The 71,567-nt window shown below is 51.7% G+C and overlaps 1 long non-coding RNA gene across 1 annotated transcript; it reads left to right on the plus strand.

Moving 5' to 3' along the window:
• Nucleotides 1-19,253: 19,253 nt before the first annotated feature.
• LOC138924605 (uncharacterized) lies at nt 19,254-37,434 on the plus strand. The gene is made up of 3 exons (XR_011439594.1): nt 19,254-19,608; nt 30,773-32,146; nt 34,518-37,434. It is a non-coding gene; the product is annotated as an uncharacterized lncRNA (long non-coding RNA).
• Nucleotides 37,435-71,567: the final 34,133 nt, after the last annotated feature.

A 71,567-nucleotide genomic window follows, 5' to 3' on the forward strand; every position in this document is an offset into this window, starting at 1 on the left:
AAGCTCACAGGTGATTCCTGACAAAGGTACATGAGCAATTGATGGAGAATAGTCTTCCCAACAAATGGTGCTGGAGCCATTGGATGCCCATAGGTAAAACCCAAAAAAACAAACAAAACAAAACAAAATCAATCTAAACCTCAGGCTTTATACAAAAACCAACTCAAATTGGATCACGGACTTCAATATAAAAACACAAAACTTTTTGAAAAAAATAAGATAAAATCTTTGGGACCTAGAGCTGGGTGAAGGGTTCTTACACGTGACATTACAATTCAAAAAGGAAAAGCTGACAAATTGCATCTCATCAGAATTAAGAACGTTTGCTCTGTAAAGAGGATGAAAAGACAAGCTACTAAGTGAGAGAAAATAGATGCAAACCACACATCTGACAAAAGACTTGTTTCTAGAGTATATAAAGAACTCTTAAAACTCAACAGCAAACAAAGAGGAAACAATTTAATTAGAAAATGAGCAAGTATTTGACACTAAAGATGGCAAATAAACACATGAAAAGATGTTCAATGTCATAGCTATTAGGAAAATGCAAATTAAAATATGATAAGATAATATACAACTGTCAAAATGGTCAGAATAACAGCAAATGCTGGTGAAGAGGTGGAAAAACTGGGTGTACCATACACTGCTGGTGGAACATAATATGGTAAAGTCTCTCCAGAAAACATTTTGGCATTTTCCTGTAAATCTAAACTGCCATGTGCAACTACCATACAACCCAGAATTGTATTCTTGGGCATTTCTCTCAGAGAAATGAAAACTTGTGCTCACACAGAAACTGTACGTGACTGTTCGTAGCAGTTTTACTCATAATGGCCAAAGGTTGGTAACAAGCGAGATGTCTTTAAAGGGGTAAAGGGTTAAATAAACTGCAGTAGATCCATACCATGAACCAAACACTCAGCGTTAAAAAGGAACCAACTACCGATACACACGACCTGTCTCCCTCGATCTTTAATCTCTTGTATCTGGCATCTTCCTATCCTTTTATTAGTATTGTTATTATTTTACCAAAACTACTCTTTTTGGGCTAACCAATGGCCTTCTCTTGTCACACCTGGCTATTTCTTCTCATTGTCCCAGACTTCTCTGGGTCCCTACGCAGACCCTGTTGGCTCTGTGGGGCTTCCTGGAAGTCCTCCGTGCTGGCCCAGTCCAGAACCTTCTCTTAATACCATGCTCCCTCCTGCCAGCTCGGAAGCTGCACTGCCTACCCCTCACTCCTCTCAAAATCTGGACGTCTTGCCATCCACCCAAACTATGGCCGGTCTGACTTCCGTTCCTGTTTCCTTTCTCCCAGAGTCCCTGCCTGGGTCCTGGAAGTCAATCTGGCCCGCCCTCGCCCTTCCCTGCACCCACCCGGCCCCTTGGTCAGCAGTGATCCAGGTCGTGTTGAGAGTTTCATCATGGAGTCTGTATCCGCCTTCCTTTCCCATGATCGCCCACTCTGGTCCGGGTGCAGGTGGAACCACGACTCAACACTTGCCAGCTGGTTCTCTCCTCCCCTCCCACTGGAGGCTCCGACAACTTTCGGGTGGATGGAGCTCCTAAAACACCGTTGGTGACACCTTGCCCCAGCCCTGAGACTGGGTCTGCCTCCAGTTGTCCCTGTGCTCACTTCCCACATTTCTCTCCTAGCCTCTCCCCCGCACTGCTGGACCCTGGCTCCTTATCTCCCTGCTGCCCTCCCTCAGCTCTAACACCTTCCTCTCCTAACACCCGACAGAGGCAGACGCCAGTCCAAAGTCTGCCCACCATCCAGCCTTGAGTAACCCCCGCCATCTGCAGAGCTGACCACCTGGATAAGTCACGAGCAAGAGGCAAGTGCCAACTTGTATTATCCAGAAGGAGGCTGGAGGGTACGAAGCTCCTCATGGCTATTTAAACCCGCCTTGTCTCTCCCGCAGATGGCTGATGATCCAAGGGTGGAACCTGCCTGTGGCTGCTTCTATATCCATTCATGTGAAGCAAGAGTCGGTTGGATTCCTTTCCCCAGAGACCAGCAGTGGAAGGAGGAGCTGGATGTGGCTGAGACTCCTCACGCTGGACCAGGAAATGGGGCTGGGGCTGAGTTCTCCACGGGCCCTTCCCTGGGACGCCGTGGATCAGTGACTTCACCGTCCTCTGTTCCCAATTCCTTAACATGGTGCTGTCGTGGGCTTGAATCAAAGCAGATGTGTGAGGCAGAGCTTCAGAAGACACAGAGGCTCGGGTGGGTGCAGAGCAGGAAGATTCTAACCTGAAACAATGCAATCACCCCAAATGAAATTAGCCCATGATGGCGCGGAGGAGCCACGGCATTTTAATAATCACCGTATTTTAGGTCTATGGCTTTATGCTTTGCCATAAAATGGCATCAAATTAGGATTAAAGAAGTCGAACATTTTAATTCATTAATATCGATGTAGGGTTCATCGATTTCTTTAGAGGCCTTATGTAGCAAAGAGTTTAGGGCAATATTCCATCTGTTTTTTCACCGTGTTTTCCTCTTTGTGGTGTCTGCTAGAATAAGCAAATGAGAGCAAGGCTCCTTCGGGATCCTGATGGCATCCTTCTCTCCCCCAACCAAGGTGAGCCCCTCCTTCACTTCTGCGGGTCTCCGTTCCCCATAACTTCCAGGGCCTGCTCAAACCTGCCTCCTCTGGATGCCCAGGCCTCTGGGTCTGGTGTGCAGCCACTGTCTCACCACAGTTAGCATGGTTCCAACGGGGCAGGACCCACATCAGGTTGTCGGTCTTCTGCGCCTTCTGAGCTCCAGGCTCCCAGTGCGGGCAGGTGCTAAGCCTCATCCAGCCCCTCCCCTGTCTGGTTTTCTTTCTGACCAGATGATGTGGTTGAGTTCATCTTTGTGCCTCCCGATGCTTAGTGCATGAAGGCTAAGTGAGGCCGGTCAGGCAAACATGTCCTCCCCAGCTGTACCAGAATCAGCCTCCTGTGTATTCACCACAAGAAAGCAGCCTGACGCTGTGCGGCTCTCGGCTGGGATGCTGGGCACAAGAGCCTGGTGCCGCTTCTGTTGAGTCTTCCTCTTTCTTACTCCCCACAGGCATATGGCGAGATTCTGGTCTCCTGTTTCCCTGCCTGGGTGACTTGAGGGGCCCTCCTTGAGCACAGGGCCTGCTCTTCCCTTCTCAGGCCTTGCCTGGGTGGCCTGGAAGATGCCAGGAACCTGCCTGTGAGCATCCTGACCAGGGCGGTGCTCTCTGCAGTGCCCCTGGGAACAGGCGCTACTGTTTGAACACTTGGCCTTGAACTGGAAACGCCTCTGGATTCCCAGGGCTGAGTCCCTGAGCATGAGGTGGTCTTCCTGCCCCACAGATAGCACTTCAGGTCGGGGGGCTCTGCAGGCTGCGTAAGGCAGGCCCTGCAAAGGATGCGGCTCCGAGCCCAGAGCTCTCCGTGCACTGATTTTGGAGCACTGGCCACCACCTTCGATTCGATCCCAGCACCTGTGACATGGCCACCAAGTGCCTCTTCTGGTGGAGTGTAAGCATCACGAGGACCGGGGTCCTTTGCCTGACTCACTCACTGTGACGCTCCAGCCATCCTAGCATGAGCACTCGATGCCCAGAGCCCCAGGCCCTCCTCCAGCTCTCGGATGGAGGACGCAGTGCTGGGCAGCAGTGAGGCGGGCTTGGTGCTGGGGTCCTGGGTTTAAGTTCTTGCTCCATGGCTTGTCACAGCCCCTTTCCAAGTTCCAGGAGGCTTGTTTGGAGAACGATAGTAGAGATGCTGCCTCCAGGCTTGTGAGGTTGAATGAGAAAATACACCCTAAAGGGCCTTGTAAACCCCAGGTGCACACCTGCCATACCTTCAAAAGTCGCCCCCCATGCTCACACCCCCGGGGAATCCAGCCAGATGGTGGGGTTTCGGGGTGTCAGCTCTGCCTGTGTGTACTCTGGTTCACTGGGTTCTTGAACCCCCAGGAGAGCCATGAAGATGCTTTCAACGTGTGAGACAGACAGACAGACAGACAGAGGCCCGGCCTTGCAAAGATTCCCTCAGAGATGACCCAGGGTTACAAGGGGGGTGACTACACTCCAGCAAAAGGTAGGTACCCACAGCCAGAGACCCGGAAACTTCTCCCCGACACTGGCTTTCTAACCTTCCCTCACCTCCCCCTTCTCTTTCCTCCCTCCACTCTTGGGCTGGCCTTTGGGGGAAAAGTCTCTCTTTGAAGGATGGCCAGGGGAGCCCAGTCTCCAAATTGCTCCAGCCCGGAGCACAGTGCTCCAGACGGCCGGGAACATGTTCCCACAGCCCTGTGCGTGGAGACGTCGTATCTTCGCTCCATCTGTTCCATGCTCCAGCCCTCTGCTGAGACGTGTTGAAGGTGGAATCTCTGGGGTGTGCTGGAAGTCATTCTCTCCTTCCCACCAAAGCCACTCCCCGCCACACACATGCACCTCTTGCCCACACAACCACGGCTGGGGGGGTTCCACCTGCACCCCTAAAGCCTTAGCCCCTGTGCACACAGATTCCATAGTGATGAAAGATTTGGACCCCATCCCCGGTGTCGAGGCTTCCAAGGATGAGCGTGGCCCCTTAGTGGCCTTGTTTGGGGTGGCAGCGGTGAGAGGTAAGCAGCCCTGGGGATGTGCATGTGGTCGACTGTCTGACTTCATTCCGTGCCTCCAGCTAGCCGGGATCTCTTCCACCATGAAAGGTCCCTTTCGCAGCAGCAGGGCACCCTCACAGGGAAGCCTGAGCGGTGCCTGCCCAGGGCTTCTGTGCTCTTCACGCAGGCTGGCTACTGGCTCTCTTGCTTTGATGTTTCCTGGGGCTGGCGAGCTGTAGCAGAAACCAAAGAAAGACTTGGGACAAATTTACAGTTGAGACAAAACATTCACATCGAGAGACTTTTATTTATTAACTTTTTGAAATTTATTGACTTGTTGAAATCAACTTTGGTTGTGGCCATCATTCAGTGTCAGCTGAGGGGACCCTTGCTGCACGTTTTGGGGCCCTGGGGACGTGATACCACTAAGGAAACCTCATCTGTCTCAGAGACGATCAAGCAGATGCTTGTTGGTGTCCCCATTAAGTAGATGAGGAAACCGATTCTGGGGGCGCTGTCGACTACGTGTGCCATGGGGGTTCCAACCCAGTCCCCTTACTGTGGTCCAATGTCCCAGCTACGCGGCTCCCCACCCCACCCCCTTCCGATCCCAGACACACGGACGGTGGGCGGGGTTTTTCGGGGTGCCGAAGAATGGGTTTTCAGACAATCCTGCATCCACGCAGGACCACAGAAACAGAACAATGGCATTTGTTCAGAAGAGAGAGAGTTTCTATTTTCTTTTGAGTACAGTAAAAATAGCTTGTACATTCCAAAAATCGCACTGAGCTCTTTGTCTTAAAAAAAACAACAACAACCACCTTATTGTTGCCAGGTTGTTAAGACCCAAATGGTAGTCCTCCCACCCCCGTCACCAGGGTCGCTGTTAACCTATCCGTACAAAATGGGCTGGCTTCCCGGGCGTCCCCGGCAGCCAAGCCAGGCTGGGGGTTTGTCTTTGCACGTATTTCTGATGAAGACAATGGGACTGTTCCAGACTCTGCGACAGCTCTGGGAATGGCCCCATAGGGCTGGCAAGGGAAGGAGCTCCCCAGAGCTGAGCGTTCTCTTCCCTCCTCCTCTGCCATCAGGAGAAACAGAGCAAGAGGGAGACTTCGTGAGCTCCGAGGGAACACCTTGCTCTATCCGGGCCCTGCACAGCCCGCCTTACTACACTCTTCCTACCCGTCTACTGAGTTCAAGCCACTTCTCACCAAACCCACCAGGATGAGGCCCCAGAAGAAGCTGTGGGATCGAGGTGGTTTCCCAGCACGGGAAAAATGTGGTCATTGAGGTGTTGGCGTGCACGCCCTGCCCACAGGTGCATGCTGGAACCGGGGGATGAGCTGGCACAGGCAATTTCCTTAAACCCTGCAGGTGGAGAAGGCAAGACAGGACAGTGCTGCTGCCATCTAGCCTTCCACACACGCCCACACCCGTGCACACAGCCCCCCCACACACTCATGCACGCTCCCTCATGCACACACGTGCACACATATGCTCGCAGTCCTCATGCACCTGCTCATGCACCCGCATGCTTGCACACATGCACAAGCACAAACTCTCACGCACGCCTCAAATACGGAGAGAATCTCGCTCAACACAGCAGCTTGGAAAAGTCTTCAGTTCCTGCCTGCAGCGTGGGGCGGGGGTTTCCTCATCAGCTGTGCCCCAGGGTTCCTGTCTATTGGGCAAAGGTTTCTCTGTAGGGCACTTGAGCTTTGGCTTTCACGTAGGGGAAAAGACAGTGCTTCATGGGGAGGGAGAAGCCCCCAACTCTTCAATGGCATGTGGAGTAAACCAGCCACAGACAGGCAATGGCACTCACAGGCACCCACCCAGCACCTTCCCTGCCTGACACCATGGCCTTGGAGCCAGGAGACAGTGTTTGCCCGGGAGGGCAAAGCAACCCCTAAAATCTCCCTGGAGACGGCTGTTCTGATCGATTGATCCCAGCCTCTCGTCTGCTCTGGAAGCCAGTTCCAGACTCTGGGGGAGGCGACACCCATTGGAATGTGTTTGCTGACATGGAAGCCACCTTCAAAGGGCCTCTGCCATGAGCAGGCCATGCGGGAAGATCCCCCTGTCCCCCAGTCACCTCTCCAGCAACTCACAGATGGCTCCAGGTATGAAGGAGTCTGGCCTGAGTGTGGACTCAACAGGCCCCGTGTCCCAGTGGGACACAGGACCCCTGGAGGCAGAAGGATTCAAGTTTCCTCTGCCATTTACAAGCCAGTAGGAGAGCTGATGTGCCAACGAGGGGACGAAGAGAAGATCTGCGGCCCAGGTGCTCTGCGTGGAGACAGCGGAAGGGAGGAGGAGCCACCCCTGGGTGAAGGAGGCCACCGAGGCAGGAAGTGTCCTCTGGTTCTCTAGGGGCCGTCGGTGAGGCTGGCCGCTGTCAGTTCTGTGGAGGACACCAGCAGGTGGCAGACAGCATGGACCAGGCCCCACAGGGTGCCCGGCAGCACTGCCAGAAGACGCCATGGAGCCTGTAACAAAGGGGCCTGGTCAAAGGTGCGGGAGGGAGGGGAGAAACTGAGCTGCGACAGCAGTGTCATCCCAGGAACTTGGAGGCAGAGCTGCAGACTTGGCAGAGGGACACTGGCAGGGACTGAGACCATCACAGGGAAGATGCCACCAGCAACCTGCGACCCCACGTAGAGGGGCCAGAGGGATGAATACCCCACCTCTCTCTCCTGCCACCCTCAGAGCTCTGCCCACCATGCCACCCAGCCAGGTGTGAGGACACCAAGGCAGGACGTGCAGGCCAGCCTCGGGGAGCCAGGGCGGCGAGGAGGTGGGCGGAGAGCGGGTCTGGAGGGGCAAGCTGTGAGGATGCGGTACAGAGGGCGAGGGTGGGTGGGTTGGGGGCTTCTCTGAAGAAGTGACGTGAAAGAGGAGAATGAGGCAGCCGTGGAGAGCTGACTGGGAGCCCTCACAGCGAGTGAGAAGCTTCTGGGCTGAGCAGAGGGGCAGGGAGCTGGAGCCAGGGCAGAGAGGGAGAGAGGGACGAGGCGGGAGAAGGAGGGGCCGGTCACGCCACGCCGACCCCTCCTGGCCTGCACCACCAGAAGCTGCCTTCCGTCTCCTGAGCCCTCTTCCAGCTAACAGGCCCCCCTCAGGGCCTCCAGCTTCCGTCACACGCGGCGGTCATGTGCACGATGCCATGAAAATATCCGCGCAGTTTTAGTCATTTCTTGGGAGAAGACATTCTGTTTTGGAGCATTTCAGTTGCAGCATCCATCAAAATTAAGCTGTCAGATATTTACTAAAAGGAAATAAAACCTTAACTTCTATGGGGAATAAGCCACGCTCAGCAGCCTGGGGAGAAGGGCTGGGTTGACCTGGGCTGGGGCGAAGGCAGGAGGCGCCAGGCACTTGCAGATTGAGTTCCCCTTCACCCGGCATTCTAGGCGCTTGACATAATTCCCAGAGGTCACGACAGCCTACAACCAGCCTCGCGCCTCACCCCGCCTTCCCTGGTTCAAACCCTCATCCTTCCTAAAACTCAACTGTGATCGACCCGAGTGATCGATTCCCTCGGTCATTCACTCACTCTTGCTTCACTGTGAGGGCAGTGCCCTGTCCTAGATTCTTGGGAATACTCACCAAGGACTGATGTCAGCCAGAAGGAACACAAGTGACCACAGCCACTGAGGGCCAAGCAGTGGCCGGAGCACATGCCCGCTCTGCCCACAGGTGCGTGCTTGCCCAGCCACTGGACTCAGGGACGGCAGCCCTAAAGGCACAAAAGTTCCTAGATTCGTCACCATCATGCATGTATTTTTTCTTTAAAACACCAGTTTTGCTTAAAAAGGTCCTTGACAAGCAATAAAAATCCTTAGTTTCATTAAATCTTGACCTCTCTTTAACAGTCTGTGTGACAAAACGGGAGGATGCCGGCTCTTGGGCTGCACACGGAAGGAGGCAAGTTTCCGGAGGAAGGCTCTCGGTTCCTGGAGGCGCGTGTGCGTGTGGTTTTCCTAGACACAATTTTTACAGGAAAGAACAACTGACACGCAACTAGGGATGTTCCAACTTGGGTGTTTGGCAGATATTTTCTCCAAGATGAATGAAGTGAGCCTATTCCTTAAGGAAAAGAACTGACAGTATTTGATGCCAACGATCAGATTTGAGCTTTTGCAAATGAAAACTAGAATGTTGGAAAACATGTGTCCTCACCATGAGCCGGACGGCCCCCCAGTACTTCTCTGATGAATTGAAGGTGATATTAACAAATGTGAGTTCTCAAATGCTGCGTCGTGAAATCCATCAACGTTCAGCAAATCTGCAAAACCCTGGAGAAATCGTTTCCAAATGACCCATCGTGACATTATTAAATCGTGGCCAGGTAAGAGATCCATTCAAAGAGCAAGGTAGACCAATGCGTTCTAATATAACCGAGTACAAAAAGTTCATTGACGTGGTTTCAGCTTCCACCTTCCAGGTAGCTTTAAGAAACTACTGCTTGTCAAGTTTGGGTGTAGTATCAAAGCAGAAGATCCAGAATTATCTAGAAAAGCCATTAAAATGCTCCCCCTCTTCCAACTACATATGTGTGTGGGGCTGGATTCTTTTCATTCACTTCAAGCAAAACAACATATTGCAACAGATTGAGGCCAGAAGCAGATATGAGACACAGCTGTCTATTCTGTTAGACCAGACGTGAAAAAGAATTGTAAAAATGTAAAACAATGCTGTTCTTCCCACTAAATTTTTTGGGGTAAAATATGCTATTTTGTTCATAAAAATATGTTATTTATGTTTTCATGTAATGGGGTTATAATTATTTCTGCACGAATTAATAAATATTCTAAACGTTCTCAGGTTTTATTTTTAATACGGTAAATATCAATAGGTATAACCCCCATACACAAGAACTCTTTGGGGTCCTCAATAATTTTCTGGAGGGTAAAGCAGTTCCAGAGCCCACAGGTGGGAGAACGCCTCCTCCTGGGCCTGGGGCACCCCCAGATGAAGGAGTGAGGTGGGTCCCTCAAGACACGTGCAGCCAGGCGATACCTCATTAATGCCACTTGTTCATTCTCTCGTTCATTCATTCATTCAGCTGACCTCACTGAGAACCCTCTGGGTTGGGGCCGGCGTGTGATGGGCAGACATCCTTTGACCCGTGAGTTGATGAGCACCTGGACCCACCGCTCGAGGAGGCAGGGCAGGGTGGGAGAGTGGTGCTCAGCCCCAGGCACTCCAGCCCCGGTGTTGGGGAATTTGCCTGCTCCGTGCTGCCCAGTCACCCAGAACTTCATCACACAGCTGTGACGAATGCCATCTTGCTGCAAGAAGCTTCTGGAAACATCATTATCTCCAATTAATTTTTAATTACATTGTGTTTGTTTCATCCAGAGGCCAGAGCTGGCTGAGAGCGGAGAGTCAGGCTGGGCGCCGCTTGCAGGCACTGGCTCCGCCCATGCTGGGGGATGGAGGGGGTGTCTGGGCGTGGTTGTTGAGCAGGTTCTTGCTCAGGAAACAGGCCAAGGTCTGACCCCCAGAACTGGAGTCCTGCCCTGAGCTGGTCGAACAGCTGGCAGACGTGGCACTGAGTCTCAGGTGGTTTCAGCTCCCTCCTGCCACGGAGCTGGATGGGTGGCCCCGATTGGAAGGGGGCGTTGGGACAGAACTTTGGCAGGGCCTGAGAAAGACTGGAGAAAGATCCAGGCCTCTCTCATCTTGAGGAAGTGAACTACTAGGTGCTGCCCATGCCCCAGTTGACCCTGGCTGTCGCCTGTGACATCATGTGTCTTTCTAGTGCAGTGGTGGCCACAGGCTCTCTGGCCTGGAGGCCGTTGCAGCAGATGCAGATCAGAGAACCGGAGTGTGAAAGGGTCTGTCCATTTCTCAGGAGGCCTCGACACAGGCTGGGGGAGACGCAGCACATTCACCACCCCAGTGCCTCCCTGCACCCTGGGAGCCAGAGACTGGCTGAGGGCTGTCTTCAGAGAGCTGCTGGCAGCTCTGCTGCTTCTCACTGCCGTATACGAGCCCCCCAACCATGTGCACATACCCCCCCACATGCACATGCCCCCCAAAAGGCACATCCCCCCACATGCACATACCCCCTACACATGCATATACCCCCTACACACGCACATCCTCCCTACACACGTGCACATACCCTTCTCTGCTCACACACTGGGAATAACACTATCTAGACTTCTTTTTGGAATACAAGAATTTCAGAATTTCTTGGCTGGTGAAGCAGTGAGTGTCCATAGAGTCGGTGAAGAGCAGGAGGAGAGGAAAGCACAGTGGGGCCCGTGTGGTCCCCTGGCACCCCGTCCCCTGCCCGCCCTTTGCTGTGGACAGAGAAGACCGTCCCTCCTGCAGCCAACAGCTCTCTCACACCTCCTCTTTGTGCAGTTGCATTTGTTCACGTCTGCGTCTCCTTTCCAGAAGGAGCGGTGACACGTAGCTGCGTGCTAAGTGTCTCTACAGAGGATGTCAACAAGGTGAGACTCCACTCTGAAGACGCCCTTTCCTCCTCGTCTGCTTCCAGATTCACCCTCACAGAGGCGAGGCGGTTCACGGTTGCCAGCCACCTTCCTGCCCGCCTCTTCCTCAGAGCCCAGGGCTGGGCCCATGACACCCCCCAGACGCTGCACCTGGACGAGACCTTGGTCCGTCTCTTCAGAGCATCCGGGCCTGTCCTCTCGCCAGATGCCAGAGAGCGAACGGCAAGCCTCCGTGATGGGAGAAGCACAGGGGCAGCGCAAGCTAATGCTTTGAAAGTACTTAGCATTTTATTATAAACGTGCATTTAGAGCCATTTGCATAGTTTTGACTTTTCATTCCTCAAAAATAGATAAGAATAACTACCCAACAGTTGCTATAGATATGCTCTTACCAGTACTAGATTTTATTTTTAAAAATAATTGGTTTTATTGTGCTAGAAATAGTCACTGTACATATTATATGCTTTTTTAAAGTTGGCTTGCCTTGACTTTCACGCACCTGATAAATAAAATTATTTCTATTTTTCATGATGAATTAAGTTAATTTGTTAGGCAAATAATTGAATGAATATTTTGTGCTTAATTGCCCAGTGCTCTTGCTGAATGACACCTCTCTTCAACATCTGCAAAACTGGGAAAACAGAACACATAGTTTCATCTTGTCTGCAAAACATTTGACAGACCATGTTAATTATTGATCACATCCTCAGCAACCTTTTCTTTACCTGGTTAGTCACTGATACGTCCCATATTTCTAGATTTCACTTCTTTTCTTGCTATAACATTGTATTTTAAAATGTCTCCGAAAGAGTCTTTGTGTAATAAAATTTCTGAGGCCTTATGTGTCTGAAAATCTCCTTATTTTTCCAGTGCATATAAATGATACGTTAGCTGGATATAAAATTCCGAGTTTAAAGATTGTTGTCCCTCCACATGGAAACCCTCACTCTGCTATCCTCCTGCATCCAGGATGTTGTTGATAAACAAGATGTCAATCTGCTGGTGTTCCTTTGAAGATTACTGGTTTTTTTTTTCTTTGGAAGTTTTATAATTTCATCTTCTTGGTGTTCATAAACTTCTCTAGAGAGTATTGAGATACGAGTCTCTCTCTCTCTCTCTCTCTGTCTCCTCCTCTCTTTTCATTGAGATTGTACGTATTCCTCAAATCTGGGAAATTTTGGGTGAAAAAGTCTTCAAATATTTTCTCTCTTCTCCTTATTGTTTTCTCTCCTCTGGGACTCTAAGGTCTAGGGGACAGTTCTTCAGTCTACCATTGTCTCTTGACTTTCTACTTTTAAATATCCTTTTCATATCTTCTTTATTTCTTTTGGAGAATTCCTAAGATGCATCTTTTTGCTTACCAATCTCTAGCTAAATTCATTTGGACATTTAACCCAGGTACCGACATTAAAAAAAACACCAAAAAACCTATCCCCTTTGTTTTTTATCTAAATAACTTCTTCTTGTTTTTTCTTCCCCATGCCTCCCCCACCTTATTTCTTAGAAGAAATTAAACAGGCTTATGTTAAACTCTTGTTCTGTCTGTTCCATTCACCTGCTTCATGTGCTTGAATTTCTCATCTTGTCATCTTTCTCTTCATAGTGGTTGTATTCCTGAGAAGTCGCATTATTTTTCCTGAGAGATGGTGCTGAACTGAGATATTATGTATCTTTGCTGGAAATGGGTGTCCAAGGGAAGAAGATAAAGCCTGTGTAAGAGCCTGGTCTGCTCCTGGAGTTTGTGGGGTGGAAGGAGGGTCATCTCAGAGTGAAGATCCTCTGGTATTACACATGGCATCTCCTCCTTGGCTCTGGTCTTATTCAAGAACCGTCTTCCTCTGCCATGATTACCTAACACTTGAGCTGTGAAGGAGAGTGCAGAGAGAAGGGAATTCTCAGTGGTTGTAAAGTCTGGAAGAACCTGTTGGTAACCGTTCTGCACCCCAGCAAGAGTGTAATAGAGTCCTTAATTTATCCCACCACCCCAGCTAGCCTTGGGGCAGCTGTTCCTCTCTCACGCAGAGTGGATGGGGCTTCACTGTGCCTCTTAATCGGTAAATTGAAGTCTGACATCTGTTCTGGAAAATCTCAGCCATCATCTCTTCAAACATTACTTCTGCTTCATCCTCTCTTCTCACCCTCTCTCTTCTTCTGGGACTCCAAATATTGGTAGGTTAGTCTGCTTGACTTGGATTCATATGTCTGTTCTTTCTAGTCTTTTCTTTCTCTCTGAGCTTCAGTCTTCCAGTCCACTAATCCTGTCTTCTGCGGTGCCCTGTCTGCTGTTAAATTTATTCAATGAGTTTTAATTTTGGATACTGTATTTCTCACTTACTCTTTGATTATTTTTATGGGTTCCAATCCTTTTATGAAGTTCTCCATCTTTTCAGCCACTTAGGCATCTCTCCTGTATTGTCTTTGACATGTTTATGATTGTTAATGGTAAGTCCTTGTGTGCTAACTCCAATATCTAGATGATCTATTGATCTGCTTCTGTTGACTGCTTTTTGTCAACCACTAGTCATGTTTTCCTACTCCATACTCATGTAAGTTTTAGGCCAGACGTTGTGAATACAAAAGCAATAGGGACTAAAGTTGATGTTACCATTCCTCTGAGGATTCTCTGCCCTTTTCTTAGGCAGGTAGATATAATCACTTCAGCTCAATTAGGAACTGAGCTGGTTCAAGACTGGGTGGCACTAGAATTAGTCCATCTGTGTTTTCAAGTCTGAGTAAAGCATGGTGGCTGCATTGGTCTGCGCTCTCCAGAGGAACAGTACCAATAGGATATAAAAACAGATCTATTATGAGGAATTGACTCATATGAGAAGTTCCAGTTCAAGCAATGAAGCAGAAAGAAAAGTGAGAGGTCCCCTTTCCTCTGCCTTTTTGTTCTCGTCAAGCCCTCGAAGCATTGGAGAGCCTCCACATGGAAGAGGGTATCTCCTTTACTGAGCCCACCCATTCAAGTGCTAATCACATCCAGAAACACCTGCACAGACACACCCGGAAGCAATGTTTAATCAGATATCTGGGCCTCTTCTGATCCAGTCAAGGTGACACATAAAATTAACCATGACAATGCCTCCCGGCCAGTGAGGCAGGTAGAGATGTCGCTGTGTCTTTCCAGCCCAGCAGCTGCATCAACGCATCTCAGCACCCGGCAAGGAGTCCGGGAGAAAACAGCTACACATTTTGGTCTCCTCTAGATTCTAATCTCTCATGCCATCCTTCATGGATTTTCAAAATATCCATGGGCTTCTGTTTTCCCCAGGAGCATCCTTCTGCCTGGGGCAAGCCCCAACCTGAGCCTCTGCCCACACTTAGAAATTGCCCCAGGAAAGAAAACGGTTAGTGATTGCTGCTCAGCTAGGAAGGGCTCTGCCTGCTCCGAAATTGAACTCATCTGGTCCCTCCGACTTCCACGGCCGTGCAATGTCTTTTCAACTATAATTCCGTCTAGTTGCCGTGGTGGGAGCAAGGGTCTGCTGATTCCTACTATAAGCTATGCGGAGGCTGAAGACCCTCACAGTCATTGGGGACAGAGAATTGTCACCCAGGGCCCTGGGGAAGGGGACTTGGGCACACTCTGAAAACTCCCCTTCCTGTATGCCATTGCTGGGATCTGCTCTTCTCTTCACTCCCGCACCCCGGGAGCACAAGCATCCAGAAGTTCTCAAGGTTTTATTTAGTTTATTTTTTGGATGAGTCCACCAACTTCCCTCTGCTTTTTGGTGCATCACTGAGACTGGATCTGGGTGCAGGAACCAGTAGCAACCCATGCTGGTCCCCCCATCATCTCATGAATCAGAGTGACAGCAAAGACCCAGTTCTGCCACATACTCTCCGTATCAGTCTGAGCAAACCACTTCACCTCTCCCTTCCCCAGCTGTGAAATAGTGTTGACCTAGATTGCACACCGTTCCTATGGGAATGAAGTATATAAAAGAACTTAAACTTGTAAGCTTTAAATATTCATCCATGAAGGCAATTATTATTATTTCTTGCTCTTGGCAAAGCAATACTCTTGGAAGCTCTATTGGTACCACTACTTTGCAAGAGTAGGGCAAAGAATTTCTATATGCCCTTTACCCAGGTTCCCCAACTGTGAACATTTTCCCTCACTGGATTTATCATTCTCTGGATAGATACACAAATGCGTGTATATATATATATATATATACACACACACATACATAAATATATATATATATACACTGTATATATATTTTCCCCCAAACTATTTGAGAGTAAATTGTGAACACCAAGTCCTTTTTCTAAATATTTGTGTATATTTCCTAAAAATAGAGATATTCCTCACAGGAAATTAAGCAATAATATAATACTCATAAGTAATCTGGCATTCAGATTCTTGTCTCACCAGTTATCCCAATATTTCCAGTTGCGGCCATCTTGCCCAGTCCAGGATCCAACCCAGGGTCCCACGTTGTATTGAATTTGGGGCCTCTTCAGGCTTGTTTCCTCTGGAATGGTTCTGGTTCCCCAGCCTGTCTTCCCTGAACTGGACAGCTGGGGAGAGTCCAGAGCAGTTGTTTTTCAAGATGGCCCCAGGATCAGATTCAGGTGACACATTTTGGGTGGGGCCACCCCAGAGGTGAGGTCGTGGGTGTCTTGGCACAGCGCATCAGGAGGCACACGGTGCTGCTCGGTGGCTGGTGAGCTGGTGGCCCCAGGCTTCTCCATGGTTAAGTTCCTTCCCCCTTTCTCCTTGATTGAGCTCGTGAGGCCGTGTCTCAGTCTCATCCCCCGAGACTGCGATCAACTTTCAGCCGGTCGGCTCAGCAGGCACGGGGAGTCTGGTCTGGGTCAGTTATGGCTGTTGTGGTGCAGGGTTGTGCTTCTCTAACTCCGTCATCCCTCCCTCATTTGCTAGTTCGCATTCTATTTCAGGGAAGAGCTTTTCTTCCCCCATTCATTTATTCCATTATTTTTATATCCACATGAACTTTTGGATTCTTTCATTATTCTGTGGGTTATAATCTGTTACTTTTGTCATTTATGTTGATGCTCAAGCTGTCCCACATTTGGCCATCAAGGGGCCATTTGAGTATCTCCTGGGTGACACCCATATAGGGCCTCATGGGTCTTGGAGATTGTAGGATGAATAGATGGGCTGATCAGAGGGTGAGCTCCCAGATGTTTTGACAAAGTCCCAGTGGATGAGTCTGAGGCTGGGACCCTACCCTCTGGCCTAATCAGCTTTTCTAGTGTGTGTCTCCTGCAGGGACCCCTTCCTCCCGCCAGCCTGGAGGATGAGCCGGCTAGACTAGACATGCACTCCTCCACCTCCAGGCCTCCCCACTCTGTGCTCTACTCAACTTATCCCCCCGACCTGCTGACTGGCCCCCTCTTTCACCTTCTCCAGGACCCCTCAGCCAGGAGCGACCCTCTGTCCTCTGAGTATGCTGCTATTACAGCAGGAGCCCCTTCTACCTGCCCGCTCCTGCGTTCCATGGCCCTGCGAAGGGAGACAGGCTGTTTGGAAAAGCATTTGGCAGCACATAACAAGAACCGTAAAATTGTTTGTTTCGTTTGACCTCGTGGTGACATTTCTGGGAAATCACTCTAAAAAGAAAATTCCAAACATGGACAAAAGCTTATGCATGAAGAAGTTTATTGCGGAATTATACAACTCACAAAGTAAATTGGATGCCTGTCAGTCGGGGAATCGGTGGGTAATTTATAGGATGCTGATTGGATTGAATATTATATTGCCTCTCATATAATTCTCAAGATTATGAAGTAACAAGAAAAATGTTTGCTGTATTGTTAAGCAGGAAGATGCAGAGTACAAAACCTTGTGTATACCTTGAGCAGAACTGTGGATGATAACACCCATAATATCATCCTTAATCATACGGATAGACAGATTTCCTTTCCTGAATATCTGACATCAGAACTCCTCCTGGGCTGGGGAGTGTCTTTGAGAAGTTATGTGTATATTTAGGGTAGAGGGTCTCAAGTGGGGGTCCTAATTAGAGGCAGCCCTGACTGTTGGTGAAAGCATGAGGCTCCCACACATGAGAATGGTCCCCTTAGACTGGACAAGCACTGGGCCATTACGGGGCAAGTCAGGAGTCTGCTTCCTCAGGCCCACATCTGGGCCCAGCAAATGGGGCCTCAGGCTGCATCCCCAGTGTCTGGTCAGGTAGGGTGAAGTGTGTGACCTTCCTGAGCTATTCAAGAGTTTTCAGGTCAACCACTATGATGGTAATAACTGGGTGTGTGGGGGGGTGTCATTTACACTGTCCTTGCACAGCAGGCCATGGAATGTCAAATTTGGTGTCTGGAAATAAGTGGCGACATCCGATGTTATAATGCTCAGTTTTTGAGGAAGAAGGTCTCTCTGCTCCTGCCTGTTCATCTGCAGTTCTTCTCACACCTTTGTGGGGTTTTATAGCAAAATACGCTTCCCAGCAAGGCCTTGGTTTTCGATACCTCAGGTTGCCAGCAGCAAGGAACGCACAGCATGAAAAGACAACGTATTTAGAAAGAAAATTTATTTTTCTGCTTATAAGTAGTATACAGATTTCCCACAACATGACAGACAGAGTTGATGTGGAAATTCGTCAGGCCAAAAATATTCAGGAGTCATGATAGAACAGATGTGAGCATATGTGTGCTTAAAGACGTAACCAAGTTCAGGGCAAAGACAGGGCAATCCCCAGGGGCAGGCTCCACCAGGGAGCCCGAAGCGGGTTGGCAGGCTTGGGAGCTGACCCCGGTCGGCCAGGGGCATGTGGTCCAGATCTAGGCCCTGTGTCTGGGACAGGACGTGGCCTTGAGCAGCATGTGGGAGCCAGGAGCTGGAACCTGGAGCTAGCTGGAGCCAGGACCCCACCCTCGATGGAAAGGACCAGAGCGTCTCCCCACTGACCCCTGGAAGGGAGGCAAGCCCGTGGCTTGTGGGGCCTCTGGAAGAAACACAGTCTCTCATGAGGCAAAAACAAGTCTCCAAACTTTTCAGTGTGTCTGAATTCATGCTACCCAAGTGCTTGGAGAATCCCAAGTTGAAAAATTAACCTAACAGCTGGTCTCAGTTCCGCCACTCATGGGGCCTCCAGCAGAAAGGGGCGAGATATGGTGATCAGCAAGAGGGGTTCCCACTGAAGGGGAATACACATAATAAATAAATGCATTTGCAAAATAAATGCACATGAAAATATCATTTACATACATAAACAACACATGCAAATATAGGTAAATAGTATTTACATATATTTACATATGTGAACAACAGTCAGAAAAGTATTGGGAGATTTTAAGAATGTATAAAATAAAGGAAACAAATAAAAACTACCCAGGGGCTGGCCCCGTGGCCGAGTGGTTAAGTTTGCGCGCTCCGCTGCAGGCGGCCCAGTGTTTCGTTGGTTCGAATCCTGGGCGCGGACATGGCACTGCTCATCAAACCACGCTGAGGCAGCGTCCCACATGCCACAACTAGAAGGACCCACAACGAAGAATATACAACTATGTACTGGGGGGCTTTGGGGAGAAAAAGGAAAAAAATAAAATCTTAAAAAAAAAAAAAAAAAACTACCCAATGTCCTTCCGATGGAGTGATGCTTCCTGCCTCCGGATTGCGTCTGTGTATGAATCTGCATAAACACTTTATTGCATCCTCTTTTATTTGTTAGAAATTTTAGCATGCTATTTTCCCAGATCTGTCATTTTTTTAGATTATTTTTCTTTAGCAGAAAAAAAAATCAATATTGCTTTTAAGAAAAGATTTTGCAGATGAAAAGAATCAGCTTCCCATCTATGAGGCCACGTGTTCCACGGGAAAGCGTGGTCTTCCCGTGGATCCCTGGGTCCCGATGCTGCAGGACAGAGCTGGAGTGCCCTGGGTGCCAGGAGGGCTCGAGAGATGCAGCTCACTGACACTTTCTGCCCCGTGGCTTTTCTCTCTGGGAAATGGGACAAACTGGGGTGACTGATGTGACAGCCCTTGGGGAGTCACAGAAAGGGCTCCATGAAGGTCAATCATTACCTCTGTTGCATTATTAATGGGTTACGGCTCGTCTTCTGTCTCCTGTGTCATGGGAGGCCAAGCCTGCTCTTCCGTGAGTTGAATGCTATCAGCGCTGGGCCAGAACACCCACGTCCATGCCCGGTCAGCCGCTTAGCCGGCAAGGATCAAGACAGACTTTCCTTCCCACGAGGGATGCATGACTTGGTTTTTGTGATCAGATGATGGGCCTGGCATCTGAGGGCTGAGGAGGGAAGTCTCGATGAGCAGATAGGGGCTCTGGGCCCTGAGCAGCGGCCTGAGAATGTTATCTGAGCCAGCGGTCAGCAGCAGGTCGAATGTACCTCCAGTCCCCTCCCCAAAGGCAGTGACCTGTGGGGACCCACGCACAGACTGAGCTGGGGGCAGCCCTGTGAGGAGGGAGTGCTGTGGGATGGTCTCCACGGACGACGAAGCTGCCAGGAGAAAGTGAGCCACAGGAACATGTGGAAAGCGGCATGAGGCTGCTGCAGATCTCTACCTGGTTCCGGATACCACATCCAGAGCCTTACAAGGGACAGACTGGCCAGGTGAGAGCACCAGGGGTGGACAGGTGAGAGACAGCTGGGAATCACATGCAAGTGTGCCGTAGAGTTTGACAAGCTCTTCCACTCGTATTCAAAAAGCAGTTACAAGGCCTCCTGTGGCTGGGCACATTCTCTCATTTGATGAGAAGATGGGGCTCAGAGAGGATATGTGGCCTGCCAAGGTGGCCCAGCAGTGGGGGACCCTTGGCCATGAGGGCACATGAGTCCTGGGCCCTGTGCATCTCTAGCACAGATGGCCTGCCACTGGCTGCAGGCTCAAGGACCCTCCCCCAATCCCCTGCTGTGGTCCAGACTCGGGGACTGTTCCCATGCACCCTGCAGTGTGCCCACAGCCAGCCACATTCGGAGTTCACCTGGTCAGGTCCAGGCAGAAAGCCCTTGCATGCTCCCAGACGTGGGAGGGTCAAGTTCACCTGGTCCCGTCATGCCCACCAGGGAGAGATGGGCCCCCTTTCTTTCTGGGATGCGGGGCCAGATCCAGAGCTTGAGAAGGTAGTAATCACAAGGATGTTTTGTGACCCTTTCAGCTCCTGACCCTTCCTTTCTGCGATACGTGGCCAGATCAAGAGCTTGAGAGGGCTAGTTATCACAAAGATGTTTTTGGCCCACTCCTGGTTTCTTACAACTTCTGTGACCCGTCCTAATGCTGGAGGCTTACACAGAGCACACCCGGTGTCCCCTTCATCTCTGGGAGAGAGGACCAGAGTAGGACTGAGTCCTGCCGTTAGGGGCAACTACCCTCAGCTGCCCTACTCTTTGCCTCATGACATGTCCTGCCCATTAGTTCAAATCCAGGCCACCCAAAGCTCCCCATCCCTTGAATAAATAAAGCCCAGGGCTGAGGGGTCAAGCCTTGGGAGGAGGGGACACATGTCACTCCCGCCCTGTGCAGTTTCTGCTGGGAGGGGGTGGGGGTTGGTGCCCAAACACATCACTCCACCTGCCGTGAAGTTTGTCATCCGGGCACGTCTCTGGATCTCGTCAACGTCAGCGAAGCCCTGGCCGAGTGTCTCCTCAGTGCCAGGGGACACTCTCCTGTCCCCGCAAGGCGGGGGTCCAGGGCCAGCTGCACTTACCTGGGCATGCACTAGCAGAGCAGGCAAGCTATATGCAGGACCGAGCAAAGAACAGGGAGCACTCAATCCGAGGAGAGGTCCCTGGGGGCTTCAGCTGTCCAGGGGAACCTGGAAGAACCAGAAGCTGACCTGGGACCCTCAGTGGTGAGAAGGACTTAAGGCTGGTAACGAGCATCACTCACGGATATAGAGTATCTTTTTGTTTTTAACAGCTTTAGTGCAATATAATTTACATACAAGTCATTTGAAGTACACAATTCAATGTCTTTTAGTATCTTTAGAGAGTCGGGCAAACACCACCACTGTCAGACCGTTTTCATCACCAGCAGAAGAAACCTCGCATCCCTTAGCTGTGACCCCCCAAAGTACCCACCCACCCCCAGGCCTAGGGAAACAAAAATCCACTCTCTGTCTGTATGGATTTGCCTGTTCTGGACATTTTGTATAAATGGAATCACACAATGTATGATTTCTTGTTACTGGCTTCCGTCAGTGAACAGTATTTTCAAGGTTCATCCACATTGTAGCATGAATCAATACTTTATTCTTTCTCATGGCCGAATAATAGTCCATTGTACAGATAGACCACATTTTGTCTATCATTCATTGGCTGGCGGACACTTGACTTGTTTCCAGTTTTCGGCTATTGTGACTGATGCCGTGATGAACATCCATGTACAAGTGTTTGTGTGGACAGATGTTTTATTTCTTTTGGGCACATACCTTGGAGTGGAATTGCTGGGTCATACAGTAACTCTGTTTAACTTTTTGAGGAACTGCCAGACGGTTTTCTAAAGCATCTACACCATTTTTCATCCCCACCAGCGATGGATGAGCTTTGCGAGTTCCCCACGTCCTCACCAGCGCTGTCATCGTCTCTTTGATTATTGTCATCCTAGCGCCTGTGTGTAGGCATCTCAGTGCAGCCGTGATTTGCATTTCCCTGGTGGCTGATGAGGTTGAGCCTCTTTTTATGTGCTTGTTGGCCATCTGCATATCTTCTTTAGAGATGGATATAGGATCTCTCATTTGACAAGCCGCTTCCACACTTCCTGTCTCATGTGGAGTGTGCATTTACGGATTTATTTTTGATCTGGCAGCATTTCCTTTCTTCTAGGAATTGCATCCTCCTCCCTTTGGGAGAACAGCTTCCTCTTGCCTCCACCTTTTCCCTCATCTGCGGTCCCAGAGGGTTCCCCATATCCACCTCACCCCACCTCCACAGCTGCGACAATTGGCTGATGGGTGGCAGTCTAGAAGGTTAGCCAGGAGTGAGCCTGGAAGCCTCGAGATGGCCATCGTGGCTGTGCGGTGTGAGGGGCAAACAGCCTCCACACAGAAAGAAGTAGAGATGAGAGATGAGAGCATGGTGCCCCGGCCCACGGGCCAATCCGGAAACTCCCAAGGTGCGATGGGGGCTGTGGCTTGGGTTTCAACAGTCACTCTGTGCCTGTGGGACTTTGAGTGCGTTCCCTGCATTTGTGACGGAAGAGTCCAAAAGACGTGACCCCTGCCACCTCCTCTCTAGGCAGGTGGGGCTGGCGTGGTGACAAGGGCAGACGGACCCACTGGGCAGGAGGAGGTTGAGTGCCTGTTTGAGGTCAGGAATCTTCTTGTTTATCATCTACACCCAGTCGACTTTGCTGTCCTCACCTGCAGTGGGCCACTCAGATGGCGCATGGCCAGCTGAGGTTTAGCTCTGACGCCATGGGGCCAGGGTCTCACACAGGCCAGCCAGAGGCTCACTCTGCAAACTGATGCTCCTGCAGTGATCTCTGGTGACGACAGAAGCCCGTGGGTGTTCACAGAGGACGGTACTTTGAATTTCTCAGAAAAGAGGCAAGCGATGAGCACAAATGGTATTTTACATGGGCCAGTGAACAAGCTGTCAGTGAAAATTGAAACCTAAGCCCGCAGGGGCAGAGAGGAGAGAGCTGTGGTTTTCTGCAAACCCAGTGCATGCCAGACTCGGTCCTGAGCACGTCACATCTGCTGTCGATGAGGAAACCGAGGCCTCGCGGGGTTAAATTCCTCACCAGGGAAAATCAGCCACCAGGATCCAAAGCAGAGTCCAGGGCTGCGGCTCTCCCTGCATCACGGGGTGTGGTGCACGGCCTCCGGCTGCAGAGCTGCTCCATGGGGGCCCTGGCATGGGGCTGCCTCGGGCCCGTCGGAACATGCACTGCCTTGCTGAATGGACACGGATACCCACAGAACAGAGGAAACGGATCAGAAAGCGTTTCCTTCACATGTGGTATGATTTCGTACAACTTTAATAGGAATCAAACTATCCCATGGAATGTAGGGGTTTGGCAGAGGTCTAAAATTGGTGTTTAAGTGCTTGTGGCTTGGCAAATCCATGAGGCCCTTTGGGAGATTCCCTTAACTTCTAAACCCATGCCATGCTCTTGGAAGAAAAAATAATGTGGATGTCGCTGTACGATTTTCACTTATTCTGTTAAAATTTCAGTCTTCACTGACCAAAGGGGATAGCGGATTCGAGGTCTCCCTCTTGGCACCAGGATGTGCACCTGACAATGCTGAGAAAGTTCTAGACAAGTTTTTGTCAAGTGTAGCTTGGCAACTTTGTAGCTTGTAGCTTGGCAAGATTGGAGCTGTGGCCTTGGGAATGATCCGGACAGTGGTGACGGAGGTGTGTGGACCAGTGAAAAGCAGGGCTGAGGATGAGTGGCTGCCTCGGCCATGGAGAGCAGGTCCCAAGTCACTGTCTCTGGTTTGTGTGGTCTCATCCTGGGCTAAGTCTTGAATGTTCCAAGATGGTGCTGTCACACTCCATCAGCCCAGGAGCCCTGCCCAAGCCCTAGGGCAGGAGGGTGAGGACCAGACCCACCTCCAGCTCAGCGAGCCCTGGCCCAGCATGTACCAAGAGCCACCGATTGAAGACAGTTGGGTGATATTGGCTGATCCACAATGTTCCTTCAGTCTTGCTCCTCACTACTCTCTGTTATGGTCTTGAGGACTCTCCACGGAGACAGTTTGAAATGCACTGATTTGTCTCAGTCTTCTTTAAAAAAAAAGAAACAAACCAAAAACCCCCTTTTTGTTTTGAGATAATTGCAAATTCACATGCAGTTGTGAGAAACTACAGAGAGATTCCACATATCTTTCACCCAGTTTCCCCCAAAGGTAGCATCTTGGGTAACTCTAGCGCCATATCATAACCAAGAAGTTGACGTCGATATAATCTACCCTCTTATTCATGTGTCACCAGTTTTACGTGCCCTTGGGTCTATACAATTTTAGCACATGTGTTGGCTCCTGAATCCACCACCACAGTGAAGACACTAAACAGCCCATCACAAGGATCCCTCGTGCTCCCTCCCTCTCCCTAACCCCTGGAACCACTAGTCTGCTCTCCCCCTCCGTATTCTTCTCATTGCGTGAATGTTGTATAAATGGAATCATGTAACATGTAACTTTTGAGGTTGTCTTTTCCACTCAGCATAATTCCCTTGCGATCCATCCAGGTTCTTGAGTGCCTCAGTCATTTGTTCCTTTTTACTGAGGAGCAGTATTCCACGGGATGGACGTAGCACCGTTTATTTGCCATTCACCTGTCAAGGGCATCTGGGCTGTTTCCAGTTTTTGGCTATTGTGAATAAAGCTGCTAGGAACATGTACAGGCTTTTGTGTGGACATGAGTCTTCGTTTCTCTGGGATAAATGCCCAGGAGTGTAAGTGCTGGGTCGTATGGTAATGGCATGTTGAACTTCGTGAGAAGCTGCCATACTCTCTTCTGGAGCATCTGAACCATTTTACACCCCCACCAGCAGTGTAGGAGGGTCCGGTTTCTCTGCCTCCTTGCCAGCGTTTGGCGTTATCACTATCTTTATTTTAGCCATTCTGGTGGGTGTGCAGTGGTCACTCCTCTTTTGTAAGGATGAAATAACAGAGTTCCTGGAAATGACCCAGACGAACTCAGGGGGACCTTCCACGATGGAAGGTTCTTGCAGGGAACATGAGGCATAATGGACGCCACCCTGAGCTCTGCTTCTCCAAGGACCCGCACCCCTCTTTGTTCACCATCACTCTCAGGTCTCAAAGGAGGACCTAGAACAGGGTGCATCTGCTGGCATTTGACCTGGAATGCACAGCTCGCCATTTCAGAAACTCCGCATCGCATCAGCTTGCACAGCCATCCCGAATCTAACTTTTTTTCCCTGGAACACTTTCCCTCTATCCTCACAGCCAGCGCCCCGACTTGACTTCAAGTCTCATCACTGGGGACACCCTGAAGGACATCTTTTCTGTCCACCCCAACCAATAAGGGTCTCAACTATCATTTGCAATTTCCCTTCTTATGCTTACAGTGAAACTAATTCATTTATTGCATATTACCTGATTTTTCCCAGTAGAGTGAATTCCTTGAGGAGAGAGATGCTTCCACACCCACACAAGGGTGCCATGTGGGGTGGAGGTTGATAACTGTTTGGTAAATATCTGAATAACCAGGGTTGATTTTGCCAATAAAACTGAATGCATGGCCATCGTAGCTGATGTAAAAGGCTCGCTGGGCCCGGTGGAGGTGACTCTGTGCTGGGTTGGGGTATTGTCCTTGGCCGCCCAGAACACTGCAAAGGCTTCCCTGCGGCCTGAGTCCCACCCCTTCCAAGCAAAGTACAAGATCCCCTTTCTCTTCCACTCAGGGCTTTGCAATGACATGTTTAGAGACGGCTGGTATTTCCAACCTAAATATTTTAAATAAAAAGAAATATTGGTATGTTTTTTTCTCTACCAGAAATATAACTGTGGCTGTTTAACACAAGCTCTCTGAAACTTCTCATCTGAACAACTTCATTCCACACAATTAAGCATGCACTTCTACACCCACATGCTCAGGACTTGTAATCCAGTGTAGACATGTTTCTAGACAACATGCATTTCCCCCATTGTCTTTCCAGGGGCATTCGTGTGTGAAGGATTGTGTTCACAAATATAGGACATGTGACACGGGAAGTGTACTTTGTCCCAGAGCTTAGAAACTATTTTGGTCTCAGGGTCCCTTTACATTCTTAAAAGTTTTTGAGGACCTTAAAGAGCTTTTGTTCAAACAGCTTATGTCTATCAATATTTACCATAAGACAAGCACCTGAAGTATTTATTTGTTCACTAAAATAACAATAATACACTTACTATATGTTAATATAACTAATATGCTTATTGATAACAAAAAACAATTATATTTCCATTAAAAAAATTTAGTGAAAACAGCGGTATTGCTTTATAATTTTACCAGTCTCCCCAAAGTCTGACATGATAGATGGAAGCTGGATTCTCACACTTGTTTCTGTAACTGTCTGTTGAATATATTGTTTTGGTTGAAGTGCATGATGGAAACCTGGCAGATAGTTATCTGAAGAAGAATTTCTTTTAGTAGTTTCTTCATATAACTGCAGACGTGCTTCTTTGACAGTACAGCAAACTGGACAATGGGCAGCTTCTTGAAGATTATTTGCCATGTGGAATCTGGAACCCTATAAATGAACGTTTTCTTCTCTGTCACATCAAAACGCACAGCTTTAGGGGGCTGGCCCGGTGGTGCAGTAAAGTTCCCATGTTCCACCTCGGCAGCCCGGGGTTTACCCGTTTGGATCCCAGGTGCAGACATGGCACCACTTATCAAGCCATGTTGTGGCAGGCGTCCCACATGTAAAGTAGAGGGAGATGGGCACAAATGTTAGCTCAGGGCCAGTCTTCCTCAGCAAAAAGAGGAGGATTGGCAGCAGATGTTAGCTCAGGGCTAATCTTCCTCAAAAGAAAAAAATAAATTCATTCAATAATAAAAACAACAGTATATACATTTAAAAAAACAACAAAATGCACAGCTTTATCTTACGCTTTGAATGGCTTTTTTACTTTTACATGATTTGGTAACATCATGTCTTGGTCATTTGGAAAATCTTGGTTCACTGAGTTATGTAGACACATTTCATTATACAGTATCCAAAAAATCACATTCCCTAATCCCACGACCCATCTTATCAGAAAATTCTTTAAGTAATGGGCAGCTATGAAGTTTTCGGTGGTGGATACGCATTTTCCAAAATTTTAGTTTTCACTTGAAAGTTTATATTTTATCATCGATAGCAAATATCGCTAGTGGTTTTCTTTGAAATGACCAATTCACTTGGTTCATTTTCAAGAAAATATGTGCCAAAATAATGAAGTCTGAATAGTTTGCCTGTAAGTTGTTCTTTAAGTAAAAGTGTTCTGGGAAAAAAGCGAGTTCAGGGGCTGCCTGGTGGTGCAGCGGTTAAGCTCGTGTGCTCAGCTTTGGGTGGCCTGACGTCCTGCAGTTCGAGTCCTGGGTGCAGACCTACACACCACTCATGCACCCATGAAGGACTATCAGCTCCAGAAATGAAATGGGAAATGTATAGTTGAAGCCACACATGTACCCCTCTCTGACCCTACACTCCTCAACACTCCCCCCAAGGGATGTCATGTTCCTGAATTGGATGTTTATCCTCACCATTAATTTCTGCACACTTTTACGACGTATGTATACATCCCTAAGAAAATGTAATATTGTTAGGAACAAACTGTTCTGTAAAGTTCTTCCTGTGCACTAGCTTATCTAGGTCACTAATATATCTATACTATTACATATTATTATATATATATTAGTGTGTATATATCTATATTAGCGTATGTATATGTACACCCAGGAGTGCAATTGCTCCATTGTTGGGACATGCAATTTCAAATACACTAGATATTGGCAATTTGTTGTCCGAAGGGGTTATATCAATTTGTACCACCAACAGTAGTGCCTAAAAGTTCTCTTTTCTCTACATCCTCTGCAGCATTTGGAATAACCAGACAAATTTTTATGGATCTTGTGGGTATGAAATGGAATTTTGTTACAGTTTAATTTGCATTTCTGTTTATTAGTGAAGTTAATCATATTTTCAATTTTATTTATCATTGGATATTCTTCTCCCATAAATCACCTTTGAAAATTTATTGTACCATTTATTATTTAATACTGCTTTGTAGGAATCCTTGACATACACTGGATTTTAATCCTTTGACCATTTAGTGTGGTACAGACATCTTTTTCCAAGTGGCGGTGTTTTCTTAAATGTACGATAATGCCCTTTAATACACAGTTTGCACTTTTAATCAAATTAAACATTGTTGTCCTCTGTGGTTTGTGTTTCTTAGGAATACCTTTAAAAAAGCCTTCCCTGCTTCAAAGTCACAAAATCTCTCCCTTTAGTTTCTTACAAAAGTTTTAAAGATTTACTTTCTACAATTAAGTTTAATCCATTTAGATTTCATCTTTGGATACCCCATGAGTTGGGGTCTAATTTTGTTTTATTTTTTCCATGAAATAGCAAGTTTCCCAGCATCATTTATTGGATTCTCTCTCCACTGACATGAGCGCGTCCTCCATCCTATAATCAGGTATTTGGAGAGCTCTTCCTGAGAAGAATGTATGTTCTGTAGCTCTTGGGTGGAGTGCTTATTAAATCATGTGGGTCAAGTTACTCGTTAGGGTCATCCAAGTTCTCTGTATCTTTACTGATTTTCTGTCTGCTTGTTGCACTGTGATGAGAGAGGACCCCTGACATCTCCAACTGTCTTTGTGGATTTGTTTATTTGACTTTCAGCTCTTCCAGTTTTCACTTCATGTGTTGATATTGGTTATACCCTCTTGATGAATTAACCCTTTATCGTCATAAAATGTTCCTCTGTATTCCTGGTTACATTCTTTGTCCTGACGTCTACTTTGATATTAATATAGCCACTCCACCTTTCTCGTGATTAGAGTTTACATGGTGTATCTTTTTCCATCTTGTTACTTTTGATCTAACTATATATATACGTATTTTTTGTTTTTGAGGAAGATTAGCCCTGAGCTAACATCTGCTGCCAATCCTCCTCTTTTTGCTGAGGAAGACTGGCCCTGAGCTAACATCCGTACCCGTCTTCCTCTACTTTATATGTGGGACGCCTACCACAGCATGGCTGGACAAGCGGTGTCGTGTCTGTACCCGGGATCTGAACCAGCGAACCCCAGGGCGCCAAAGTGGAACATGTGCACTTAACTGCTGCGCCACTGGGCCGGCTCCTATATTTTTATATTTAAAATGCATTTCTTATAGACAGCTTATAGTTGGGTCTTATATTTTTCTCCGGCCTGAAAATTTTTGCCTTTTATTTGAAGTGATTAGACCGTTCATATTTATTGTAATTATCAAATTTTATTCTACCTGTGTTTTAACTCCCATAATACTTTTTAAATTATTTCTGAGTTCAACGGTTAATTCTCTTTAAAGAATTTATAATGCGAGTATTTCATATTTACCCACAAAGTTGCTATCTCTGGTGCTCAGCATTCCTTTGTGAAGATGGAGTATTTACATTCACATCTGAGCATCTGCCAGGTACGTCCACACAGGTTGTCTCTTTTTGCCTTTGTGACCACATTTGCACACACAAGGCACTGTTCTCATCTTACAGAAGTAGAAGTTGAGGTTCAGGGCCATTGTAAGAGTTTCTCAGTCTCTAGAAAGTGGACCTAGGATTGGAATCCAGGTCTGTTTGCCCATGGATCACTGTTTGCTGTAAGAGAAGGAGCAGCTGGTAGTGAGGCTCAGATGTCAGAGATGAGAAAAGGAGGAAAGTACCTGCCATCAGAAAGAGACCACCCATCTTAGAGTGAAGCCACCCCACAGGAAGGGGTGGTGGGAAGAGGGCAGGTGATCCTGGGTGGGCGGAAGTGTCCAGAGAACCACCGGAGGGAAGAGTTCGTCCAAGGAGAGTCAGATGGCTCAAGTCAGGAGAGATGGATACAAATAACAACCAGGACAGTCCACCACTAGGCCGGGCCCAGGAGCTGGTGAGATGGGAAGAGCATGCCTCACAGAGTGTCCATGGCACACTTGGGCCTGGTGTCGAGGCAGAAGGGAGACAGGGCTTCACTCTGCATCCAAGGCTGCTAAGTGGCCCCTGCAGGACGGTCCTGGGAAGCTGGCATGAGGCATAAGCAGGTCCTGCTCCCTTGCCTGACGGCCCAAGGCTTCCCTTCCCTGTACCCTGCTTCCTCCTTTCTCCCTGCAGAGGGAGGCTCCTTGCTTATTTCAGTCTCTAGGAACCACTGAGTGTGGGCCCCAAAGATGACTGAAAACAGATCCAGTGCCAGTCCCTTCAGGGACCAGCCATATGAGTCCATGGGGACTTCCTTCATCTCTTGGAACATCATTCTGGGTAGCGATAAAACCCACCTGCTGCCGTAAACACTGATGGCAAGGGCTCGCGTGCAGACGCAGTTTCCACTTTTAAGGCTGTTTCACCCCCTACTTCCAATGAGGTGACATCAGGGATGTAGCAATTCCCTAGACCATGTTTTTGAGGCAGCGAGAGGGGACTTGACCTGAGGGTGTCACCCAGGAGTCCGTCACCCAGATCCAGAAGTGGTTTGGGGACAGCTGCAATTTAATGGGACTTTTATTGAAGAAAGAGCAAATTTATAATCTGGTGGTATGTCGGCTAAGAATTAGAGAAAGGGGGAGTGGGCAACTTCCATGACCCTCTGTGGCTGCAATCTCCCAGGCTTATTCCCCGTGGGGCCTGAATGGGGCGCAGACCGGGTGAGGGGAATCTATTCGCTTAGAGGAAGGTGTGACCATGTGAACTCTTTGGGGGAGGTCTTGGGCTGAGATAAGGGAGGCCCTGGGGTCCGCATGTTGAGGACTGGGGTTTCCCATGTGGGGTGGGTTTCAGGGTGGAGCCGAGTGCCCTGTCTACACATCAGAGCACAGGGCCCCGAGCACTGGATGAGGTGCAGGTGAGGCTGATCAACGAGTCCCTTTTCTTTTCTGTTAATTAGGAACAACACTTCTGTCCAGCAGGCCCTGGGGCTGACTAACCAAATGACAATGCTGCCATGTGGGCTTTACAGAGCAGAGAGCATCTTGCCCTGGATAAGGCTCCCTGGCCTGAGCCACGGGGTGCCATCCTGGCCCCACCTGCCCGGCCAGGGGATCCCCACGGGCAGGAACTGGTGCTCCCACTAATTCTGGTGCTTGTTTACCTTTCAGCCAAACACCCCCCTGGAGCTTGCTCAGGGCACGTGGCAAGGCCATCCCCTCTCCTCCTCATCCTTACGGCTCCGCAGAGGACGTACCCACCCCAGGACGTACCCACCGCCGGCCCCAGGATGTCCTGACCTGCCCTGGTCTCCAGTGGCCAGCCCCACAGTGGCCCGGTTCATGTGCATGTCTGTTTCTGTTTTCTCTTGTTCGTGTTTTTGAACATGGGACAGCCATTCTGCTGGAAGCTCCCGCCACCCTCTGAACCCCTGGGAAGGAGCATCAGGAGATAACCCACCCCAGGACTGGTGGCGCCAGCTCTTGGGTAACCCAGCCGCGGTCCTCATTCTCTTCCCTAATCCCCAACACCCACACACAGTCCCTTCGGGCCTCCTGGCTTCTTAAGCGGGATTTCAAAGTGTGCCGTTCACCTCTGCCTGTCAAGAAGGCCTGTGTGTCTCATCTGTTGTCACTTCTGCCTGTGCCAGCTAGTCCCATTACGGATGCCGGGAATGGCTCATCTGTCCTGGGCCACTGCCATCCACAACAGCCAGCTGGCAAGAGGCACGGGTACCATTTCATGATGTTCCCACTGCAGACCAAGACCGAGGAGGGGATGCTGGAGCGGGAGGGCACGGTGGGGGCAGGGCGAGGGCCGATGCTGAATCCACCTGACCTCCAGGTGCCCCGGCTGGGAACACTCGCAGCTGCTGTGGTGGAGACAAGAGTGGACTCTCCTCTGCCGGGACATCTTCATGGTCTCTCCAGTTCCGAAGCGAGGAGACAGCTGGGGCCTCTGATCTTATCCCATAAATTAAACTCGACTGGGATCTATCTGGTTTCCAGAAGCTACCGACACCTGCTCTGCGTTCGCCGCCCTGCTCGGAGGAAGACGCCAGTGTGCCCCCTCTGGGTCATTTCTCCCAGCCACCCTGGGATAAATGCTCTAATTATCCCTCTGCCCCCACTGCCCAGATTTCTCTCCGGGAACCAGGCCCACAGAGGTTAAACGATGTGCCCAAGGCCACAAATCGGCAAGTGGCTGAGCTGCGTTTCACACAGCTCAGTGAGCTCTGGTTGCTGGCTTTCTTCTCCTGCACAATTCAGTACTCTGAGTTCCTGTCTGAGCAAATCTTCCCGCCGCTCCCATCCCAGGATGGGCACAGAGGGTGTTCGGAGGGTGTGCTTGTCACCCTGCGTACACAGGCTGAGCTGGCCCTGCATGCCTCTCATGGCTGTCAGGCACGTAATCTTTAAAGAAATGTCTTCAGAAGGTCAAAGACCCCAGCCCCGTGGGGGGCTCTGGGGTTCTGTCCCACTCTGGGGTTCTGTGATTCTCTGATCCAACCGCGGAGGGCCCCGACTTCAAGCAACACCATCCTGGTGAGTGTGAAAGGGAATCTCATTGTGGCTGTGATTTGCATTTCCCTGATGCTAGTCATCTTGAGCATCTGCATTTTCATGTGGTCATTGGCCATTTGTTTATCTTCTTTGGAGACATGTCTATTACGTTTTTTGCCCATTTTTAAATGGAGCTTTTTGTCTTTGTGTTATTGTGTTCTAAATGTTCTTCTTCTTCTTTTTTTTTTTTGTTGAGGAAGATTAGCCCTGAGCTAACATCTATACCAATCCTCCTTCTCTTTATGTGTGGGTTGCTGCCACAGCATAGCTGATGAATGGTGCAGATCTGTGCCTGGGATCTGAACCCATGAACCCAGCCCATCAAAGCAGAGTATGCTTAACTTAACCACTATGCCATGGGGCCAGCCCCTAAGTGTTCTTTATATATTCTAGATACAAAGGTTTTATGAGATATATAATTTGCAAATATTTTCTCCCATTCTGGAGGTTTTCTTTTTCTTTTCTCAGTGGTGTCCTTGGAAGCACAAAAGACTTTTAATTCCTTTAAGTCAAATTTATCTATGTTTTTCCTTTGTTGCTATGCTTTTGCTGTTAGATCTAAGAAACCATTGTATAATCTATGGTCATGCAGATTTATGCCAAGTTTTTCTTCTAAGAATTTTAGAGTTTTAAGCTATTAAATTTAGGTCTTTGATTCATTTTGAGTTAATTTTTTAGGTGATGAGAAATAGGGGTTCTACTTCATTTTTTGTCATGTGAATAGACAGCTATCCCAGCACCATTCGTCGAAAGGACTGTCCTTGCCCTAGTGAATTGTCTTGGCCCTCTTGTGGAAAATCCGTTGATTATTTCTGGACTCTCAACCCCATTCCATTGATCTGCATCTGTCTTCTTATGTGGTTAGCACGCCATCCTCATCAATGCAGCTTTGGAGTAGATTTGGAAATCAGGAAGTGTGTGTCCTCTAACTATTTTTTTCTTTCAAGATTGTTTTGGCTATTCTGGATCCCTTGAATTTCCACATGAATTTTAGGTTTGGGTTGTCCATTTCTGGAAAAAAAAAAAGGCCAACTGAAATTTTGATAAAGATTGCATTAGATCTGTAGGTCAATTTGGGGAATCTTGCCATTGCATCCATCGGAGTTCTGCCAGAGAAACAAAACTGGTAGAATGTAGGTATTAAGAGATTTGTTATAAGGAATTCGCTTAGCAATTGTGGGGGCTGGCCAGGCAAGTTCCGAATCCACAGGGCAGAGTGTCAGGAAGGACAGGCTGGAATTTTGGGGCAGAATTTCTTCTTCTTCATGGAAACCTCAATTCGGCTCTTAAGGCCTTTCAACTGGTTGAATCAGGCCCACTAGATGATCAAGAGTAGTCTCCATTATTAAAGTAAACTGATTATAGACTTCAGCCACATCTACAAAAGGCCTTTGCAGCAACACCTAGGTTAGTGTTTAGCCAACAACTGAGGGCTATGGCCTCATCAAGTTGACGTGTAAAACCCATCATCACCCCCAATCGTAACAAATGAAGGCTCTGATCCATGAACATGGGATGTCTTTCCTATTTATCTAAGTCTTCCTTAACTTCTTTCACCAATGTTTTATAATATTCAGAATACAAGTTTCGTACTGCTTTAATAAATTTATTCCTCAGTTTTTACACTTTTTGATGCTATCATAAATGGTTTTGTTTTGTTAATTCCATTTTCAGGTTATTCATTGTTAGTATACGGAAACACACTTGATTTGTGTATGTTAATTCTGTATCCTGAAGACTTGCTGTGGCATCAGTTCTAACAGTTTTTTTTAGCGGCTTCCTTAGGGTTTTTTATAAATCATATTATTCTTGAATTTGTGCAATATGATGGTGATTTTTTTTTTTTTTTTTGAGGAAGATTAGCCCTGAGCTAACATCTGCTGCCAATCCTCCTCTTTTTGCTGAGGAAGATTGGCCCTGACCTAATATCTGTGCCCATCTTCCTCTACTTTATATGAGGGACACCTGCCATTGCATGGCTTGACAAGTGGTGCGTAGGTCTGCACCCAGGATCTGAACTGGTGAACCCTGGGCCACCGAAGCAGAATGTGCAAACTTAACCACTGCGCCACCGGGCAGGCCCCCAATATGATGGTGATTCTCGAGGAACATCTGAACATAACCCAAATCATTATTCTTTTCTCTTAAAAATGATAGCTCATTACTACAAAGTAAAATAAAATAAATCACTCTTTGCTGATAGCTTCTTTTATTTTTATAGAAAGCTCACAATATGGTAAAATTTAAGGAAATCTGAGCACCGAGGCACATAGTAAGCACGTTATTGCTTTAATTACCAACTTCTGTCAACTCTCCTCCATCTGATTCATCTTTGCCCTCTTTCTTCTTTCAGGAGAAACTTCCACTCGCTCACTGAGTCGTAGTCAAAGCTTCAGGTGCTGTCCTGCATGTGGCTGACCTGTGTCCTACAGCTGCTGGGGGTGACGGCTCTCCTGCCAACTGTCCCTTCTTGTGAAAGCCCCATTTGTGAAACTGCCTCCCCCTGATCTCAGAAAAGGAGCCCAGCGCACAGCGCCTTGTTTTCATGCACGAAATCTGCTGTTTTGAATTGTGTGGGCTTCCTCGGCACCCTGCAGCCAGGCCGGGTGAGGCTGCCTCTCCTGCCCACGTCGGCAACAGTCCTTGAGGGCCTCTCCTGAGGACTTTGCTCCGGTTCTTCCCTCGCTCGAGTCCCTCCTCCACCGTGCCTCCTCCCTCCTCTGCCGCTCCCCCTCCTGTCCTGAGCTCCTGGGGACTCAGACCTGGTCCCCCTTCAGCTCTGCCTTCTTCCTTGGCTATCCCACCCACAGCCACAGCTCCAGGTGAGCACCCACGTGTCAACAGACGCCTGGCTGCATCTCCGGGTCAGGTGCTTCCTCCGAGCTCCAGACAAGAACAGCCAGATGGCCACGTGGGCGTTTCCTCCTAAATGTCTGAAAGGTGCCTCAGACTCACTGTGCCCAACAGCAACTCAGGAGGGCCTTCTCCTCCGTCTTGTCTGTCACACAAGCCGCAAACCTTTAGGCATCGCTTGACATTCCTGCTCCTTCGTCGTCTGTATCCCTTCCTCATCTCGCCCTTGTCCTCCTTATATTTCCTGAGCCCATTCGCTCCACCTCCCCGTCCATGCCTCCATCGCGCCCCGGCCACCACCACCTGCCCAGGTGACAGAGTTGCTTTCTCAGAGGCTCCTGCAGTGACATTGCCTCCCTGCAAGCTGCTCTCCACACTTTCAAACCACGGTGGGACCACCTGGCACCCCAGGGAGCCCCGCGCCTCACTGAATGGAGATGGCAATCGCCCTGTGGCCTCCTGGCCTGGCCTGGCTCTGCCTTCCTCCCAGGCTCATATCCTACCTTCTCCCACCTGCCCCTGGCTTCCCAGACCTTCTCTCTTCTCCTCAGAACACACGTCCTCTGCCCATGAGCCTGGGGCAGTGCCGCCTGCTCCTTGATGCCCTCCACCCGCACCTCTGCCCATCCCTCAGTGTCAGCGCAGGCACCTTCCCTCAGGGACACCTTCCTCCTCGAGCCAGGTCCCACCGCAGGCTCTCCTGGCTCCACAGTCTCTGCTTTGAGGCATTTCTCACAAATGTAAGTGGCAGGTTTACAAACTGAAAGATGCTCTATGTGTCAGATTTCAAAAGGAGTTGTGAAACGCCCCTCCAAGGCAGCATTTCAGTTTCTCTACTCTCTGTACCCACCATGATGGGGAAAATGGTAAAGACTGTCCTTGAGAGATTTGGAAAGGGGCCTGGGGTGGAGCTGTGCACTGGTGCCCACCCCATGGCAGAGGTGGCAGGGCTTGGCATGAGTCCACCGGGTGCCCAGGGAATTGCTGGTCAGCAGCTTTGGTGGGGGCTGAGGGGGCTCTGTCTGCAGGCCACCCCGCATGTGTTGGGAAGGTGCCGTGTTTCCTGTGTGCGAGGCCTGGAAGGAAGGGAGAGCCTTCCTGTGACATCTTCCACACCTGCCTGGAGGACTGCCTGGGTGGGCACTCACGCCGTACCCCAAGGCTCTGCAGGGTTGTCTGCCAGAAAACAGGAGGGAGGGGCTCCCAGGGGCCAGCCAAAGGACAGTACGGCCAGAGCCACAGAGCCTCAGTGGGAGGGTCCCATGGGAGCCACACAAGCCAGGTAAGAGCCTCCGGTCCCCTCCCCTCCTCCTCCCCTCCTCTCCCACCCAGCATGGCCAGAAACAGCCTCCAGAGAGACAGCGACAGCTTATAAGCTGATGTTCAGCTTCCTGTGGCTGCTGGAACAAATGTCTGCAGACAGACTTAGTGACCTAAGGCAACAGTAATTCATGCAATTCATGCTCTTACAGTTCCAGAGGCCAGAAACCTCTGGGATGAGACACACGGGGCGGAGGTCAAGGTGGTTCCTTCCAGAGGCTCCAGGGGACAATCCGTCCTTGCCTCTTCCTGCTCCTTTCTGATGGCCGCCGGCATTCCTTGGCTTGTGGCTGCCTTGCTCCCATCTCTGTTTACGTGGTCTCATTGCTGCCTGCTCTTCTGAGCCCTCCCTCCCTCTGATAAGGACCCTGTGATGACATTGGGCCCACCCATAAAATCCAGGATGAGCTCCCCATCTCAAGATTCCTGATCACTTCTACAAAGTCCCTTTTGCCGTGGAAGGTAACGTAGTCACAGGTTCCGGAGATAAGGATGTTGGTGTCTTTGGGGGTCATTATTCAGCTGACCACACCAACTTCACTCCTTCCCCAGGGCCTGCACGGTGCCCTGGCTGGTGGTGGCACTTGGTGGAGGGTGACATGAGTAAGACCTTGCCTTGAGTGGACACTGGTGTGTAGGTGAATGTGCTGGCCGGTGATTGATGACTTATACCGCTGGACCTGGCCTGACCTGAGCATGACCAGACCACCACGGGGTCTTCACCCTACGGCGTGGGAATGAGCTATCGAAGGACAAGAAGGGCAGGTTTGACTGTCTCATGAGCTGCGCCAGCTCCATGGACCGGTTATGGCTCGTCTGTTTAGTCTGGACCTTGTGTCCGACACCTGTCTGTCCTCTCCTTGGATGCAGACAGCAGGTCTGTTTTCCTCCATCATCATATCCTCAGTCCTGGCACATGGAGGACACCAGACAAATATCTGGAGAAGAAACCAAACTTCCTTCTCCCCAGCATTCTGAGCTGAAGCTAATATGCAATTAGATTTGTACAAAACTGCTGAAAATTATTGTGCAACTATTCCTGCAAATGTCTGATATCCTGAGGGCTAGTGGATTAAAAAAAAAAATCATGGAAGTCAGTTCTTAACCCTGTAATCCCTACCTTATCAGAGAAATGCTGTAAAAACACCCCATAAAACACCATTTAATTTAATCGAGGGCCTCCTGTAATCGGATTTAGATTAGTAAAAACACTCCAAATGCTGATAGAGGTAGTGGCATGAACAGCCGTCCCCTAGAGTGATGTCCACGCAGACCTCAGAGCGAACTTACTTGGAATAAGGGTCTTTGCAGATATAATGAAGATAAAGATCTTGAGATGGCACCACCCTGCATTATCTGGGTGGGTCCCAATCCAATGACTGGTGTCCTTAAAGAGAAAGGAACGGGAGACTTTTGGCTCAGAGACAAACAGACGAGGCCATGTGAAGACAGAGGTGGGGATTGGAGCGATGCAGCCACAAGCCAAGGAATGTCTGGAGCCCCCAGAAGCTGGAAGGGTCGTGGGAGGAGCCTGCCCTGGAGCCTTCGGAGGGAGCACGGCCCTCCTGACCACTTGCTTTCTGACTTCCAGCCTGTAGAACTCCGAGAGGATGCATTTCTCTCAGAATGTGCTTTAAGGTGCCAGGAGTGTGGGAATCTCTTATAGCAGCCTCGGGAATCTCATGCAGTGGACAAATACTAAGATTGTGTCCGAGTGTGGCCTCCATGTGGACGGACCACGCCAAAGGCAGCAGCTGGTCACTTTCTAGCTACGGTACCACGAGACAGAAAGACCTAACGACCCCACAGAGGAGAACAGACTTGGCTGAGACCAGGTGTTGGGGTCGTAATTGAACTTGTTCGGATGCTGTGACCCAGCAGCTCTGTCAATCTGCTCGACACATCCTCATGTGGACGTTTGATGACAACGAGTGACTTAAGGTTGCTTTGAACAGGGTGAGCCCTTTGTCCCAGCTGAACACGGGACAGACAGCAGCTCCTGGATCAGACGCTGTGTACACAGAGCCCTTTCTGGCAGTTTGATGCATTCATCTTACTTGTTTTTTAAAATTTGAAATATAAAACCTCATTCAAGCAAGACAACAAAAGTAAAACAATTGTGACTTCCAACGTTTAGTCAAGAGTGGAGAAAGGGAGGGACTGGATGGAGGAGAGGGAAAGGGAGGGACTTGGGCGGGAAGAGCGGACGCAGGAGACAGGGATGCAAGGCTGTGAGGGCTGGCGGCATCGTGCAGAGAGATGGGAACAGTGATGGGGAGGAGGGAAAAGTCAGAGCCGGGGAGGCAGCTGAAGACAGGAGAGGAGGAAGGCAGAGGGATTCTTGCAGGAGAGTTGGAAGCGAGAGGAAGGGGCAGTCAGAGGAAGGTGGTGAGAGAAGGATGGAGCGCTTGGTTGCAAGCGAAGGCGGGCAGGTGGGATAGGACCAGAGGAGAAGGGAAGCAGAAGATGGAAGCTGAGAGGGAGCCAGGACTGACCACCTGGCCAGCCCCTCCCAGACCTGGCCCACCTGCTGGCCCTGATGCTCCCCATCCACAAGCTACCCCTCACCCCCATTCCTGACCGGGGATCAGCAGCCCCCAGCCGTCTCTCCTGACCACCGAGACCTCCGGCTTCAGAGTTCCCACCTGTCATTGTCACTACTCTTTATTTTTAGATCAAGCTTGCTTCCAAAAAGCACGAACATATTTTATCGGAGAGCAACCACTGATAGCTTTTTAAAAAATTAAACTTTATTGTAGAATAATTTTAGATTTACAGAACACTTGCAAAGATAGTACAGAGAAGTCCCGCATACCCCACACCCAGTTTCCCCTACGGTGAATAACTTACTAGTGCTGTAGGCACATTTGCTGCAAGGAATGAACCCACATCGATGCACTGTTAGAAACTAAAGTCCACACTTATTCAGATTTCCTCAGTTTTTCCCTAATATCCTTTTTCTGTTCCAGGATCCCACATTGTATTTATTTGTTCTGCTTCTTTAGGCTTTTCTTGGCTGCGACATTTTCTCAGACTTTCCTGATTTTTGATAACCATGAAAGTTTTAAGGAGGGCTGGTCAGGAATTTTACAGAAAGTCTTTTGATTTGAGTTGGTCTAGTGTTTTTCTCATGATTTTTCTCATGGGATTGTGTGTTTTCGGTAGAAGGACCTCAGGGGTGAGGTGCCATTTCCATCACCCCATGACCAGGGGTACATACGACCGACACGACACGCCTCTGTTGGCGCTGACCTTGAGCGCCTGGCTGTTGTGGTGTGTATCAGGGTTCTCCGCTATGAAGTTACTTTTTCTTTCCTCCATTCCCTACTGCACTGTCGGAGGGAAGTCACCGTGCTCAGCCCACATCTTGTGCCTCCTGCCCCAGTCCTAGAATCAGCCATTTCTCCAAGGAGCCCTGGTTCCTTTTACTGAAGAATCGTGTTAGAAGCCAAGATCTGGTGCCAGGTGTGCTCGTGTTACTGTGGTGTCATTTCTTCTAGTCCTTTTCATCAGACAGAGCAAGCGGGCAGGGCATCTCCACAGTCTCCGTGGGGAGGAAGAGTCGACGCTGACGGGCAGAGATGCTCACCCCAACGTCATGGCATAAAACTTGCAGAACCCCAGGCATGTGGCAGCTGGTGACAGAGGTGACAAGGTCATTGAGACGAGCCTCAGGAACAATTGAGGTTAAATGGTCAAATTTACACTCCTGTCCACCCAGGGAAATGAGACATGAGAGTCATAAAATATGCTCATCGATCAAAGGTTGAGAAGGTACTATTTATTGTGCCCCTCCACCTCCGCATTAGCGGATTGGCCGTGCCTGTGTGCGTGCGTGTGTCTGGGATTATGCTGGTGTGCTGCTCACTGTGCTAACATGTCAGGAACGTTCCCCCGTGTTTTGAACCCTTTCCGTGATTTTTAAGGGCTGCATTCTAAAGCAATGCCTGGGTGCAGCATGGTTTATTTAACCGTCTCGTTATTGCAGGACATCTAAGCTCTTCCCAGCATTCGTGGCGGGTGTGGTGATGGTGCTTTGTTTCTGCTCTTGTACCCTATACCCTGAGGATCTTGCCGCGCTAAAGTTGTGTCTGCCCCTTGGGTTCTTTTCTTAGCACACATTCCAAAAAATAGAAATGCCAGGTCAAAAACCATACACTCCGTTCCTGCCCTGGGTCTCTCTTGCCAAGTTTTTCCTGCGACGCTGTGCTGGTTCACTTGTCTACACTGGGTGGGAGAGTTCCCACTTCAATGCATCCTTGTGAGCAGGAGCTGAGCCCTCCAGTTACTTCTGTCACCAGAAGAGAGAAAACAGTGTAATCCAATTTTTCACGCCTTGCTTCATATTCATTTAAATTCTCATGGTGTTCACATTGTTTCTATGTGTTTCATGCCATTTATTCATGTGCCTTGCCCTTTTTGCTATTGGGAAGCTCTCTTTTTCCTTATTGCTTTGCAAAAGGGAATCAACATATGAAAAGCATTATAGAAAATAAGAAAATATCTGGGCTGAATGTTCAAATGTATAAAAGGGAAAAATGGGGTTTTTGAAACAAGGCAAGAAAGATGCGTGGGTAATGCAGCAGCCTGCTTCCCCGTGAACCAATTCTCCCTTCACTTCAAAGGCTGGCAGGGAGAAAATGAAATCAGGACAAATTAAATAGGAGCAAAGTGGGCAGCCGCGGCATTAACGTCTGTATTAGATGTAATCAGGTTCGATGCTGAAAAAGACACCATCAGTGATGGAGACCAGGCTTCTCAAGCTCTCAAGATGAAGGACCAGGGCCGCCTCCGATCTGCTAGGGACCAATGCTTTTACAAAATTCAGTAGAAATGAGGTAGTGAAATCTCTCACTTGATGCCGTCGGGACCTAAGTGCTCCCCTTCACACCCCACTCCGGAACACCTTCCAGATGGGTTAAAGGGGTCACTGTGACAGGGAAGCAAGAATTAACTAGAAGCAACTACAGGCAAGGATCTGATCTCATGGGAATGCCCTTCTAAACATAAAAAATTGGAAGAATAGGGGCTGGCCTGGTGGTGTAGTGGTTAAGTCTGTGCACTCTGCTTCAGTGGCCTGGAGTTTGCAGGTTCGGATCCTGGGCTCAGACCTACACACTACACACTCAGACCTCACACCTACACATCAAGCTGTGTTGTGGCAGCATCCCACATACCAAATAGAGGAAGATGGGCACAGATGTTAGCTCAGAGGCAATCTTTCTCACCAAAAGAAAAAAAAAAAAAGGAAGACTAATAAGAAAATGATTAATATGTTTCACTGCATAAACATGAAAATTCCCACACACCACACAGTAAACACAAAGAAAGGCAAATCAACGGAGAAAATCTTCCACCAGATCTTCCAAGATGCAAACATACATTACTCTGGAAGGATCTTCCTGCACACGGATTCACTTAAAAAAATGGAAATCTGAGCTCGCCCACGGAGAAAGGGCCTTTCTCCAGGCCGGGGATTTCCGGGCAGCCACTCAAACAAGCTCGTGCTTTCCCTCCACCTTCAGGCCCCCAGGTGCCGCTCAGCTCACTCCATCACCTGCCCAGGTCTTTCCATCCTTGTCACCCCAGCAGCGAGGCTGAACCTGACCGCCTTGTCAAACAGTGCAGTCCCCACAACCCACATGCTTGTCTCTCTTCCCTGCTTCAGCTTCTCCATAGCACTCATTACTATCCGACATTATCGTCTTTCTCATTTGTTGGTTTACTGTCTGCCTCTCCCCCTAGAAACGGAACCGCCCGCGGGCAGCGTGCTTGGATGGTTTTGTTCACAGCTGTTTCTCTGGCCCCTTGGGGGTGCCTGGCACACATGTGCTCAGGAAATGTGTGCTGAGGGTACAAGTGTGTTCATCTCAGCAAGCAGGCCTGCCGCCGTGGCAGCTCACCACCAGCAGAAGCATTAACCACCCTGCAGGCAACTCCCTTGCAAAGGGGCCGGAGCTCACGGCCAGGGCTGTTCTGGAATCATGGAGCTGGGAAAGAGCTTACTTTGCTTGTGCTAGTCTGTTCCCACCTCAACATGCCCTTCCTAACGGTCACAGAGCATCAACCCCAGTCATCCTCCAACTGAGATTTTTCACCTGGCTTTCTAGTCTAAGGAGACAAGTCCAGGCAGCTGTCAGCAAACCAGGTGTCCCTGGGAACGATCTGCAAGGACCTGGGGCCAAGCCCCTGCTGTGCTGGCTTTTTATGTTTAGTATGAAAGGCAGTGAGAATCTGGAGCACAGAGAACATGCTTGTCACATCCAGAGGGCCTTCTCTTGCACTTCCGGGCAGAGCGTGGCGTCTGCTCGCTGCGCCTCCTTTCCCGCAGTGACCGAGTCACGACACGGGCGCTGGAACCAGGCGGGCTGAGCCTGATGCTGCTCCGCCACCCCTGAGATAGAGCGCCGGTGTGTGTGCGTGTGTGCTTGTGTATGTGCGTGCATGAGCAACAGAAAACATTTGGAAGGTGGGGGTGGATCTCACAGAGCAGAAATACTTCTCCTAAAAGCAAGAGCAGCATAAACAGCAAGGCCCAGAGGGTCTGTGTGTTACTCAAAGGGGTCACTGGACGCCAATAGGACTTCCAGCCACGTCTGCCCAGTCACGCTGCCGTGGGGATCTGAACGAGGGAGTCCCCGGGACCCTTGGAGCCCCTCGCCCTGCTTACCACCCGGCCCTACAACATTGGGCTCCATGCACAGGTTTCAGTGCTGAGCAAACCTTTGGCCTCCAATGTGAAACGGCCTCAGGTGGACACTCACTGCAGGAAAACTCACCAAGGAGTGGACTCCTGGACCTCAGAGGCCTTCAAACCTGGGCTTAGAAAAAAACTGGCGAAGCTAGAAGGCCCCCAGAGACCCGGCAACTGGCTTTCTTTAGAGCATCACCGTTTCATAAGCAAGCTGACATTTGCCAGCTGGGTGTTCATTATTGTTCTTGCCTATAAATGTCACGTCCAATTCAGTGATCCGGCATCCAGAGTCTTCGGCCCTGGCCGGTGGCGCCTTCAGTGAGGCCAAAGCTAACCAGATGGGAGCGGACACCGTCCGTTTTCCTGCAAACGCATCCAGATCACATTCCACAGCCCCCTCTTCCCTTGTTAATTCTGTTTTTGATTTGTGGATCTTATTTGACTTTCAGACGAATTCAATAATTGCTTTAAAAGGAGAACTTGAAAACATTAAATGGAGCAGCTCTATCCTGCCTCTGGCCATCCCCAGCCTGCACTTGAGTTATTCTCTCTGAAGCCATGGATGTGTTTTGAATCAAAACCCACTGCCAAGAAGTGGGTTCAGAGATGATTCTTATTTTTCTGGATGCCATAGATGCAAACTGCTATTCTCCTGGCAAGGCAGGGACCCGGCCATTCGTGAACATACCGAAGTATTTATGGTCCCATATGGACTTGACCTCATTGGGCCCCAGAGCCCCCTTTCGGGGACTTTTTTCCTTTTCAGGAGCGGGAGACACATGCACAGACACGTCCTCATGTCCAAATCCTGCTCCTTCACTCAAAGAGCTGGGCTTGCCGGCAGAAAGTTCAACACCCAAGTTCGGCCTGAGCGATCGAGGGAGTGGCAGCTGGTGGTCAGGGTCCAGTGGGGAAGGCAGGGTTCTGGAGTCAGAGCGCCTGGGTCCCCCGCCTGACGGCCACAGGCCTGGGCACCCCTGGACTGTCTGAACCTCAGTTTCTGTATCTGGAAAAGCAGGGTCTCACCGGGCTGCGATCTTTCTTGGTCACGCTCAGTGGGCACGAGCTCTCCATCAGTATCAGTCAATAATGATGATGATGATGGCAACAGAACTGACACAGACGTGAATTGATGTTGCCAAACATTTTTGCACACTCCACTCCTCTGACCATCACCACAAGGTTCTGCTCTGTCCAAGGAAACTGAGGTTGGCCAGGGTGGTAGCCCTGAGCCACAGGTGAGAGCCCCAGAGCTGAGGTCACATGTTCTCTGCCAGCTAGGCCAGGCTCAGTGTGCTGGCTCCCAGGCTTCCTGGATGTCCCCCAGGCCCAGCCCTGAAGTGAATGCCCAGGTGGGCTGTCCAAGGGGTGTAGCCCCAGGACACCAAGGGCCTGTGGGGTCGGGTGCCACAATTGGGTTAAGGGGCCAAACAACCTCAGGAGCTAGGGGCCAAGAAGGAGTGGGGGCCAAGAAGGGGCTGTTTCCTCAGGATCGACACCTGTTCTCGATGACCGTGTTTTGTTTTCCATATAAATTGACAATGTTGGGTGCAGGGCGGGGAAGGTTCAAGAAGGCGACATGGTTTGTGTGGTCACAGCCAGCAAATGGCAGGGCCAGGATCAAACAGGGATCTTTCCAGCCCTCAAGCACATTTCCATGACTTTAAGATGCTCTCAATTTATAGACATATCCTTGAAGACTTTTCAGGAAAAAAATTTAGGTATACCCAAACGGAAACATCGCTACGTGAATTACACACACTAGTTTTAACACACATTCAAAGATTTGAAAATGGGAGGAAAAGAGCGTGTGTCTTTGAACTGGGACGGTGGATACAAGTGCAGCACGTAGAGGTCTACACAGAAAACTTCTCCTGTCCAGGCCCTGGGATGGGTACGGGGGAACCCCGGGGTCTCAACTGAGGCAAGGTTACTTTAATTAGAGGTGCTTTGGTGGGGAATATGAAGGGTGGAGGAAAGGCCTTGATGCTGGACTTGACCAGCAAGGGTGTGGGTGGGGGCTCTGCTTGGAGCAGCCAGCCCTGGGAGCTTTGTCTTCCCCATCTGTAAACGAGATGAATGAGCGCCTTCACCGGGCATCCTGAGGACAAAGGCACAAGGACACGGAAGGACGGAGCGCAGACTGGCACGGACCGATCAGGGTATACTCCCTGAAGAACAACCCAAAATGCCCTCGTTCCAGCACCCAGACTGGCGCCGTGGGGGTCTCTCCTCCTGGAAGGTCTGTGGCCGCGGGTCTGTAAAGTTGCAGGAGTGACAAGGGACCACCAACCTGCAGCCCGAGGTCTCGCTGCCCCGCCCCTCGGGCCTGCTGGCGATTAGACTCCACGCATCTTCTCCTTTCTATCCCATTAGAAGCCCTTTCAAGTGGTTCCAGAGTTGGATTCCAGCTGGGAAACCAAGCTAGCCCGACCCCAGGCCTTGCCAATGCCAGTGCATTTTGAACGGGAAATACGCCGACCCATCCAGCTTTTCCATTCAGATTGGACTCCTGCCCTGGGCCTCAGTCCTGATCCAGAACTGTGTGCGAGACAATCGGACCCACAGGGACGGCAAGACCACCCACGACTGTGCCTGGGGAGGTTTTCCAGGGGCCCGTGGATGGGCCATCCGTGACCCCACAGTGACGCTGCCATGGTCTGAGTTCACTTGGCCCTGCCCCGGTCAAGGAGCAGCCTTAGCCTCTAGGAGCAGGCAGCTTCAGAGCGTCCCTGGGCCAGGGGCAGGGCGTCCAGGCTGGCCCAGATCTGGAGGCATTCGTTCTTACAGAGAGAGGCCCGGGGACCGGAAGCTGGCGACAGGGGAGGTGGCGGCAGGGTAGGGGAGCTTCCATTTGCTGGAGGGCAGGGACGCTAATGAGGTGGCTGACCTCTGCTTGTTGATTTAAAAGGTATCCTCTGCCCAAGTGGAGATGTCATCTCTGGGGCTTTTTCCCTTAACGTGGACTCAGAGAAAGGGCAGAACAATGGTGGAAAAATTCCAGGAAAAACATTCATTTCGATTCTTGATACACGAATCCTTCAGAGAAGAATTGCCTTCCAGCAAACCCTCCCATGGAGGGTCCCCGTCACAGCCTCAGGGCGCAGCACCCCAGCCAACCAGCTCTGAATCTAGGTCCATTTACATCGTGACTAGGAGAAAGGTCATCGGTCCCCCTGCAGCCAGGAGTGCCGGTTGCTGACCTTTTGGGAATCGCCTGCGGCCGAATGAAACTGCCTTGTCCAAGATGCCATCTGGGTCTCCCCCAACCCCCTCTCAGTTTGGACAACCCTGAAGAGCCATTCTCGCTGCAAAGGCCCTGGGGGCAGCTGAGGCCTCTGTGGCCACCACACTGCAGCCTGGTGCCCGGTGCCCCTGCCCCCATCCAGCCCCCTCTTCCGGTTACTTCCCCAGTGTGACTAAACAGCTAACAACCTCCCGCCTCAGAGTCTGCCCTGAGACAGGACCCACCTCATCAACCTCATCTTGCTGATTTTTTCATTCATTTCCAAAGAATAGAGTAACGCTCTGAAGCGCATCTTAAGCTGTAAGTTACTCTTTCTCAAAGAAACGTGCCATCCTCTCATTAGCCTTAGGGAAGGAGGCTTTCAGATCCCGAAAGGGCCTGGGAGGGGACGCAGCCCAGATTCCTGGCGTGGCAGAAGAGGAAACTGAGGCCGGAGAGTAAGCAGCTCTGGGGCACCTGCGTTCCAGCCGCTCCTGGGTGTAGGGTGGGGCCCAGAGCAGGCAGGACCCTCACGGGGGCTGAGCACGTTGGGCTGCCCTGCAGGAAAGGAGGGGGCAGCCTGGGGGATGCTGGGTGCACGGGGCCAGGTGGACCCTGGGCTGAGACCCGGCAGCCCTTGTGCTCAGCCAGCCCCCAGCTGGCCTCATCCACACAGAGCTGGGCTGTGCCAATGGCGCTCTGCTGAGCGAGGGCCGTCTCTGACCCAGCCCTGCACAGGAGACCGAGGAGTGTGTGGGGGTGTGTGTGTGTATGACACTGAGAGCCAGCATGGCGCCTGGCCTTACTGCAGCACGTGAATGGCAGAATTCACCGTGGGGCAGGGAGACGTCCTTGGCTCACAGCTTTTCTTCTGGCATCTCAGAGGTGTCAGTCACCTGCCCAGGCCACACAGCGGGTGACAGCAGGCTGGGGTTGGACTGCTTCCGGCCTCCAAGCTCATGGCTGCACCATTCGAGCGAGGTGCCGCAAACCCTGGTGGGCTCCCCAGCGTGGGAGGACCCATCCTGCTGTTTGCTCGTTTCCCACGGTAGCTCCTGGGGAGGCAGCCCTGCCTGGCTTTAGACAGAGGCCTTGAGGCACAGATGGGAGCTTGTACGCCCAGCACCCCACGGCTGATGGCCTTGGCGTCAGCAATGGCGAGTCTTGGTGAGCTAAGGGGCCCCCCACACCAGGGTGACCTCACCTGGGGCACCTGCGGCTGGCAGGGTGGCTCACCTGCAGCGTCAGGCCCAGAGGAGGCAGCACCTCCGTGTGTGCAGGGTGGGGGGGCATGACAATGCTCAGCCAAGGTGACCTGAGAGATAACTAGACATGGGGGCCTCGGGTTGGGGGGAGGCTCTGGGCGCATCACGCCCCACATTTCTACTGCATCTAGGGGACGCGGGAGTCCCAGCTATAGGGGCTGCAGAGGGGGCTGCAGGGAGAACCAGCTCCTGCCCGTCTGCAGGTTCCTCTGATCAGCACCCTAGCACCTGCTCTTGGCCGAGTATAAACCGAGAAGGGCTGACTGCCGCCCCGCTCCGGCTCTCCCGGAGGAGACACGAGCAGCGTGAGTCTCTCAGCCCTGGGACCCAAGCCCCAGGCTGGCTCAGCAGGAACTCCCTCCCCAGGAGCCAGGTGGGCCCAGCAGGTGTTCACCTGCACGGACTCGGCTGAAAGGAGCCTTTGAGAGGTGAGGCTCATTGGTATCTCCCACCCACCTGTAGGAGTTTTCTGGTGCTCAGCAGGAGGTCATGTCATTCCTCTTCCTGGTTCAAATGTACCATTGGCTTGGCCCACTCAGGGAAGCCGGGAGACAACCCCTGCAGAGGTTGGCCCACTGTTTCTCAACAGTTTCTGGGAATGGCTGGGTCCGTGCATTCCTGCCCTTCCTGCCAAGTGCGTGGGTGCCGCATGCCCATCTCCCCACTGCCAGGAGGGGCTGAGGCCGGGGGAGAGCAGGGGCGACATCAGGAGACCCCCGAGTTCATGGCACGTCCACAGGCCATGGGCACTTGCAGCCAGTCCAACCTGCCAGCAGGTGACTTAGAACTTCCTGCAGCTCCCATCGAGTCCAGGCGGGACAGCAGGATGCCCAGGGAGAGGTCCTCGTTTACCCAGAAGTGTCTGGAGCCTGAAAACAGGTTGGCTGGGCATGACTGAGCAGCAAGCAGCAGCAGGGCAATGGGTGGAGGGGCTTGTCCATCCATGTGGAGCCGTCTGTGCTGCCACCTAAGAATAAACTCGGGCACAGAGGGATCCAGCCGCAGGGGCTGGAGGAGGCAGCTGGAAACCAGATTTACAGCCACCCCCACCAGCAGGGGACCCTCTAGGGCTCTGGGGCCTCTCCTGACACCAGTCACAGGGGCATTGGCCCCAGCACCTTCCCTGGATGGCTGCACGGCCACTGCCTGAGTCCCGGATGGAGTTACCTGCCTGAGTCCTGGTTGGGGACACCCGCCTGAGTCCTGGATGGGCCACCAGGCTGGATCCTGGATGGGGACACCCACCTGAGTCCTGGATGGGCCACCAGGCTGGATCCTGGATGGGGACACCCGCCTGAGTCCTGGATGAGGTCACCAGGCTGGATCATGGATAGGCCACCTGCCTGGGTTCTGGATGGGCCACCTGCCTGGGTTCTGGATGGGCCACCAGCCTGGGCTCTGGATGAGGTCACCAGGCTGGATCATGGATGGGCCACCGGCCTGGGTCCCGGATGAGGCCACCTGCCTGGGTCCCTAAACAACTGTGATTCTGTTAGCTGCCCTATGACCAGGTCCTCTTCCAGCTTGCTCTGATGAGTACCCCCTGCTCCCCAGTCCCGGGCTAGGAGACGAGTGTTTGACCTGGGCCCTCAGCCAGCCCACAAAGGGCCTCTCCCATCCAGAGAGCCACCTACCTCTGTGCTCCACCCACTGCAGGGCCCTGCACCTCCGGTTCCCCTGGGCCCTGGGCGAACTGTCCTGCCGAGAGCACCTCCAGCATCTCTTCTCGGGGCGCGAGCCCCCTCCAGGGACCTGGAGGCGTTTGTTGGTCTCCTCCATCTGCTCCTTCCTCCTCCTCCCCCTTTCCCTCCGCCTCCCCCTCAGTGCTCACATGGTTCACCCTGCAGTGTCCTGGGAGAGGCTGGCAATTCTCTAGAATGAGGGGCTCAGTGATGAACTTTGTCCTTGGCTGCCCTTGGTAGGGGTGGGTAGCGACAGCCACTTTTCTGCGTCTCAGATGCGATGAGGGGGCCTCCATGGCTGGGAGCAGGGACGATGCAGAGACGGCTCTGACCTTGTGGGGAGGGAGCGGGGGCTGCGCTGGGCGGGTGGAGCTCACTAAGGAAGGTGAGTCCGAGTGGGGCTGGCTCCCCCGCAGGCCCTGGTAGTGTTACTAAGCACATGGAAAATGCAGGTATGTGGAGAGAATTCACATGCTGAGGGTCTGGAGAAACAGGTGTGAATATGTGGGACAGCCTAAGTCACGGTGGTCCCCATGCAGAAGGTTCTGGGGGCGGGGGTCTTGTCCCGAAAGGAAGTGGCCCTGCTCCATGTGGAAAGGTTATCACAGGGGGAGATATTTCATTGCCTCTCCGCTGCATCCCTGCGAGGCTTCATCTGATCCCGGACACACAGACTCTTCTGGGTCCTGCTTTTGAAAAACTGCCTCCTGTCTGCTGGGCCTCTTTGCTCCAGGTCAAGAAATCATGTGACTTTCCATCAACCATTCAACGTGCGAGTGTAACTGGATGGTGAGCTCCCCGGAGGACGTTTACATCTCTCCCAACACGGACATGATGTCATGGATGTCATGATAGGGTTGGCCAACCGTCTGTGTGCAGTCACGCGGGCGCAGCTAGGAAGGCTCTGGGGACCGAGGTGAGGCGCTGAAGCCCAGGGGGCGAATTGGTGGACAGTCCAAGAAACAGGAGCTGGTTTAGCTCAGCTCTTTCCCCGTGTTAATATTTTTTGGGATCTTCGTTTTCTCACCTCTGTCATCATTTTTCAAAACCTTGAGTCTGCCACATTTGTAACTTTCGTGGCATGTTCTCTCACATCGTGGACAAGGGCAGAGCAAACCCCGCCTGAGCCAGGAGACCTGTCCCAGTGTCAGCTGCCGCCTGTGAGGTCCGGGTGGGGCCTATTCAGGGACACCAGGTCCCGTGTGATGGGGAAGGTGGGCAGGAAGCCCTCCCCCTGGCCCTTCAGACAAACCCTGCCTCCACCCTGGTAGCCAGGGGCATGGGCGTCCCGGCCTCTCCATTTCCCGGGGCATCAGGCAGAACAGCTGTGTTTACCCAGCCCACCTCCGAGAGCGTCAGGGGGTCCAAATGGGATAGCCCTTGACCAGCACTTTGAGAAAGAACACACTGTCACATCGTAATTTCTGCTAGTTTAGGTCTCGGTTTAGCTTTGCAAGTTCTCCGCCCGCTGTGTGACCTTGGACAACTTCCCTGAGCTCTCTGTGCCGCCGTTTCTCTATCTGTGAAGTGGGAAGAATAATACTTTGCACAAGATAAAATCCCTAAAGCATTTGCCTGGGGCCTTGTTTCTCCATCTCTTTTCTCCCGCATCTGACTATTCCTCGTTCGGTCCTGCTCAATGGTCACTCCCTGGTGACTGGGGACGAAGACCTGAGTCTTCCTGTCCCTCTGGAGTCCCCGCTCTGCTGCAGGGCCGGCCAGTCGCTCCTGCATCACTCCTGCTGGTCCCTTTGCAGAAAGCTGCCCCTGACCCCAATCCCCGGTACCTGAGTCCTGCCTGCCCCTCCAGACACATTGCCAACCCCACCATCTCCATGGGGCATTTTCCGGTGGCTGTCCCCATCCCGATGAGGGTCACCTCCCACCTCTGACGCCCACGTCATCTGTCCCGCCCACGCTGCACGCCACCGGATCCGTATCACGGTCATTCCGCCCACGGTTCCCACGAAATCGCGTGTGAGTCATCCTTGAATCACCACCGAGCCTTTCCCACAGGAGGCGCTCGGAGAATCTGCCAGTGGAAGGCAGGGAGGAGGGAGAGAGGGCAGGTGGAGGAGCGGGAGAGGGAGGGGAGGAGAGGCTGTCCTCGAGGCTTCCTTTGGGCGGTGTATCTCATGGTCGTGGGGGTGTGAGGTCCTCTTTGCTTGGACCTAATTAGACCAATTACCAGGCATCTGCTTACTTATATTCCAGCGCCCGGCTGAGCCGGTGGTGGCGTTCGCAGGACCTGCACGCCAGCAAGGCTGCGGTGGCTGCTGCGACCAGCGTCTCTGTACCAGCAGAGGCTCTTGGCCCTGGTCCTGTGCTGGGGCCCCCAGGGCCCTCCAGGGCCAAGGCCCACTGGTGCCAAGGCTGCTCGGGAAGGAAGAGCTCCAGGGTGAGGGGTCCGTGGGATTTCCTCACCTGAAAGGTGATAGCAGAGCTGGGGAGGGGCTCGGTCACCAGGACCGGGATGGACAGGGCTTGCTGGCACCCACAGACGGGCAGCTCCCCGCCGCTCGGGCCGCCGTGTGTCCTGGCAATGGGACCCGTCTCCCGCCCCATACGTGTTGGTGAGCTGGCCAGACACTCCATCAGCTCATGGCCAAGGCTGCTCCCTTAGTGCCTTCCTTGCTCTGACCAGGGCAGCAAGGCCCTCGCTCGGCCTCCTTGGACACAAAGCCTCTGAGCCCTGGAAGGACCCACAGCCAAGTCACCCAATGGGATGCTTTTGGGTTTTGCTGCCTTGAGGTCCCCGGGCTGCATGGCTTCCCAAAGGCATGGCAATGTCCCCAAGAGCCCTTGGTGGCTCCGAGCCCTGTACTGGGCACAGCAGTGGCCAGCTGAGGGTGCAAGGGGTAGGCATGTGGGCAGAGCGTCCTCAGTGGTGAGTGCACAGAGACTCTAGTCTGCATGGTGCAGGCCACGGAGCTCATATCCGGGGTCCCTGCACGTCCCTGACACCTTCACCAGCCCCCTGCCGCTGTGTGTTCTCATTTCCACCCACCAACCCAGGGAGGGCAAGAGGGGTCCATGCAAACGACCCTACAACCTGGAAGGGCAGGGGATGGGGGGAAGGACCACCACTCACAGACGTGAAGCTGAGGCTCAGGGAAGGTAAGTGGAGTTCAAGGCCCGGGAGTTAATTCCACACTCAGGCTTGCATTGCAAACCCACACTTTTCTCAGCTCTGATGTCCCAGAGCTTCCTGCCACAGTGAGGGGCTCGGCCATGAGGGTCCACACAGGACGACAGATGGCGGTGTTCAGGCGCTGTGTGGATGGGTGGCATCTTCTCCACACACAGCTGCATATCCACCCCTCCTCTGGGTCTGATCTTCACCAGTGGGTAAAAGGCTGAAGCTCAGTCTCCCTCCTCCCCAGCCCCCTACCTGAGGTCGGGCTCACGGAAGGGGATCCCACCCCCAGCTCCACAAGCTGAGGCTAGGCCCTGGGGGAAGGGCAGGGTGCTTCCTGCTTAGCTCTGGTGGACTTGCTGTGTGACTATGGCCAAGTCTCTGAACCTCTCTGAGCTTTAGTTTCTCCCTGGAGGCCATTGCAGCTGAATAAGAGGGGACATCATGCAGTGTGCCCAGTACCGGAAAGCGTAGTGACTGCTGGGTGGCCCTCAGCAAGCACCCTAGAGAACCATGGGGTGGATCAGGCCTGGCTCCGGCACCCACAGGTGACCGAGCCAGTGAGAAGATGGACCACCCGAGCCCAGGGTGGGGAGTCACTGAAACCCGGCAGGGGGCCATTGCTGTGTGAGGGCTGGAACAGCGCCTCTGCTTTGAGAACACAGTTCGGAAATTCGGTTAGTCATCGGGGCCATCGGAGCCCTTCCTCTGCCTTCGCGGCTGGAGCAAGCCACCGTCTGCGGTCACGCGCGTGCGGGCCTTTCCCTCCCAGCACGAAGCCGGATTGCTGATTTTCACATCTAATGAAAGTTTCGTTTGCTGCACAGCCTGCAGCATGGGCAGCTGGGTGCAGACTCGCCTGGGTGAGCCTCAAGGAGCAGCGCTCGTGGCTCCCACGCGGGTGGGGGGGGCTCCTGGGCTCCCAGGGGGGTCCCTGGAGAAGTCATGGTGGGCGCTGAGCTTGGCCACCTGGCTGGAAGGGGAAGGGGCTGTGAGCGGAGGAGAGGCCGGCGGCTTCCGTAGGGACCAGGGATCACAGTCTCGACTGGCATGGCAATGAGATCCCCTGGCCAGGCCCGAGGTGGGGGCTGTGCATGACACCTGGACAAAGGGACAATACCACCCAAAGCTAGTGAGTATGGAATGAGAGGTTCCCTAGGATGCAACGGCGACTGGAGGAGCTGGGGCGGTGGGGGGCAAGTGATGAGATGGGACATGAGTCCCCGAGGACCCACAGCCTGCCTCCTCTGAGCCTCACCACGACTCCTGGAGGGGCCGTGCAGGTGTGGGCCCACTGCACAGATGAGATGAGGCTGGGTGGGGATGATCCGTGTGAGGACCCATGCTCAGTCCCTGCGGGCTCTCCGCAGACGTCCCTGCCTCTGCCTGGCCCACATCTCGCCCAGGAGTGACAGGCCTCCTCCCCTCTTCAAGGAGCAAGGAGAGGCCAGGAGACAGACTGGCCTACCCTGCGGCACACAGTGTGCCCTGTTTCCACACGACAGAGGCCAGCACCTTCTCCACCCAGAGTCCAGGCCTCACAGGCCCAGAACTGGAATCCTGGACTCCAGCTCCACACGAGTCCCTCCGAGAACCAGGCTGAAGCAGCCGCTGGCGGCCTGGGCGTCCATCTAAAACAGGCAGCCCTGAGAGTGAGTTCCCCTGGGCTGGAGCACAGCTGGCTAGTCCTCGTGCCTCTGGTGCTGGCGCTCCCGTGGGGTCCCCTCTGTCTGGGCGGTGGAGAGAGCGGTTGGCTTATGAGGCGTGGAGGGAGCGATTGCCACATGACGGATGTTTGCAGCTGTGGGGGACGTGGTGCGAAGCCTGCGTGCAGCTGGTGAACCACTCTCCTTGCCCCAGGTCACTCCTGCCTCATTCGATAAATAAAATATACCTTCAGGGACGTGGTGGCAACGAGACGATAGGATGTGCCTCTCTCCCATCCCAGCTGCGCAGTCAGGGAACTGTGAGCAGCTGAAATGGCTGGGGGGTCCTGGAGGCCGTGCAGACCCCAGCCTTCCCCAGCAGGGCCCTGTGGGCACCTGCTCCCAGCGGGTGGACACCAAGGCCCCAAGGTCACTTGGCATCCCGTCGTGGCCCTGCTGGCCGGCTGCCCCTTTAATGCCAGCACTGCCTCACAGGGACGGCCCCCCTGACCGGTGGGAGCAGATGGTCTGTTTCAAACCAAGGCCAACAGCACGTATCAACTCCAGAGGGAAAGCTGAAGCTTGACCAGCACAGCGTCTGGGCTCTGCCCTCTGACCTCAGGGGCCCCCTCTGCAGGGACAGGCGAGAAGGGCTGGGGGCCTCTGGACTATCGGCTGAGTGTGGCCTATGGGCAGCTCAGGGCAGGATGGTGGACAGCCCAGGGAGCTGGCTTCACGCAGGCGGCGCAGGTGAGGAAGCCCCTCCCGGAGACCTTTTCTGCTCTACCCCAGGACCCCGAGCTGCCAGGGTCGTTCTGGACCCCGAGTTGGAGGTGGAAGAAGAGATGGAGCGTGTCGAAGGCAGAGCCCGGGAACGGGAGAGGCCTCACTTCTGCTCTCCTTGGACCCACACGTACTTGGGAGAGGGCTGAGGTGAGCCCTGGGCGGGTCCCCAGAGACCAGAGCTGAGGCTGGAGATGAGACAGTCCAGCCCCGACTGCCAGCGGGCCGGGGTCTCCCGTGCACAGCCTGCCCCTGGGCTCCCCCTGGCAGCCAGGAGGCTGCAGCCAGCCTGGGTCATGCTCCCCACCTCCTGGGGGTGCTGTGTGCAGGCAGGGACATCTGTGGACAGGATGAGGTCCTGGTGTTCGCTGGGTGACCAGGTCTCTGCAGGAGCTGCTGATGAGGAAGGTTCTGGAGGCCTTGACTTGGGGCACAAGGGGAAGGCTGCGGGTGGCTCTCGAATCCAGCTGTGGTGAGATGGATCGCTCCTTGGCCAGGCTGCGTTTGGGGTCAACATGCCCCTTGTGCCAGGACTGGGGACTGCACTTGCCTCAGGTGATACGAAGGACAGGCAGGACCCCCACAGGAAGGGGGTCACTTCCAGAACCTGCTCCGCCCTCATTCCTCCCGACTTCCAGAATGGAGATACCCACGCGATGGCCGACGCTGACGGGCACCCCAGTCTTCAGGGCAAAGCTATGACGCCGTCCAAGCCAAGCAAATGTGGCCACGTCACACGTCCTGAAGATGGACGTCGGCGAGACCAGTGAGGGGAAAAGCACCCCCAGTCCTATGATCCAAATAACAGAGAAACAGAGACTGAGCTCCCCCGGACCCAGGTGAGGACTCCTGAGCACCTCCTTCCAGCTGCCCTCCGTGCCTCGGGCTCAGCCCACCCCTGCCCCAGCCCACAGGACCCGGGCAGTGGGCAGGCGAGGGGTAGCTCCTCATTTCCTACAGGGTGTGCAGGCTGCCCCCCACTGCACCCCGTGGAGTGAAGACCCCATCATCACCCCACGCCATGGACCCCATGGCTCCTTGACCCCCCGGCCCCCATCCTTGCCACCCATCCCAATACATTGCCTCTCAGCTGCTGCTCCTGTGTGAACCCCTCACCTTCTACCTGCTTCTGCCCCCCGGCCCCCAGCCTCTTGGGGGCCCCTTTAGTGATGGCTCCTGGGGGAGCGAGTCCTGGGTGGCCAAGGAGCAGGGGAGAGGGGAGGAGGGCTGTCCTTCCTGCCCAGGCTTCCTCCTCTCCCTGTTTCTCCATCTGTCTCTGTCTCTGTCTCTGTCTCTGTCTGTCTCTGTTTCTCCATCTGTCTCCCTCTGTCTCTGTCTCTGTCTCTCTCTCTGTCTCTGTCCCTCTCTCTCTCCTTTTGTACCCATGTCCCCTGCCCTCCTTTGTCCCCAGCAGGACACTACCTCTGGCTCAAACCGCCTTGCCCTGCGGTAGTCCCACTTGGTAGAAGTCCATTGGGTGTTGGCTTCCACTGCACCCTTCTTTCTCTCTTCCATTGGTTTGGTGTTGCGGTGGGAGGGGGCATGCTGGATTCCCACCAAGCCATCCCACCTGGCGAGACCCCTGCAGAGGCCTGAGACCATGCAGCTGGGAGCCTCGGTTCAACAGCCTTGAGTTGACAGAGGCCTCTCCTTGCAAGGAACGTGGTGCCCATGCAAAGCTGGAGGTCTCTCTGAAAGACCCTGAGCCCCTCGGACCCCCACACATGGGTGGGAGGTGCCCAGTTCGTCTCTGCAGGGCTGCCCTGGGTAGGGGGGAGGAGCTGCTCTCCTCGGAGCTGAGCCCAGATCCCAGCTTGCCCTCCATCCAAGTTCCTTGAGAATCCCTTGTCCAGACTACTCTGCCAGTCTTCACCTCCCACATGGTGGCAACCAAGCCCGTCTGTGTCCGTGCCCAGGGCTCCGGCCAGGCCCCTTTGCCACACAAGGCCTACCTGTGTCTGCTAGGCCCGTCTGCCCCTCTCTGCCCCATTAGTGCACAGGCATTGCCAGCTGCCACACCTACTTAAGGGCTACGGGCCAGTGTCCACCCCTGCAACCTGGAGAGCTGTGGGACCTGGGGACTCCTCCTGGGTAAACTGCCACATTCTCTGGGAATTCTGGAGGTGCTCACACGGTCCACCTATCTGCCTGGGCGGTCGGTGCCCTCCCCGCTCTGAAGGCTCCGGGCTGCAGTCCTGGCCTCTGGATCACTTTGGGTCTCTTGGAAACCAGCTCTGCCAAGCTGAGCCTGCAACCATTCCCTCCTGATGGCCGTCCCCCAGCTCTAACACAGGCCTGTCCCTGAGGATCCACGCCCAGCCCAAGCCCCCTCCTGCCCCTACTGGGGCTCTCTCTCGCTAGTCCCAGGCCTGCAGCCCTCCCCTCGGGGTACTGACTTCGCTCCCAGGCCCGCTCCAGGACAAGCCAGGAATGGACAGAGACCCACAGCAGGCACCGCAGGGGCTGGCGTCGCGGGCTCAGGACGGGCAGGCTGCGGTGCTGAGCGCTCCCGGCACAGTCCCCTCTCTTCCCAGCCGGAGCCCGGCTCAGGCTGCCACGCTGCCTCTGGGTGGGTGTGGGGGCTCTGCCACATCCCTGAGGCCACGGCTGGAACAGGGATGTGAGTGCACCCACAGTCACGCACTCACACGTTCACACTCATGTACATGCTCACACCTCACAACACATACTCACACGTTCACACTCTCATGCACTCACTAACATACACCTTCACACACATTCACACACTCACCTCCTTTAAGAACAAACAGCCACTTCCAGAAACTGCAGCTTAAATCCATATTTGGGAGAAATTTCCTAGAGAAAACATAATCAACGAGGATGCGATTCTACCCCGAGGGAGGCAGCCATTTACCTCATTATGCGGAGCAATTTAGCTCCTCGCTGACTCGTGCTTTTCTGCCGCAGAGTATATTTGCTTTCCCTTCACATAAGCAAAGAGCCCATTACAGTTATTTTCCCAAGACAAAGAGCTGTGTGTCCTTGAAAGGTGAATTAAGCCACCACCTCTAGAAAGTCAGAAAATCTGCCTGAGCTGTCACTGTTTCCTGCCACCAAGACTCGAGACATTAGGGCCTGACCTCAGTGGGCAGCCCTGCATCGTGCATCTTCCCCCACCCAGTAGGACCCAAAGAGCAAGTCCCATTCATCGACCCCGCAGCCCTGGTGCCAGACCTGTCACGGGGGAAACGCTTATCAACTATCAACATTTGTAGAACACGTGGATTTTGTGATGGTTTTCACGACTGTTTCCAGCTGAAACCTTGGGAGCTAGGGGTGAAGGGCACCAAAGAACAAAGAGATGAAATGATTTCTACGTAACAGTTCTAGGAGAGATCAGCAAGATAGCATACATTATCAAAAATGAATCTTATAAAACTAAATGTTCACCTACCTTATGACGCAGGAATTCCACTGAAAGATCTGGACAAGAACGTTCTAGAAGCTGTATTCATAAGAACTGAATACTAGATCCAGGCCAGGTATCCATCAACAGACGGAGGATAGATAAACGTTCTGTGGTCCAACCACACAATGGAGTACTACCTGGAATTATAAAGAAACAACCTGCCAATACATGCAAAACAATGCATGAATCTCTAAAGCATTATACCAGTGGAAGAGCCTGACAGAAAAGAGCACAGACTGTGTGATCCTGTTTATGTGAAGCTCTGGGGCAGGTAAAGCCCATTGACAAAGGAAAAGTCAAAGAAGTGGTTGACTCCAGGGGTACTGTGAGGTTTGACTGGGAAGAGCCTGAGAGAACTTTCTAGAGGGATGGTCACGCCCTGTATCTCTATAGGGTTTGGGTTACACAGTACATGGGTTTGTTGAGACTCATCAAGTGACATACGTATGGGACGAAGCGAAAGCAGAGTTCAGAGGAAAATGTATAGCTGTAAACACTTACATTAGAAAAGAAGAAAGACCTCAAATCAATAAACCAACTTTACATCTCAAGGAGCTAGAAAAAAGAAGAGTAAATGAAACCCAAAGCTGGTAGATGGAAGGAAACAATAAAGACTGGAGTGAAGGGAGGTGAAATGGGAAACAGTAGAACAATAGAGAACAAAGTGAAAAGCTAGTTCTTTGCCAGATCAACCAAGACAAGCCTTTACTAGACTAAGAAAAACGAGATTTTCTCAGCTCTCTGTCCGCAGAACCCACAACCAATTGTTGAATTTTAGTTCAACATAACCATATAAAACCCATAACCAATAACCCATAAAAACCAATAACCAATCGTTGAACTCTAGTTCAACATAACCATATAAAACCCATAACCAATAACCCATAAAAACCCATAACCAATCGTTGAACTCTAGCTAATGATAATCATGTAAAAATGTTTGAGGAGAGGGATACTGGTGTCTATTACTTACTTTGAAATGCATAAAGTAAAAGATGGATTGACGAACGGACGGACATGTGGATGGATGGGTTCATATCTGATGATGTGAGCAGAGCAATTAAGAATCCAGGCGATGGGTCTAAGGATGCCCATCATCAAATGCTTTCAACTTTCTGTTTATTTGAAACATTTCATAATAAAATATTTGAAGAAATGATTGTCAATATATCATACCACCCATGGTGCCTTCCCAGCTCTAGAATGTGCTTCCTACAGTGGAAAGAACTGAATTATGTGTATTTGCTCATTCAGCACCCCTTTTAAGTGTCTACAACTATGGACCGGGCATGGGTCTAGGTGCTAGAGCTATGGCAGTAAACAAAAGAAAACCTCTGCTCTGGGGAGGTTTCCGTGCAGTTGGAGAGACACACAGACAAGACTGACCAAGCCACATGCAGGGCTGGGTGGGAAGTGCGATAGAGAAACACATCTAAACATCTCCCAAACAGGGAGGGTGTGTTTTGCTGGTAGGTTCACTAAGATCCCCTCCCAGGAAGTTTCTCTGAGTCTCTCCCTATCGTGTGAGTGGATGTGGTATGAGGAGAAGACCCTTTATCTGCTGCAAGTCTCCAGGAGAGAGGAGCATTTACTATGACAGTCATGTGTACGTAACAGCATTTCAGTCAATGACGGACCACATATATGGCTATATATAACGAAATCACCTGCCGACGCAGTTCTCAGAATATATCCCCATCATTAAGCGAGTCATGACTATATCATAGCAGGATAGAGGGATGGACGAGGGCTATTCAGGAAACTGCTCTGGGAGATCTGAGGTCTGAGTCTCTGATTGAGCAGTGTGGCAAGGAGAGGAGTGGACGTTGGGTGAGGCACAAAGTCTCTGGGCCCCATTCAAGACCTACACCCAGGTACTTCTTGGTCAGGACCTGCAGACCTCCTCGGAGTGTGGCCCCAGTCAGGCAGCATCGCCAAAACAGCCACAGCTGCAGTGGAGGCACAAGGCAGGAAAGGGGTCTGCAGGGACCCCAGCCCACCATCACAGGGGGCACTGCAGGGGCTCGCACTCACCAGAATGAGCCCCCCATGACAGCCTGGAGGGGAAGCTGGTCTTAAAGCCCAACTCAGACCCTCTCCAGGGAATCTGTGGGTGGACGCCAGCAGCCTTGGCTACTTGCTTAATTAAGGTCCTTCTTATTAATAACTAATTAAGGCCACTCTGTACTAATATGTTCTGGTTTAGTGGACCACCCATAGTAACAATGACCATTCAAAAAGTATTGTCTTTCAAAGTAAACAAATTCAACAGAGCCATCACGGCCTGGCCTGCCTGACGTGTGAGGGAAGCAGGTCCACCTGCTCACCGGTCAGAGGACGTCTGCGTGTTTCCAGTTAGGGGCCAAGACGATGCCCCTGCGATAACATTTGTGCATGAGTCTCTGCATGGACAGGCGTTTCATTTCTCTTGGGTAGAATCTCTCTCCTTCTACACATTTAAAGATTTCACAATACAAAGTTTAAGAAATAGGGTTTGAGGAGAGCGAGAAAGTGCCTCTGGGGCAAGCAAGAGCGGGAAGGAAGGAGTGTCCCCCCAAAACTAAGGGAGGAATGAGCAACTGTGGAAAATTATTCTGCCAGACATACACGGCAAGTGTGGTTTTTAAGAACGTGAACCCTACACTGCCTGAAGAACACAGGAGATGGAAGGACGTGAGTGAGAAAGGACTGTCGTCCCGTGTGTGTGTTTTCTAACCAAAGGCAGGTCAAGGATCTGGAAGCCTGGAGAAGCAAGCTTAATAGCAGCAGGTGGGCCAGTGGTTTGGGTGTGGAGCCCCTGCTGGATGCTTGGGGAGCCCTGGTCCTGGAGGGGAGGTTCGCTGCCCAGCTCAGCCCCCCCCGGCCATGTGAGCTTGGGCACATTGCAGCACCTCTCTGGGGCTCTGGATCCCAAGCTGTAAGATTTGGTTAAAAATCCAGACGCCTCCAGGTGGGGCAGGGCCTAGAAAAGGTAGATGTCACCTGAATTTCCTGAAGGCAGGGCAGTGGATTGGATGGTGTGGCTGGTCCAGGTCCAGCAGCCCCATACATCCCTTACCCTGCATGCAGCTGGGGCTCCATGGCTCCAGAAGGGACTGGGTGTTATTCTCACTGAATTTTCAGTTTGGCTCTAAAGGATGGGGCAGGCTCACCCTCCCAACAGTTTCACCCCTTGTGACACTGCAACCATGCGAGGAGTGGTCATAGCTTTATCCCCTTCCTTCTAGAAGTTCCAATGCCTCAGCCTATGGGGTTCAGTTCTCCAGGAGTCCTTCTCCAGCGTAATGAACACCCAGGGGCTCCTGAGTGACTCCCTGACTCCCTCGGAGCATCGTACCCCATCTGAGGACAGCGGTGTGGACCAGGTGGCCTCCAGGGTCCTCTGAGTCCCAGGATCCTGAGATGCACAGTGGATTTAATCTCCTGCCACCAAAGCCGTGGGAAACCAAACCAATGCGACACGTGCTTGAGCCTAACCGAGCAGGAAGGTGACCTCCCACTAGAATGCCTCAGAAGTTTGGGGTTGGTGAGAACGTCTGCTTCCTCAGAATTATCTCTCTGTCCCCTCCTACTCACGGACAAAGTAAATATTCTGAACACACCGCTTCATGAAAATGGGATAAAATGTGCAAAAAAGCACCCCAAGTGTTAATAACATTTCAAATCCAGCCCTGGGTCCTTCTGTGAGTTCTCTGAGCTCTCGTTTAGGCCAGACGGTTCTGCACCCTCCACACCTTCCGGCCTCTGCATTCCGCCATCGGCAGCATCGATCACAGCTGCATCTTGGGGACCTAATGGACCACTGCAGACCTCCCTATCCTCACTCCTGGTAATGGTCCCCCAGGGCTCCACGGGAGGGGCGTGTCCCCACGGTACTGGCATTAGCTTGCAGACCCCCCGGCCTGTCTGGGCTGAGAGCAACCAAGGCATCAATCGCCAGTGACCTCATCCTCCACTTGATAAAATATGCATTATTACTCTTTCCCCTTCTAAGACATCTCCAGGGACCTACGGTGGATTACAGCCGCTTATTCCAGGCCACGGAGGAGGTGGGGTGGGGCAGACAACCAACCCCGAATCTGCGCTCCTTCTGGTGGCCTTTGGCCCACTGGCTCCTCCCCAGCCTTTGGTCGATCCTCTCAGGGGGCATTCCCTGGCCACCCGTCTATGCAGGTGCCCCCCATCATTATCCACTGCTGCCTCCTGTCCGTCCCTTCTTTATGCCACCATGGAGGTGCACATTTGACTAGCCACGTGCCTGTTGTCTTTCTCCACCAATGCATACTCAGCCTCTAGCTCGTGGGTAATAATATTTGTTGAATGAACTGGTCAATGAAGGTACCCAGCAGTCAGTCAGGTGCCTGACATCCACTGTTTTAGCTACTCACAACATTCCCAAAATGATTATAATTACCACCATTTTATAGAGGAGACATTAATAGCCCAAAGCTAGAATTTCGAATCTAAATATTGGTCTGGATGAGGCATTTCGTCCCCAGTTGTAGAACAAGAGGGGAAGTTGCTCAAAGGTTGACCTGGGTCAGCTTAAGGAGCAAATGTCCAGTGGCCAGGCCAGGACGTGATCTTCAGGTTGGAAGCAATTACTCCCTCTAGTTAAAGCCCTGGACACCTTGGGCTCTGGTGCCCTTTGACTTTCCTAGTACAGTTTCTTACTGACTTGCATTCTCATGACTTATGAATATTTCCTAGGCCACCTGCTCAATCTCAGTTTCTGGGGGGGCAGTGACCACATCTGAATTGTGCTCGTATTGCACAGGAAGAAGCAATTTTCCCCATTCTATACAGTTCTGTACTGAGATAATTGCATGTGTCTCATTGTAGGAATTACTTGCTGGCATGTTTGTTTCCCCACTAGAATGTAAGCTTCTGGTGGTCAGGAATCATGTCTTTTCCACCTGTTTCTTCTGAATCTAGCATAGGCATGGCCTGTAGTAAGTGCTCAGTAAATGATGGATGGATAGATGATGGGTAGATGGATGGATGGATGGATTGGTGGGTGGGTGGGTGGATGGATGGATGGGTGGATGGAGGGATGAATGGATAGGTGGGTAGATGGATGGGTGCATGGATGAATGGATGGACGGATGGGTAGAAGGACTGGTGGATGGATGGATGGGTGGATGGATGAATGGATGGATGGGTGGGTAAGTGGATGGATGGATGAATTGATAGGTAGGTAGATGGATGGGTGGAAGGATGGATGGGTGGGTGGATTGATGAGTGGATGGATGGATGGATGGATGGGTGGATGAAAGGTTGGAAGTCAGGTAAGCTTAAGTGTTTATGATTATGCACTCAAGGATTTTTTTGAGAGCTACTTAGGGATTTAAGTATCTACGAACATAGGCTGCTGCCATCACCAGAAAGTGAAGAACCTTTCCCAGCTGTGCTCAGAGAGAGCTGTGACAATAGAAGAAGGGCTGGAGGGATGCAATGTTGCTGGTCTTCATGATGGAGAAAGGAGGCCACAAGCCAAGGAATGTGGGCAGCTTCTAGAAGCTGGAAAAGACAAGACAATAGATTCACCCATGGAATTTCCAGAAAGAATGCAGTCCTACAGACACCTTGATTTTAGTCCAGTGAGACCCATGCTGGACTTCTGACCAACGGAACTGTGAGATAATAAATGTATATTGTTTTAAGCCACTAAGCTTGTGGTAACTTGTTACAGCAGAAATAAGAAACTAAAATGGGGGTTTGCGATCCAACAGAGAAGCAAGCAAAGGGCTTCAGGGCTGTCTCTCCCTCAATCCCATGTGATCACAATCACCAGGCAGGGAATTCTTCTTAAATGCCCAAAGGACTTAGACATTTATCCCTGTATCACAACTCCTCCCAGCGGTGCGGGTTGTCAGACTTTCAAGGTGGTTCCTCGAGACGCACCCCCTTCCTGTGAGGTATGGCCATATGGCCCATGAACAGGGCTGTGTGGCCCATGAACAGGGCTGTGTGGCCTGTGAGTGGGGTCATTGACCCCCTTCACAGCCCAAGAAACAGGGCTTCAAGCAGCTGTGACTCTCTTCACGCTGTGTCACCAGCCAATGGCCGGATGGCTCTCTTCAGCTGCCTCCATCCTGATCAGTTCAAGTACAAACGGGCAGTTGAACATGTGCCAGAACACGAAGCCGTGGGTGTGGCTTTGGGGACCTCACGGATTCCCTGTATCATCTGCCTGACTTGAAAATAAGGAGTCCAAGGCCAGCCTGCGGTAGATGGCTGATGCGTCTGTCCCGGCCACCTCCCAGGGGAGCTGCGCAGTGGACGTGCATCTGCAGGACCAGCCCTACACTCTCCCGCCCGAGCTGCACAAGAGCGCAACTGGTCACGTGTTCCCTTAATGTGCTCTAACGAGAGCCACAGTCAGAACAGCACCGAGACGCAAGTGACCACGATTTCAAGAATGACAAGTGCCCTCTCAGCCAACGCTAGTGTTTTCAGTGATTGTGTCACCTCGCTCTGGAGCAGGACATTCTAACTGCCAGTGGAATCTGTTTTCCTTTCACTCACGGGGGCTTAGGTGCTGGAAAGCCCCAGGCCTTTGCTGACTGACACTTTCCTGGTGGCTTGTCCATTATTGACTGCATCTGTGTGTGAGCGTGTGTGTGTGTGTGTGTGTGTGTGTGTGTGTGTGAGTGTCCCCACTATCTCACAGTTGGCTCTGTCCACAGCAGACAGATGTTACTGTCTTCTGGTAATCCCACGGGGAGGAGGGCAGCAGGCAGAGAAACCTGTCTGGGTGTCACATCCTCCTCTATCGTCCCCCTGAGTCTCACTTCAACACAGACACGTGTACGCGATGCATGTCCCTCCACGTGCATCTGTCAACTAGACAATGTCATCTTCTGAGGGTGGGTTCTCGGTTGACACAGTGCGTCATGCTGGAGGTCTCGTTGCTGAACTTTCCTCTCCTCATCTGTGTGTGTGCGATTGCACACACAGCTACGCTGATTCTGACCACTGCATGGTATCCAGAGTGCCCACAGCCTTTCATGATCTGTGCTCCCAGGGACAGGCACCAGGAACGGGCACGCGGGATGCCTACCCTGGCTCCCTGCTACCCCAGCGATGCCGGCTGGTGACTTCCTCCTGTGTGCCCTCGTGGACTTGTGCTCACTCCCTGGTCCCTCTAGGAGGGGATGCTCAGGCACTAGGTGCTCCAGGTGGCTTTTCAGGTGGGGACCCAGTTTATACCTTGTATGAGTTTCTTGGGTCTGCTGTAACAGAGTATCAAAAACTCGGTGGCTCAGAACAGCAGAAATTTCTTCTGTCACAGTTCTGGAGGCCAGAAGTCCAAGATCAGGGTGTCAGCAGGGTTGGTTCCTTCTGAGACCATGAGGACGAATCTGTCCCAGAGCTCTTTCCCAGCTTCTGGAGCTTTGCTGCAATCTTTGGCGTTCCTTGGCTTGTAGATGCATCACCCGGACCTCTGCCTCCATCTTCACATGGCATCCTCCCTCTGTGCCTCTGTCTCTGCGTCCAAATGTCCCCTTTTCATGAGGAAGCAGTCATCCTGGATTAGGGCCCACCTTAATGACCTCATCTTAACTTGGTTCCCTCTGCAAAGCCCTTATTTCCAAATAAAGTCACATTCACAGGTGCTGAGGGTTGGGACTTCGACATCTTTTGAGAGGACACAATTCAACCCACTCAGGTCTCCGATCTCCCTCTGCCTTGTTCCTAGATGTTATTATATGGACCACCGTATTTAGGGCCCACCTGGATAACCCAAATGGTCCCTCATCTCAAGATCCTTGACTGAATTACATCTGCAGAGACCCCCTTTCTAAACAAGGGCATCGCACAGGTTCCAGCTACTAAGACGTGGACCTGTCTTTCCTGAGGGCCACATTCACCCCACCACACCCTGTCACCACACCCTGGTCGGTGGGGCCAGAACTTGCCCATTACCCCCATATCCTTGCCAGGACTGGTTAGGACTCGATTTTCTTTGAAGCCAAACGCACTGCGTGGCCGGATTAGCCGTGAGCTTGAGCAAATCCACCAGGGATCACCCACGTCCCTTCCGTGAGTCCTGTTAACAGGCTTTGCCTATTTTGCTATTGGACTTTCTATCTTTTCAAAGTTGACTTACGGCTGTTTCTTGCAAAGGGAAAAAAAAAGAAGAACAAAATAGAGTAAGTCTGGGGGTGCACGCAGAGATCCCTGAGCATTCCTGCAAAGAACCGGGGGGGTTTTCCACAGGTTTAGGGTGACGGTTGGCAAGAAAGCTGGAAATGCACTGAGTTTTACTAACAATGTGCAGCCATTCGCGCCCATCGGGTGGTGTCCTAGAGGAAACTGCTGGGGTCCCTCAGTGTGGCTCCTGTTGGGGCCTCAGGGTCATTCACCCTAATACTCCTGAGAATTCAGAGGCAGGTGAGAGGCAGCAGCATGTGTCAGAGCAGGTGTCAACACACGAGCTCACCTGCTGCCAAGGCACCCGGTGAGCCCGGCCCGGGTCTGTGGCCACGTGGGCGTGCTCCTGCTTCGGCCCTGAGCTCGGCAGACATGCCCCCCGGCACCAGCAAGCCTGGGCTGCGTGAGCTGCCCCGTGCCTGTGATCCTGTCCTCTAGCAATGGAGACGATCTGTTCCTGCAGGCAGGGAGATCCCAAAGAGAACCAAGAGGCCAGGCGTGCTCAGCACCCCCATCCCCAAGGCAGCGGTGGTTCCTCCGGGGAGGCCTGAGCAGGGCTGGGTCTGCTGGTCTTCCTTTGCAGGGATGCACAAGGCCAGGGAAACGGCTGTCCTACATGCACACCCATGTCATTGGTGTTGTCATTCCACGGAGGACACGGTGCTGCTGTTTATGGAGAGGCTCCCGCAGCGGCCACTGGGTGCAGGGTCCGCCCAGGCCCCAGGGAGATGGGAGCTAGTGCCATTCTCATCCTGCAGACGAAGCTCACATAGGACCCCCTGACCTGGCCCATGATCCTGGGCTCCTCGCCCTGGTGGAGCGGGGTTTCTGCACTCCTGGTCTTATTTCAGAGACATGGGGGTGGAGGCGCCTGAGCACAGCAGGACCCTCTGCCCTGAGCCTCCACGGCCTCTGAAAATGCTGCTCATCATGCACCTTTCCCGGGTCTCTGGGGAACGCCGACATCTCCATCCTGGCTTACACACAGCATCCTAAGTGCTCTCCAGAGCACAGCACGCTCCCGTCCACAGGGCACTACAGAACTGGAACAGCCGCTATATTTAACAACAAACGGCATCCTGTTGCCATGACAACCCGTGTTCTAAAATTAGAAACGCTGCCTACTGTGGGGTAGATGCCACAAAAAGAGCTGCTCCAACAGCCTCCATTGGCTCTCTGGACTGGAGCTGGGTGTCCCCTGAACTGCGGCCGATGGGCTCACTCCTGATGTCATTAGGCCTGCTGTCCGGTCCCACTGGTCACAGTCCTGCTGAGCTGCCCTTGGGGCTCCCTCACAAGAGGGTGACGATGAGCCGATGCTTTGCTCCCTCTGCCTCGGGGCCACCCTCACCCAATGACCAGGAAGCATGAACAGATGCGTCTGCAGGAGCCGAGGACCAGGCTTCAGGGGGGTCTGGGACCCTCCAGCCACCTCCCTGAGTACTGCTCCTCACTGTTAGACAAGCAGCCTTTGCTGGAATTTCACTCAGCACTCAGCCCTTCCCACCTCTCACGATCCACTGCCCCTGCCCCGCCCACCCTGGCCTGGCCGTCACCCACAAATGGACACCGGTCAGGGCCCTGACCCTCGCAGCTCTCCCCACCCACCCACGCCCGGTCAGCACCCCTCAGACACACGTGCCCCCTTCCTCCTTCCCAGGCTTTCCAGATTTCTCTTCAGCAAACCGTCTCCCTCATTTCTTGGATTATGGACCCCGGGCCCCTAGTGAGGTTTCCCCATAGGGTCCCCCCCCCCAGGTCTCCACCCACACCACCACCATTGAGTGCTTCTAGAAGGAGAACTCTAAATTCTGCTCTGCATGTGAATTCTGCCCTCCCCTATCACCTACTGGGGTGAGGTTCTGGATGACAGGACCCAGAAAACAGCTCACCTGGCTTTAAAATTTTCACGATCATACAGCAACATTGATGTGATTTGGTGTCCAGTTCTATGAATTTTAACAGATGTACAGATTTGTGCATCCGCCATCACAACCGGGATACGGACATTGCCCTGTTCCATCACCCCATGAAGCGCCCTGGTGCTACTCCTTACAGTGACACTGTCCCCCATCCCTAACCTCTGGACATCATCCCTCTGTCCACCACCAGCAGAATGGTGTCTTTTTCAGAGTGGAATCCAGCAGTATGGAGACTTTGAGATGGGCTTCCTTCATTTAGTGCGATGCCTTTGAGATCCAGCCAGGTTGTTGTGTGTATCAGTAGTTAGTTATCTTTATTGCTGAGCGGTATACCATGATATGGACATACCACAGTTTGCCTAACCTTTCAACTTTATATTAAAGGACATCTGAGCTTTTCCAGTTTTGGTGGTCATAAATAAAACTGCTATAAACATCCATGGATGGGTTTCATGTGAACACGATTTTCATTTCTCTAGGGCAAACACCCAGAGAAGGATGGCAGAGTCATTTGGTAAGTACATGGTTAACTTTCTAAGCCACTGTCCAGGGTGGTGTACCATTTTGCATTCCCACCAGCAATGTGTGTGTTCCGGTCACTGTGCATCCTTGCCAGCACTCGGTGCCGTCAAACTACACCATTCTAACAGGTGTGTGTGGCCATGCCACCGGTTTTTAAGGACCATGCTGTCTTCCTTTTGAATGACAGACCCTTTCATTCGACTAATGCCCCATCCCCTAATGGATGCTAATTTTTTGCTTGTAAAGAGCTAGCTGAGGTTTCTAAGGCCTGTGTTTTCTAGGGGATGCATCTAGGCAACTCCATACACGTGACCGTTACACTCTTTATAGATGGAGAAATTTCCCAGGATTATCAACAACAACAACAAATAATAATAATGATAATGACAGCAACAATAACAATAAAGCTCACATTGACCAAGTGCTTATGAGCCACCCGGCACCGGCACTGTTGCACTGAATCCTCGCAGCCCTACAAGATGGGTGGCATCATGGCTTTGCCTTCCCCTGAGCAGCTGGCCCGGGCCACACAAGTTCAGGTGCAAATTTATGTGAAGCTTAGGTTTTAGGCCCCTCACTTGCACAGGTGCTTTCTAATGGGGAGAGATCCTCGTGAGCAATGTGTTCGCCTCCTGCAAATCGTCTATCTGTTCAACGGAGCGAAGCAAGTTCAGAGCGTCCTCAAGTCAAAAGGTATTTATCAGTCACCATCCAAGAAAACGTGAAACACAGATATTTTAAAGCTCGGGTATAAAAGGAATATGGTAAAAGTTTTCCTGAATGAAACAACAATACTAAGATTTCTCTTGATGCTGCCAACAATGAACGGCAACGTTAACATTAACTTTTCAAAACTTTCAACAATAAAAAGTTGGTCAACCAGGCTGGAGGAGACTGAAGTATCTTTCTCTTTTCTTTACAGAACGTGCTACTACGTAATTGGATGAAGAGGCCAGCAAAAACTAGGCAGCCAAAAGATACGTGGCGAGAAAAGTATGACAGGCAGATGATTATTAATGATTAACGATGTTATTCTTCTGGCTTTTGTGATGTGTGGGGTATTTGTCAGCTTTTAAAGTGTTATAATTGGACGCAGTTTTTCCTCATTCCAAATAAATAGTCACTTTTATACCTAAATTTGTATTTGCCATTTTTCTCTCTTTTTGTCGTAGGCTCCCAAGGTTGTGAACTCTTCAGGCCCCACACACCTGGGGCACACCAGCACAGGTGGGCTGTCAGAGCCAGAGGGGAAGATGCTTCTCACCTGCTCCTGATGGAGAAGGGAGATTACGGAGGCAGACAACAGTGGGGGAGCCCAGCACAGCCCCAGGGCCTTGCTCTCGGGGGCAGAGACCACACAGCACATCCAGACATGAGTTAGGGGCAGCAGGAAGCAGCTCCCGGTGGATCTGCTGGCAACAATCTCCTCTGAGTGGGAGAGGGATGGCCGGGTCTGTTCCCAGAGCACCCACAAACATACGTTTCATTTCATTTCACTGCCTCTTGAAGGCCCTCGTGACACTGTGGCTGAGCCGGGTACAAGCCCTCCGGCTGTAGAGAACAGAGAGGGGTGTATCACGCTGTGTCGGAGGGCCCACGTGCCAAAGCTGCAAGTAGGAAGACGAGGGTTTCCATGGGAACTTCGTGTGCCCTTTCCTGGACACAACTTCCATCCTTCCATCCGAGTTCACGGTCCCTTGGTTTTATCACCGTGATCGGAGCAAGGCCCAGTGGACACAGCCTGCCAGCAGATCGTGGCCAGAACGTGATGCTGCAGGGCAATTATCTTAAGCTGAATCTTTTTTGGTTTGGCGTTCCCTCGCATTTAGCTGCCTTATTGGCATCAGTCCTATAGAGCAGGAGGCCTCTCTGGGTTCCTGTTGCACATTTCACAAGCGGTGCGTCTTGGGCAGTGCAGCGGGAGTGGCTTGTCACGGTTACCCACTGCTGCATAAAAGACCACCCCAGTTCTTGGTGCTTGAAATAACAGCGACATTTCTTTTGCTCACAATTGCTCTGCATGTGGACAGGGAGGAGTGGGACAGCTCCTCTCTGCTCCCTGGACACCGGCTAGGGGGGTTGGAGGCAGGGTCGGGGCATCTGAAGGCTCACTCACGCATCTGGTGGTTGATTCTGGCTGTGAGCAGGGGCCTCAGCTGGGCTGTCATCTAGAACTCCTGAATGCTGGTGGCCTCTCCTTGTGGCCTGGGATTCCTCACATTATGGCGGCTGGGTCATGAGGGTGGGTGTCCCAAGAGAGAGATAAGCTAGGGGGAAACTATCTTGCTTTGCATGTCCTGGCCTTAAAGTCAAGTAAAGTCACTTCTTCTGTAGCATTCTGTTTAGCAAGGTGGCCGCCAGGTCTCCTCTTCTCAAGAGAAGAGGAAAGAGGCTCCACCTCTTGATGGGGAGTGGAAAGTTCCGGAAGAGCATACAGGACTGGAATCCCTGGCATGAGGCATGCATGTCAGCCTGGGCACTCTCTGAAGCCTTACTGAGGTGTTCTCTCAGCTGGGGCATGTGCACCAGACCTGGCTTGTTTGCATGGAGGAGATGCCTGTGCGTGTGGGTTGGAGAAGTTGACAATCACTTTCCCAGGAAACATTGGCCCCGGCCCTGCTCTAACCACTGAGTAGTGCGGCCCTGGCAGGTGCTGACTCTGCCGGGTCCTCCACTCCCACAAGAGCACATGCATCCCACTCACTCCCAGTTGACCACTGGAAAAGGTATGCGATTCCAAGCTTCACCTCCCACATACGAGGTGTGG

The sequence above is a fragment of the Equus caballus genome, chromosome 6 (assembly GCF_041296265.1).
Source record: "Equus caballus isolate H_3958 breed thoroughbred chromosome 6, TB-T2T, whole genome shotgun sequence".
Lineage (NCBI taxonomy): Eukaryota > Metazoa > Chordata > Mammalia > Perissodactyla > Equidae > Equus > Equus caballus.